The sequence below is a fragment of the Lepisosteus oculatus genome, chromosome 14 (genome assembly GCF_040954835.1).
Source record: "Lepisosteus oculatus isolate fLepOcu1 chromosome 14, fLepOcu1.hap2, whole genome shotgun sequence".
Classification (NCBI taxonomy): domain Eukaryota; kingdom Metazoa; phylum Chordata; class Actinopteri; order Semionotiformes; family Lepisosteidae; genus Lepisosteus; species Lepisosteus oculatus.
The window spans coordinates 42,985,437-43,047,387 of record NC_090709.1 but is presented as its reverse complement, the minus strand read 5'-3'; the positions used below and the strand labels follow the sequence as shown (position 1 = coordinate 43,047,387).

General features: G+C 45.2%; 3 protein-coding genes and 13 non-coding genes across 16 annotated transcripts; 11 read left to right on the top strand and 5 right to left on the bottom strand.

The window, feature by feature from the left end:
• Window positions 1-2,468: 2,468 nt before the first annotated feature.
• LOC138242632 (GTPase IMAP family member 8-like) lies at window positions 2,469-7,592 on the top strand. The gene is made up of 4 exons (XM_069198182.1): window positions 2,469-2,540; window positions 4,583-5,332; window positions 5,681-6,445; window positions 6,838-7,592. Exons 1-4 carry the CDS (start codon window positions 2,510-2,512, stop codon window positions 7,590-7,592), a joined length of 2,301 nt encoding a protein of 766 aa, XP_069054283.1. The 5' UTR covers window positions 2,469-2,509.
• A 3,748-nt stretch (window positions 7,593-11,340) lies between these two features.
• Window positions 11,341-17,842, top strand: LOC107076157 (apoptosis-associated speck-like protein containing a CARD). The gene is made up of 8 exons (XM_069198876.1): window positions 11,341-11,863; window positions 12,668-12,738; window positions 13,099-13,316; window positions 13,910-14,152; window positions 14,750-14,863; window positions 15,323-15,470; window positions 15,861-15,896; window positions 17,190-17,842. The coding sequence occupies exons 4-8, from the start codon at window positions 13,991-13,993 to the stop codon at window positions 17,462-17,464; spliced, it is 735 nt and encodes a 244-aa protein (XP_069054977.1). The 5' UTR covers window positions 11,341-11,863; window positions 12,668-12,738; window positions 13,099-13,316; window positions 13,910-13,990; the 3' UTR covers window positions 17,465-17,842.
• A 2,879-nt stretch (window positions 17,843-20,721) lies between these two features.
• Window positions 20,722-20,814, bottom strand: trnar-ucu (transfer RNA arginine (anticodon UCU)). The gene is made up of 2 exons: window positions 20,778-20,814; window positions 20,722-20,757 (listed from the first exon to the last, which is right to left on the bottom strand). It is a non-coding gene; the product is annotated as a tRNA-Arg (tRNA).
• A 7,134-nt stretch (window positions 20,815-27,948) lies between these two features.
• Window positions 27,949-28,021, top strand: trnav-cac (transfer RNA valine (anticodon CAC)). Its single transcript has one exon. It is a non-coding gene; the product is annotated as a tRNA-Val (tRNA).
• A 1,197-nt stretch (window positions 28,022-29,218) lies between these two features.
• trnaf-gaa (transfer RNA phenylalanine (anticodon GAA)) lies at window positions 29,219-29,291 on the top strand. Its single transcript has one exon. It is a non-coding gene; the product is annotated as a tRNA-Phe (tRNA).
• Window positions 29,292-29,400: 109 nt separating this feature from the next.
• On the top strand, window positions 29,401-29,473 carry trnav-aac (transfer RNA valine (anticodon AAC)). Its single transcript has one exon. It is a non-coding gene; the product is annotated as a tRNA-Val (tRNA).
• A 1,322-nt stretch (window positions 29,474-30,795) lies between these two features.
• On the top strand, window positions 30,796-30,868 carry trnav-cac (transfer RNA valine (anticodon CAC)). The gene has a single exon. It is a non-coding gene; the product is annotated as a tRNA-Val (tRNA).
• A 621-nt stretch (window positions 30,869-31,489) lies between these two features.
• Window positions 31,490-31,561, bottom strand: trnad-guc (transfer RNA aspartic acid (anticodon GUC)). The gene has a single exon. It is a non-coding gene; the product is annotated as a tRNA-Asp (tRNA).
• A 1,024-nt stretch (window positions 31,562-32,585) lies between these two features.
• trnaf-gaa (transfer RNA phenylalanine (anticodon GAA)) lies at window positions 32,586-32,658 on the top strand. Its single transcript has one exon. It is a non-coding gene; the product is annotated as a tRNA-Phe (tRNA).
• A 109-nt stretch (window positions 32,659-32,767) lies between these two features.
• Window positions 32,768-32,840, top strand: trnav-aac (transfer RNA valine (anticodon AAC)). Its single transcript has one exon. It is a non-coding gene; the product is annotated as a tRNA-Val (tRNA).
• Window positions 32,841-34,180: 1,340 nt separating this feature from the next.
• Window positions 34,181-34,253, top strand: trnav-cac (transfer RNA valine (anticodon CAC)). Its single transcript has one exon. It is a non-coding gene; the product is annotated as a tRNA-Val (tRNA).
• Window positions 34,254-34,874: 621 nt separating this feature from the next.
• trnad-guc (transfer RNA aspartic acid (anticodon GUC)) lies at window positions 34,875-34,946 on the bottom strand. The gene has a single exon. It is a non-coding gene; the product is annotated as a tRNA-Asp (tRNA).
• A 1,020-nt stretch (window positions 34,947-35,966) lies between these two features.
• Window positions 35,967-36,039, top strand: trnaf-gaa (transfer RNA phenylalanine (anticodon GAA)). Its single transcript has one exon. It is a non-coding gene; the product is annotated as a tRNA-Phe (tRNA).
• Window positions 36,040-36,148: 109 nt separating this feature from the next.
• On the top strand, window positions 36,149-36,221 carry trnav-aac (transfer RNA valine (anticodon AAC)). The gene has a single exon. It is a non-coding gene; the product is annotated as a tRNA-Val (tRNA).
• Window positions 36,222-36,795: 574 nt separating this feature from the next.
• On the bottom strand, window positions 36,796-36,867 carry trnah-gug (transfer RNA histidin (anticodon GUG)). The gene has a single exon. It is a non-coding gene; the product is annotated as a tRNA-His (tRNA).
• Window positions 36,868-38,869: 2,002 nt separating this feature from the next.
• On the bottom strand, window positions 38,870-40,219 carry LOC138243293 (zona pellucida sperm-binding protein 3-like). Its single transcript, XM_069198886.1, has 5 exons — window positions 40,020-40,219; window positions 39,825-39,942; window positions 39,537-39,626; window positions 39,387-39,456; window positions 38,870-39,219 (listed from the first exon to the last, which is right to left on the bottom strand). The coding sequence occupies exons 1-3, from the start codon at window positions 40,142-40,144 to the stop codon at window positions 39,585-39,587; spliced, it is 285 nt and encodes a 94-aa protein (XP_069054987.1). The 5' UTR covers window positions 40,145-40,219; the 3' UTR covers window positions 38,870-39,219; window positions 39,387-39,456; window positions 39,537-39,584.
• Between the last annotated feature and the right edge of the window lie 21,732 nt (window positions 40,220-61,951).

The following is a 61,951-nucleotide window of genomic DNA, read 5'->3' as shown; positions in this document are numbered from 1 at the left end:
TATGTCCAAAATTCAGCAGCCAGGATCCTGACCAGCTCTAGTGCAGGAGATCACATCACTCCTGTCCTGGATTCTTGCACTGGCTTCCGGTCAAATTCTGTGCGGACTTTAAAATCCTCATGCTCACCTATAAGGCTCTGCATGGCTTGGCACCTCAGTACCTGTCTGAACTATTATCGCCCTACTCCCCACCTCGCAACCTTCGCTCTTCTAATTCTGGTCTCCTAATTGTCCCCCAAGCCCGTCTACACTCTAGGGGTGACAGGGCCTTCTCCTGTTATGCCCCCAAGCTCTGGAACTCTCTCTCCAAGGATATCAGAGAGTCACCTTCTCTAAACTCCTTCAAACTCCAGACTCCAAACCCTCTTCTTCAGAAAAGCCTTTACTGAACTGGTTCCATTCTTCACCATTCTGCTTTTCTTAGTTCCATCATCCACAGTCTCCTCTGTACATTGTAATTGTGTTTTATCTTGTGTATAATCTTGTTTTATTGTTGTTGTCATTCTGTAAGGCGCTTTGAGAAGCCACCTTAAAAGGCGCTATATAAAATAACGTTTTTTTTTTAATTATTATTATTACTTGTGATTTTGTGTTTGACTGATGGGCAAAGGTCCCAGACAGTGACTGAATCCCTTGATCTCTTGAGATCCACCAGCAGGATCAGGGAAAGGGTCACTGTGTCTGAACCTCTTTCCAAGGCTAAAAAATTAACTGGGATACTGTTGATATAAAAAAGTGAAATATACATTTAAGGTGAAATGTTTTGAATTGGCATCTGATACTTTTTAATTATTTTTTAAAGAGAAGGAAGAGGATGTCCCATTTGACTGACAAATTGAAGTATCTTTATGATTTTTTTGTGAGTCTATTATCTATATCATCACCCAACGTAAAAAGTGACGTTTTAGCTGATGTGACAGAAGACCAGTCTAAGGACCAGGTATTGAAGAGAAACAGGAAACTGTGTTTTTACCTCCTTCCAGTCGAAGTACAGCAGTAGAAATATTGTTTGCTTCTTTAGAATAATATAGAAACGTTGTTGGAAAACAAATGTGATTATGAAAGAAGTAGCTGAATAAAAATCAGAATCAAGTCCTGTAGGACTAAAGGGATCCTGTCTGTTGTAACAGAGCTGACTGACAGTAGGTGGTATTTCATATAAGACTGAAAGGATTATATTGGGGAGAATAACAGACAGTTAGGAGATCAAATATTATAGGGTAAATTGGGACTGGACCCTACTAATCCATTTCCAGAAATATTAAGTGTCATTTTAACTTGTTGTCTTGGGAGTGAAGGAATGGGACACTTTAATCAGAAAGTGTTGCAGTAAAAAGCGAAGTTCCTGTTTTTTCTACTCATCCAGAGACTCTCCCTGCTCTGACCTCTCCTCCAGGTCACTTCTAAAGTGTCTGTTCTGGCGGTTTCTGTCTAAAAACACGTTACAGGACTCCCGTCTCGTGTGGAGACACATGTGGGGTTGTGTCAGGGCAGAAGTCTCACATTTTACACCAGTTTAAACTGGGACTGGGTACAACCGGGATCAAGACAAGACCTGAGAGATTAATCAAGCAGTTTGAGGACTCTCTCCCACTGGTGTCCTTTTCTATCTCTCCTGTTTCCTAAAAAAACCCACTTATACCCCATGTAGGAAAGAAGACTCGCTCGTCACTCCTGTTCTGTCCCAGTGTCGCAGTAACTGGAACTGAAGAAGACGGAGAGGAGACGCGCACTTCCAGAACTTTCCTTCCCGCTCGGTTCTTCCAGCTGAGCCCCAGATGGACTTTTCCACTCCTGAGGAAAGAACATCTTCCCACACAAACAGCCCGTTTCTCTTGGAAACACTGGCAGCCCACAACACCCACAGCACAGGGAGCGTTTTTACCAGCCGCTCCGCCACACGGACACCAGGACTCCCCTCGTCTGCAGAAACACCAGGGAAGAGCCTCCGCCCTCCCTCCCAGCCCACAGGATATTCCTGCTGAAAGGAGCTGGTGAGGGATTCCAAGTCATTACTGGGATTTCCAGGAAAGAAGCAGCTCCTCACCTGGGAATAAAACAGCCTGAGAGGAGCTCAAGCACTCAGACTTGGAGCGTTGCTTAGCAACCATTATCCGGAGGACGAGCCGGATGCGGGTTTTGGCGCCAGTTTTCCTCATTTTTTTATCACGTTATAAGAATAAAAGTCGATGTATCTCTCTTAATTGTCTGAACATAAGGAAGGTTAGAAACCGGAGACACACTTAATCATTTAAGATCCCGTGGGTGTTGACTTCAGTATTCTGTTGACATAAAAATCATTGATTCATTTCTGTCTTTAGGTTTCCCCATTACCTGTAAAGCACTTCGAGTGAAGTGTCAAGAACAGCGCTATGCAAGAGTCAGGAATTATTTAATTCATCGATCAGTCTATTTAGTACTGTTCCTTGTCCACCATGTGGCGTCAAAGCAGCATCACAGACCAGACGGGAAACTACTCGCTCAAAACAACAGGAAAAGAAAAGCAGAGATGGCGTCTGAGAGCTCAGTGCTCAGCCCTGGTGAGTTTTCTCTTGTTCTACCTGTCAGAGTGTCGGTAAGAGAGTCACTGAGGGTCTCTTCTCTGTCACAGAGCACAGCAGCAGCTGGAGAAGTTTCTTCCTGTCTGCTGAGAGTTTGTTGTGTCTGTCAGACACTCAGGGTCTGAACTAGGAGAGAGGAGCTGATTTACTTTCACTTTCTCTTGTCAGCGATCGGAGATTGGTACTGCGAAACCTGAACAGGAAGGACATCATATATTTCCCATGGTTTATACTAAGAAGTTAATTTACAGTAAAAATAATTTAATTGGTGTAAAGCCTGAGATTCACTAATGTATCTGCAGGAATTTTACACAGCGGATATCTTCAGACGTGGTTGTTTCCTGTTTGAAACCGGAGCAGCAGAGAGACACGCAGAATATAAAATGAGTCACAGACAAGACTTGCCTGTTCGTTATTTAGTCACTGACGGATACAAGGGCCAGATGTGACAGTAGCCAGGGAATTTCTTCTTTCAGTGTTTGTACGTGTCCCCAGAACTGTCCTTGTTTTTTATTTTCCTACTTCTTGTGTTCAGAAAGTTGATGACCGGAGAAGCTGACCCATAGCTGTAACTAGGAGTTTTATCACCTCAAACAAATAAAACTGTTTCTTTTTGAATAAGTCATTCCTCGTGTTTTTTTTCCCTCTCCTGAGATGTACCGTGTCACCTTGACCTGATTCTTCCACTCCATCATGAAGGAGGTGAAAACACATCTCTACTGTACAGAATTTCAAGAGCAGGACAGACACAGCATCTCTGATCAGCTGGCTGTTCTACACCAGTTAACTAGTTAAAACTAATAAGTAATAGGTTTATTCCATGCTGAAAAAAAGAAGAGAGAAAACACAACGTTTCAGCCGTGGAGCCTTCTTCAGGTGTTCACACAACGTTTCGAAACGTTGTGTTTTCTCTCTTCTTTTTTTCAGCTTGGAATAAACCTATTACTTGTTCCTTTGCAGCCTACGCATGCTGACGCAGCTACCCACCTGAACTAATTAAAACTAAGTAGTGTGAAGAGGGCCTAGACACTAATTTTTCCTTTGACCTCTCTGCCATTTCTTGACTCATCTGTCCTGAAATGATCTTCTATAATGTGAATCTTGGACACAGGTGACATGAACAGATGTAGCTTCCCAAACACAGTTTGACCGGGTATGGAAATCCGCGAGAATATTCTGAATTTGCTCTCTGATGGAAGAGGAGAAATCACACCAACACACTTCGGGGCTTGGTGACCTGTGGGCTCGGTCAATAACTAACTAATACAAGTTCAATACAGCTTGCCTGTGCGTGTGTGCGTGCGTGCGTCCACGGTGTACCCTGCCTTCTGCCTGTTGCTTGATGGGATAGGCTCCAGCTCCCCCTGGTCTCTGAACTGATGAAGTGCTTAGGAAAGGGATGGAAGATGAATTCACTAACTGAAAGAATCCGACAGGTGGTGTGGATCTCCGGATTCCACGTCAGGCCCATGACTTTCACACTTTTGCACCATTCTGATTTCTGAATCAGCTCTGCCCTTTGCTCATCTCATCCTCTGTTCCTGTGTCTCTGCCTGGTTGGTGTTGAGGCACTGTGTTCAGTCAATGGGCTTACTGAGGCAGGGAACAAGTTGACCTGGTCTTCACCAGCAGGGGGCGCCTGCGGACAGTGAGAGGTTTCCTCAGGTTGGGGAGTTTTATCTGTCATCTGCTCTTTCCTCCCTGTGCGCTCAGCTCTTCACACAGAAAGGAAAATCTTGCACTTCCTATGTCTCTGCCATGGTTGGGAGACATGTTGTTACAGTTAGTTGTTTAGTAAAAAATGAGGGAGGAGATTAAATCAAATAAAGAAATAAAAGAGAAGGTGCTGAAGCTTAAATTTCAGCAGCCATCTTGAATTGGTCACTTGACCCCCAATATATTTTAGTAAAAAAATAGAACAAATCATCTACCATCAAAGGACATGTGTCTAGAGAGAGAATAGATACAAAAATTCCATGTGTGATAAAAATGTGGTAATCTGTGATCTTTCTCTCTGACAGGGGAGGGACAGGCTGATTCCCATGAGGCACCAAAGCGTCTCTCAGAGATCAGGATCATCCTGCTGGGGGAGAGAGGGTCTGGGAGGAGCTCAGCAGGAGACACCATCCTGGGAAGAGAGGAGTTTGACACTTGGAGAGTAACTGAGGAGTGTGTGAAGAGACAGAGTGAAGTAGCTATGAGGCAGATCACTGTGGTCGACACTCCAGACTGGTGTTCTTCTTTGAGGATATCTTGGTATCAACAGAAGCCTTCTTTACAGGACATTCTAAAGTGGGTTAAAGAGGTGATTGAATCAAGTGTGTCTCTATGTCCCCCAGGACCCCATGCTCTCCTCCTGGTGATTAATCTGGACTCAGACACAGACTGGAGATCAGAGGAACATCTGGAGCTTCTCAGTGAGAGATTCTGGAGACACACAATAGTGCTGTTCACCTGGGGGGATGAGCTGACAGACACAGACATTGAGCAGCACATTGAGAGAAGGGGGAAGGATCTCCAGTGTCTGGTGGAGAAATGTGGGAACAGGTATCATGTTCTCAACAACAAGACCAGGGGCGACTGCACTCAGGTCACAGAGCTGCTGGAGAAGATAGAGGACATGGTGGCAGGAAAGAGTGACTGCTATTATGAGATCGAGGAAATGAATTTACAGGAGATGGAAGAGAAGTTATGGAAATTGAGAATAAAGAAGAGAGAGAAGATAGAGGAGCTGCTGCAGAAGACATTGGGACCCCAACTGCTTCCCAAGAGTGAGTTCATGTTCTTTCTCTGATAGGGTAATATTATAAGGTGAGAAATTGTCTGACAGAAATCTGAGTAGCTCTGAAATGAATCATACATTTTAATATTATTTTTACCAGATAAGTGATAAACGCTGATTCCAGTGATGTCCTGGATACCCAGTTCTACAGCAGGGCTCTGCAGGAAAAGTCTCACAGCTGTGTTGGAAGCAAAGTCCCTGTGGGGTATCTAACCTGCAGAGCAACAGGTCTCCACTGTGTCACACTGTGAGCTTTGCTGAGACTCCTCACTCACTGCAGCTCATCTCAGTGGTGAGTTTCTGAAGAGGAATAATCTGTGATTTTTCTCTCTGACAGGGGAGGGACAGGCTGATTCCCATGAGGCACCACAACGTCTCTCAGAGATCAGGATCGTGCTGCTAGGGGAGAGAGGGTCTGGGAGGAGCTCAGCAGGAGACACCATCCTGGGCAGAGAGGAGTTTCAGACTAAGAGAGGAACTGAGGAGTGTGTGAAGAGACAGGGTGAAGTAGCTGGGAGGCAGGTCACTGTAGTTAACACACCAGAATGGTATTTCTCTCTTCAGCAGTTCGAGGATGAATATGAGGATGCATATGAGTCTCCACTACAGCTCACTCTCAGGTGGATTAAAGAGCAGATTGAACCCAGTGTATATCTGTGTCCCCCAGGACCCCATGCTCTCCTCCTGGTGATTAATTTGGACTCAAACACAGACTGGAGATCAGTGGAGAAACATCTGGAGCTTCTCAGTGAGAGAGTCTGGAGACACACAATAGTGCTGTTCACCTGGGGGGACACACTGAGACACACAACCATTGAGCAGCACATTGAGAGAGGAGGAGAGGAACTCCAGTGGCTGGTGGAGAAATGTTGGAACAGGTATCATGTTCTCAACAACAAGAACAGGGGCGACCGCACTCAGGTCACAGAGCTGCTGGAGAAGATAGAGGACATGGTGGCAGGAAAGAGTGACTGTTACTGTGAGATTGAGGAAAAGGATTTACAGGAGATGGAAGAGAAGTTCAGGACTTTGGGAATAAAGGAGAGACAGAGGATAGAGGAGCTACTGCAGAAGACACTGGGACCCCAACTGCTTCCCAAGAGTGAGTTCATGTTCTCTCTCTGATAGAGGTCACACCTCAATAGAATCACATTCATACAGAAGAGAATTTAAACATGAACATAGCATCCTACATCACACAACTATCTCATAGAATACTCAGAGCTGTGAAATTTAAGTTTTTCATAACTAACCAGATAAATGATAAATTCTGTCTTCCAGTGGTGTCCTGGATACCCAGTTATACTGTAGGGCTCTGCAGGAAAAGTCTCACAACTGTGTTGGAAACAGAGCCCCTGTGGGGTATCTAAACTATAGAACAACAGGCCACCACAAGGTCACACTGTAAGCTCTGCTGAGGCTCCTCACTCACTGCAGCTCATCTTAGTGTTGAGTTTTGGAAGAGGATTAATCTGTGATCTTTCTCTCTGACAGGGGAGGGACAGGCTGATTTCTATGAGGCACCACAGCGTCTCTCAGAGATCAGGATCGTGCTGCTGGGGAAGAGATGGACTAGGGGAAGCTCAGCAGGAAACACCATCCTGGGCAGAGAGGAGTTTGACACTAAGATAGGAACTGAGGAGTATGTGAAGAGACAGGGTGAAGTAGCTGGGAGGCAGATCACTGTGGTCGACACTCCAGGCTGGGATGTGTGGCTGACGAGGAATGATCTATGGGAGTTAAAACAGGAATGTGTGAAATTTGTGGAAATTGTGACTCTGTGTCACCCAGGACCCCACACTTTCCTTCTGGTGATTAATCTGGACTCATTTAGAACCTGGAGATCAGTGAAGGAAGATCTGGAGCTTCTCTGTGAGAGAGTGTGGAGACATACAATAGTGTTGTTCACCTGGGGGGACACACTGAGAAACACAACCATTGAGCAGCACATTGAGAGAGGAGGGAAGGAGCTCCAGTGTCTGGTGGAAAAATGTGGGAACAGGTATCATGTTCTCAACAACAAGAACAGGGACGACCGCACTCAGGTCACAGAGCTGCTGGAAAAAATAGAGGACATGTTGGCAGGAAAGAGTGACTGTTACTATGAGATTGAGGAAAAGGATTTACGGGAGATGGAAGAGAAGTTCAGGACTTTGGGAATAAAGCAGAGACAGAGGATAAAGGAGCTACTGCAGAAGACCCTGGGACCCCAACTGCTTCCCAAGAGTGAGTTCATGTTTTCTCTGTGATAGGGGTCACATCTCAGTGCAGTTTAATGTAGAGATTTTAAACAGAGTCATAATTGCACTGCAAAACTTTCTGATGGATAATTTAGTGTCTGTGAAATTATTCTGATATTACTTGACTGTCTTTTAACTGTATAGAATATCATCTGTGATAAGAAACTGGTTGAGATAAATAATCTGTGATCTTTCTCTCTGACAGGGGAGGGACAGGCTGATTCCCATGAGGCACCACCGCGTCTCTCAGAGATCAGGATTGTGCTGCTGGGCCAGATAGGGTCTGAGAGGAGCTCAGTAGGAAACACCATCCTGGGCAGTGATGGCTTTAACACTTCAAGAGGTCTTTTGTTTCTGGGTAAATGTGTAACTAGGAATTCTGTGAAGAGACGGGGTGAAGTAGCTGGGAGGCAGATCACTATGGTCGACACTCCAAACTGGGATGAGTGGCTGATAGGGAATGATCCACAGCAGGTAAAACAGGAATTTGAGGAAATTGTGTCTGTGTGTCCCCCAGGACCCCACACTCTCCTCCTGGTGATTAATCTGAACTCACACACAGACTGGAGAGTGGAGGAACATCTGGAGCTTCTCTGTGAGAGATTCTGGAGACACACAATAGTGCTGTTCACCTGGGGGGACACAATGGGAGACACAGGCATTGAGCAGCACATTGAGAGAGGAGGGAAGGAGCTCCAGTGGCTGGTGGAGAAATGTTGGAACAGGTATCATGTTCTCAACAACAATGGCAGGGATGACCACACTCAGGTCACAGAGCTGCTGGAGAAAATAGAGGACATGGTGGCAGGAAAGAGTGACTGTTACTATGAGATTGAGGAAAAGGATTTACAGGAGATGGAAGAGAAGTTCAGGAATTTGGAAGTAAAGCAGAGACAGAGGATAGAGGAGCTACTGCAGAAGACACTGGGACCCCAGCTGCTTCCCAAGAGTGAGTTCATGTTCTCTTTCTAATTCAGCTTACACCTTAGTACTGTCAGATTAATAAAGAGATTTTAAACAGGGTTCATAACACGGCACACTGACACACAGCTCTCTCTCCTACATCACTGACCCTCTCTCTGTACCGCACATTGACACACAACTCTGTTTTACTTACTCTCTCACTTACTGATGACACACTTTTCCAGTGAAGATATGGAAGAGAGAATCATCAGTTACTCTGGTTAATTTTATTGGAATCTCACATTTTTGTGTGCTTCAGCAAACTCTCCAACAATCTTATTGTTCCCCTTAATGAAGGAGCACACACATAAAGGAAGAAGTACAGAAAAATGGTCTTTCACCCCATCAGCCTCACCAGGTCCTCACATCTGAGATACAGACCTGGAGAGCAGGTGTTGCAACCTGTGGTATATCAACACTTCAGAGGACAATACAGACAGAGGAGGAGGAAAATTGAATCACAACTTGCTTAATTCATAGACTGCTCATACGTGTTCCTCATGTTAAGTTATGTAATTTAGGGCAACAAATCAAAACAGCTGGTTCTGTCCAGGACCAGGGTTGGAGACCCCAGCTGCCTGCAGCTTAAGAAAGGTTGAGGATATGAACATAATCACCTTTCTTAGATTAAATAGTCTTTTAGCTCCACTTCAATGGGTTATATTTCTAAGTTCAAATACCTCCTTCAGTCGAAGGCTTGATTATCTCACTGAATAGTGTTGCTCTTGTCATGCAGAACCATGCTCTGGCACTATAGGAAGGAAACTTTGGGGAGAGAAAGAAGAGTTCAGTCCTCCTGTCAAGAAGACCCGCATGGAACCTCTTCCACATGGTGAGTGTAATTAACAAAATACTGATAATGTGTTGCTGTGACAGACACCAACTCTTACATGTTACGCATTCCACTTGCGCCGCTCTTCCTTCTTGCATTCCCACGCACACACCCTGTAAAATAAGCTCACGCCGCAAGTAAATGCCAATAACCTTTCTCTCCCGTCTCTATTTTAGTTCTCCTTTTTCCTCACTTCCCCGCTCACTATTGCGGATTCTCTTCGAGCTCCCTAGTGCGCGGTTACCTCTTGCTTCTCTCCAGTTTTCGATCTCCTAGTCTGCCTCTCGTTTTTGGTTTCGTCTTGTGATTTGGATTACTGCTTCCTCGTTTGTGCTTCCGTGTTCTGATCTTCTCACCTGCCTCCTGGTTTTCGTTTTTGCCTAGCGTATCTGCTTAGTGTCATTCTCTTGTCTTGAGTCCTGCATAGGATCCTATTGCCCAAGCAGCCCTATCTTACATACATAATCAGAGGGGAACCAACAACAGTCATCAGGAAATAAAAACTGCCAGCTTCTGTCCCTGGTTTTTAATCTGAACACTATAACACCACTAGAGTCCTGTTAGAATGTTGGTGTGAGACACAGGCACACAACATGACTGACTGCCCCTCGTGGTCACCCCTTAACCCAAAGTTGGCTGATCAGACCAAGACATGATCTACACTTTCTCCAGCAGCTTGAATACGACTTTCATATCAAGCACATCTTTAAATGTCATGTTGTGACTGAGGGGCATCTACACTTCCCAGCTTGATGACCTTGATGACATCACATTACATCAGTCAGTACAGTAACTAGTGAGCAGGAAGGGCCACATGGGATTTTGGAATTCGTGGTGTAGTGGTTTGATGGGTTTACTGAGACAATTATTAATTGTAGCAGTAATCACGAGGTTGTTCATTGGGGCTTTTAGAAAATCAATCGTCAGAACAACTAACAACGCACACACACGGGTTCAATACACGAGATACATTTATTAATATAAATTGTGCACCAAACATATACTAGTCTGCCTGGATACGAGCGGCAGACCTTACTGTGAGTGTTATCAATATACAAGGTATACAATCTCGAAGAGATGCAAACACAAAGAGATACACAACAGAGAATATGGACTTAGAACAAAGTCCAAGTCCTTTTGCAGACAACAGCAGTTGTCACGTGATTGTCTCTGAGGATGCGCGAAAATGGCCAAGGAGAGCCCCGATCTGAGCTTGCGCTCCCTTTTTGACCAAGACCCAGATGTGTGCTGATTGGTTGAGAGTTTGGCGGGCATTGGAGACCCACGTGGTATTACCACACCCTGCCAGTCCCTGATTGGTTGGTCAAGGTGAGATATAAGTCACTTACTCTTGACACTTAGGAATGCAGTCCAGATGTCCATTCGGCACTCCCTAGACTGATAGGCGCCAATGGATGACCATTGATCATGATAGCCAGGCTTAGCTAAGTGCATCCCCGTCTGGGAGCTTGTTCCTTATCAAAAGAAAACATCTTAAATCAGCCTGCATGAATACTTTCTCTGTGGCTGCACCACAGAGATGGAGGGTGAGATGGGGCCTCCTTTAGGAAAGCATACCAACGCTTAATTCTGTCTTATTAACAAGCATTGCCGCTACAGTGGGATCTTGAATGCGAGTTTGCAACAACACGGCGACTTGTTGTTCTGCATCGTAAGTATATTTTATTACCGAGATGTAATAACTGGTCTGAGAATTGGTACAGCAGCTCCCCTTTAACCACATGGCTGTCCTTGGGCCAAGTATAGAAGGGGGAGGATGATCACACATAGTCCAGATAATTTACTTAGGTGAATTAATGTTGGCATCAATTAATAGGACTGCCGTATCATGTAATGTTCGACACCTCCACTGGCCTGACAACACCACAAGAAAGGGTCCAGTCAGCTGCCATGACTACCGCCGAAAGAGTCACATGTGACTGGCAGTCGGTAAGTTGTTGGCTCCTGACGTAGCAAAAATGGAGCTGTCTACTGCTCGGCTCCCAGGTGCCTGGAGAGGAATCCCGTGACTCTGGGAGATGACTGTAAACAACATAACATAACCTGTGGTCCTGCCGCCAGCCTGGAGTTACTGGGTTGAAACCCCGATACTGGCCATCTAGGATTGGGTGGGTTCGAGGACAGGGGGGTGAGGAGGTCAAGAGGACATTTGGGGGAAAAAAGAGTATGAAATGAAGTATCTATGGAAAACGTTGCAAACATGATAAAAGAGACACCTTACAGACAGATCCCCCCCACCCAGACAGAGTCTTAGAGGAGCAGGTCGTTGGAATTTACATATTGTCTCACAACTGAAGTGCTGTGATCATCCTCCCTGGCAGATCTCACTCCTGTCACTGCTCAGTTCTCAGTTTCCACAGGCTCGACATCTGAGCTGCCTCTGTCTGGGGTACCTGAGACTGAGCGATCTCACACTGCGGGATCTGAGGCTGGGGTAGCTATGTCTGAAGATGGCACAGTCAAAGTAAGTGTTTATATCTCCTGATAAACCCATCTCCTAACGATTTGTTAGCACTCTATCGTTTTTCTCTGTCTTAAGAGAATCCAGGGTATCGGCTTCAACAACATGGATGTGCAGCTTGTTCCACATCCCCACCACCATTTTTGTAATGTAGTACCTTGTTTCAGAAGAGCAGTGGTCCAGTACAGCCTCGTGTGGTACTCCACTAATTACATCACTGATATAATTAAGAGCAGTGGTCCCAGTACAGACCCCTGTGGTACTCCACTAATAACATAAATGATATAATTAAGAGCAGTGGTCCCAGTACAGACCTCTGTGGTACGCCACTAACTACACCACTGATATAATTAAGAGCAGTGGTCCAGTATAGACCTCTTTGGTACTCCACTAATTACACCACTGATATAATTAGGAGCAGTGGTCCAGTACAGACCCTGTGGTACTCCACTAATTACATCACATATATAATTAAGAACAGCAGCGGTCCCAGTACAGACCCCTGTGGTACACCACGAGTTATATCAATGATATAATTAAGAAGAGCAGTGGTCCAGTACAGACCCCTGTGGTACGCCACTAACTACACCACCGATATAATTAAGAGCAGTGGTCCAGTACAGACCACTAATTCACTAATTCCATCACTGATATAATTAAGAGCATTGGTCCAGTACAGACCCCTGTGGTACTCCACTAACTACATCACATATATAATTAAGAAGAGCAGTGGTCCAGTACAGACTCTTCTCTGTACCCATTGTTTTATACTCAGTAACCAATGTTTCTTCCTACTCTGTCTCACAGACACCTCCTGTGCTTCCACACTCCAGTTTCTGTCCTCAGACTCGTCTTGACGGGAGCTTTGTGAGATGCAGGTACAGAGGCAATGTGCTGTCTGCTGTTTGTTCTGTGTGCTTAAAAGCGCCTTGTAAAGTTTCCCTTCTGAAACTGAAAATGCACACTGGTGTCTACACAGACCACAAGTCTACAGAGTTGTTTGCTTCTAATTCTCTATATTGGTTTGTTGGTTTCATTTCACACCTGCCCTCACCTCTCTCAACCTCGCACCACTTGATTGGCCACTCTGCCTGTCCTCTGCCCACCTCCTCCTTTCTCCTGGCTTTTGTTTTCCCATCTTTGCTTACACCCAATGAAGGCTCTTTTTCTTTGTTCCACGTCTCTGCTTGGTCCGGAGGTCTTGACGTGCAGTTGGAGCTCATGGGTTTTCTCTGCAGTTTCGCTTTCAGCAGCAGAGGCTGCTACACGTGCAGTATCACAGGCCTGAGGTTTGTCATGGCCTTGCCAGCCGAAGTGCAGTACTGGACTGAGCCCTTCAGAGCTGACCCCTCCCTCCTCAGCAGCCTGCAGCCTGTCAGCCCCACCTACAACATCAACTGTCCCGTCAGTGATGCGCTGGAGCTCGTCTGCTTTCCCCACTCTGAAACCTCAGCAGGTCAGACACACTTGGGGCTCCACTGCACACTGGGGTAGATCAGACACAGCTGGGGCTCCACTGCACACTGGGATAGATCAGACACAGCTGGAGCTCCACTGCACACTGGGGTAGATCACACACATCTGGGACTCCACTGCACACTGGGGTAGATCACACACAGCTGGGGCTCCACTGCACACTGGGGTACAGTCTCACACAGCTGGGGCACCACTGCACACTAGGGTAGATCACACACATCTGGGGCTCCACTGCAAACTGGGGTAGATCAGACACAGCTGGGGCTCCACTGCACACTGGGGTAGATCACACACAGCTGGGGCTCCACTGCACACTGGGGTAGATCACACACAGCTGGGGCTCCACTGCACACTGGAGTAGATCAGACACAGCTGGGGCTCCACTGCACACTGGGGGCAGATCAGACACAACTGGGGCTCCACGGCACACTGGTGTAGATCAGACATAGCTGGGGCTCCACTGCACACTGGGGTAGATCACACACAGTTGAGTCTTCACTGGACAGAGAGGGGTTGTGTCTTATGAAGAAGCTGAGTCTCATGTGGGGTTTTCCTGTCTCCTCCTTGTCACAGATATCTGGGCTCAGCTGAAGGTGGCCCACAGACTGGATGGAAATACAGAAATCATTCAGCCCATGAGAGTGACAGATTCCCATGTTGAAGTCAAAGTGGATAGACTCTCCTTTCACCATCGTGCTGAAAATCCTTGGGTTTAAAGTGGAGGTGAGAGGTCAGCTGCTGCTGTTCCTCCTGAAACTATCTTCCAGGCAGAAGCTCATTGTCCTGCTGCTGCCCTCCAATGTCAACATGGAAGAGGTGAGACCAGGCAGCTCTTCAAAGACACATGGAGCGTTTTAATGTCCTGATCTTCAATCCCAGACAGAAACAAATTATTACCTCAACAGTCTGGAAGAGGGAGAAAGAGACTCGATAGCATTTTATTCTACAGTCTGTCAGTGAGCGTTTCTAAGGATTCCTCCTGGTGTCCTTTTGTCTAGTGGGATGTGTAGAATGAGTCCATAAGCAAAGAAGAAAAATTACAAACAAGACAAGGTTTTTTAGCCCATGGAGCTCCTTTTAGGGATACAGTATATATAACAGTAGAGTCTAAAGATTCAAACTGAAAAATCAAACACAATGTCAGAAAGTGTTCTTTCTCAAATCCATTGACTTCAAATAACGACTGTAAAACATTGTCAGCTCTCCTGATGTTGCCATTAATGACACCAGCACTGCACCCTGTATTTAAAAAGCACCTTCACTGTATATAGCGCCTTTCACAGGCTGCCAGCTCAAGGCAGGAGAGTGTTCTAACTCCAGGACAGGGAGACCTGCTGGTACTTCAGGACATTGGTTTGTAAAATTAAGTGTTGAAAGAGCTATGACCGACACTTTCATATGTTCATTACGAAGGTGAAATCGAAGTACACTGGGTACAAATTCATTCCCACTTTTTCAAACTGTGTCCTGGAGTCAACGGAATACAGCCTATCATGTGGGATAGAGGGATCGACAGTCCAGCCAAAGGTAGGCTCTGTACCTACAGACATGACTCTGCACATGAACACAACTGATCTGTCAGGACAGGACACTCTTGAGCACAAAGATAACATTTTGCACGTTTCTCCTGTAAAATTTAGGGGCCACATTGAACTTCAGGACATTTTTTTTTTCCTTTCTATTAACGGTAATGAAATGTTTTTCAGTACAAAAACACAGAGGCTGACGTGAATTTGATCCAAACACAAATATCTTAAACTTCTTGGACATTGGAGACTTGCACTAACACTCAACAGATTTTTGGAGCTGCTATGTTCCATATCATGAACCACAAAGAAAAATCTCTTTCAAAGTTGAATATGTTTTTAAAAAATTAATTGAGACCACTGCAAGTACAGGGGAGATATATCACGGACTGTTCCTATGACCCATATAGAGATTTACATGTGTGTGAATTTTACATCAGGCATGTTATTTCTTTTCCAGAAACACTTGTTTTTCCGAGATTACGGCCCTAACTTCCACAGGACCTTTGAAGTCATACTTTCCAAGGAGGTGAAGGAGCTGGAACTGGAGCTGTTTAGATCGGAGAGTAAAGAACTGAGAGTCTGGTCTGGGAAAGTGCTGCTGGAAGGTGGGACAGCTCTGGATTTCTGGGCTCAGTCTGACTCTCTTCTGCTTGACCACAAATGACCCTTTTTTCCATAAGCGTGGTCCTACAATTGAGTGTGTGAAGTGTGTATTGTGTTGCGTTCAGTGGGTAGTGATTCAGTGATAGTTATAGTATATTGTGAGTGTGTGGTGTGTTTTGTTGAGTGGATATGGTGTGTAATAGGTTTGGTATATTGCGAGTGTGTCTGGTGTGTTGTGTTGCGTGAGTCTGGTGTGTGAATAAGTCATCCTGCCCTGTTCAATCCAAGCAGTTTAACAGCCTCCTATCACAGATAATGTTTAAAACATAAAGGAAAAAACTAACTTCACTTTCAGCTGTTTTAGTTTCTTCAAGCTCTGCGTTTCTTCACAGATGCTGTAGAAGGAGTGGCTCCTCCAACAGCCCGTGGTGAGTTTCAGTTCCTAACTCTTTGGGGAGCTGTGTGTGAACTAGTGAGCGTTCAACACAATCCAGCCTGCTTCTTGAAGAGCACAAGTGTTATGCAAGTTATACAAAGCTCGGTTGTCAGTGTCTTGGGCATCACTTTCTCTGAATAAAACAAAGACTTGTCACATGAAAGATACAGCTTCTTGCCATGAGGAACCCATGTTAAATCACCCTCTGCTACTTTAGCCAACTGACTCCCGGAGCGATAGCTGTTACTGAGCCCTACCTGCCTGCATGCCCAGTTTAACAATACACTCATACCCTGGTGTAAGAACGTTCGGTATATGAATTTTCGCTCATCCGGACATGAAGAATTTGTATGTTGTATTTCAATATCAGAAAGAAATTTCACTAATCCAACTTTGAAGTTCGAAAGTGACTGATTTTGGCTGAGAACCTTCTGCGAAAATTTGGATTCAGCTCCAGCGAACAGCTGTCTGTGTCTGCGCAGAAGCAAGACACTGTGGTTAAGGACGCCGTGAGGCAGCAGTCCTTTGTCTATGATCACAGTGAAAGCTTTTGCTCTCGTTTTCAAAGTTTTTTTTGTGTGTTTGTTTTGTAGTTGCTGTTCATGGTCTTAAGGAAGAGAAAAAGATTCTTTAGTATAATAATCAACAACAGTATGCACATCATTTTAGCCGATCACTGTGATAGCGATCTATAGTGAAAGGATGAAAAATGTAAATATAATATCATTAATTATTTTACAGCTATAGTTGGCTTATTTGAGTAGAACTGCATTATTCACTGAACTATGTAATGGTCTGTATGGTATTAGTTGTTTAGGGTGGGTTTTGAGTGAACTTGGCTTCGGTTCAGAACGGGGTGGATTTTTTCCCATAAGAAATAATGGCATTTTTATTTTTGATTTATGATCTCCCACCTTCCGAACAGAAACATACCGGAGTATGAGTTTGTTAACAGAAACTGGGTAAAGAGAAGCAGCTGGAATGTGTCTACACAACTCAAAAATGTTGTGCTATCATGGCAAATTACACTACCCATAATTCCACTGGGCAACATCCTGCTGTATTTGCAGCCTGCAAGTCGCTAAGCTGCCTGTCATTCACGACCCATCCTGAGTCTGGTGTTTTCAGAAGTAGCTGTCTTGCTGTTGAGTCACTTGGGATGCCCAGGGTAGCACGGTCTATTTAAGAGGGTGAGATCATATCTGAAGCTGATGACAATTATAGATTAATATTGCTGTGACTAATTAATAAACTGTGACTCTTGTGGTTGCCTCTCTTTCTCCAGTAGGAGGTCACTTTGTGGACAGACACCACACAGAGCTGGTCAGAAGGGTCACCAGGGTGGAGCCCATCCTGGACAGCCTGCTACAAAAAAACATCATCACCCACGAGGAGTACAGTACGATCTGCTCCAGAGGTACCCCTTCCGAGAAAATGAGGGAGCTGCTGTTGGGTCCCATGGTCTCCTCTGGGGACAGGGGGAAGGATGAGCTCCTGAGGATCTTGGCAAAGGAGTATCTCTATTTGATGGCAGACCTGAAGGGACAGGAGTTTCCATAACACCCTCTTTGCGAGAGTCGCGGGTCTGAGGTGAACAAACCTTTACAGGAAACCCTTTCCCACCCGGCCCGCTGTCGACTGTGGAGCCACCAGAGCTGAGAGGAGGGACCCCATCCTGTGTCCGAGCAGGAGGAAGGTACAAACACCCTGGTCAGCTGAACACGGACCCTGATGACTGACCAGGAGGAGGGAGGACAGCACAATGTAAAAACCAGCCTATACTCCCCAGCAGGCAAGAGAGAGAGCAGGAGTGGCTCTGGAAACACCCTAGGATTATATTTTAACTTGTTATTCTGTTTCAAATTAGTTTGATTTCTATACATTTTATATTCTACAATTTGACATTTTTAACTAGCCACGTTGAAATGCGTTGGTCTCACACAGCTTGTTATCAATCCCACTCGCAAAAAAGTACCTTTGTCTGAATCACTGCACATGTGTCTTTTGTTTCACACTTATCTTTCTGATCACTTGGCTGTTTCATTCGATTGGAATTCCCTGTCTCGCACTCTTCAACTCTTCAGCTCTTCTCGCACTTTCACAACAGGAGACCAGAAAAGGCCAAATCTACATTTTCTTGCTGTCCTGTCTGTGATACTCTGAATGACAAGGAGCAAACCTTTAATGCCTCTCATTTAACTACTCTTTACACCTTAGCACCTTTTAAAACTAGCTCTGATAAAGGCTGACCAGCTGCACTCAATGAAGGCAGTCTCCCACAAACTAGAAGGTACAGTAAGTGGCATCATTCTGGCTTGAATGTACATCTACAGTCCTGGAAGGAGCAGTTGATTGAGTACAAGGATGCAGTAGAGTCTGCTAGATCCAGCTACTTCCCCCATATCATTGAGAACAACCATAACAGTCCTGGACAGCTGTTCTACACCATTAACTGATTGCTCAAGCCTAACTGCCCTACCACATTACCTGCCTCATCCCCACTTTGCAACAAATTCTCTGCACAAACTTACCAAAACCACCACTCCACCAATCACACCTGTTTTACTGCTTCTAATTGCCTGACATAAGAAATGGGCCTTTTAAACACTTCAGCTACAACTGTTCCTAAAAAACAAGCTCAGCTCTGAACAACCTAAACAGTTGTCACCCTATTTATCTAACTTGCCTTTTTGTGAAAATCTGAGTGCGTGCTGTTGCAGCTCAACTTAACAATCACCTCACTGCAAATAACCACTTTGTAACAGAGAAAGGAACCACAGCGAATGTTAAATTCCCATGGACTGAATTACCATTTCTGATACTTAAACCTACAGTATGCCCACACTAAACCTGACACTAAAGTAGCTGTCTCTGCACTCTTAAATAGTATTTCTGATATAAAAACCTTCATCACTTACAATTTCCTTTAAAAACTGCCACAAGACAACCCCCATGAACTCTGTAGAGCCAATGCAGTAACCCTGTCTGTGAATTGTACTGTACTTGAGCTTCAATCTAAACTGAAGAACATTAGGATTATATCCAATCCTTGCTTGATTTTTGACTCTCGGGTGCAAAATATTGTAAACACATTATTCTTCCATCTCAGATATACCACCACACTATGTTCTATTTTGTCTTTGTTGCTGAAAAGTTGGTCAACGCTTTTGTCTTCTCGTATTGATTGCAGTAATGCCGGGGTATTTAAATCCACACTGAACAAACTTCAGTATGACCAGAATTTGGCACCCAGAATCCTGACCAGGCCTAGTGCAAGTGATCACATTACTGTCCCTGCACTGGCTTCCTGTCACATTTCTTGTCGACTTCTAAATCCTCATGCTTACATACAAGCAAGGCTTGGCACCTTAGTACCTTAGGGATCACAAGTGAGAAACTGTCCAGCAGTCAGAGAGAGTTTGTTTGGTTTCACAGTCTCCAGTAATGGAGCCAGTTCCCCTGTTTCTGTGCAAAATTATTCATACTTGTATTTATAAAGTATATAAAGGGTTAATTGAAGACGCTTTCAGGAGCGTGGAGTGAAAACGGAAAAACACACTCGTGTGTCAAAGTGGTGTGAGTTCAGTGAAGTGTAGTTGCAGTGTGGGGAATTGTCCTGTTCAGTCCACAGAGTGTGACAGTTTTTAAATGGGACAGTGTGACATCAGCTGTAATGAGTGTAAAGATGTACGAGGCTGAGAGGAAGATCCGCGATACCAGCTGCAGTTACCCCCGAAATGCAAGAACCTGTGGAAACACCCCTATATTTTCACTAACTTTTTAGAAAATAATCATTTAAAAAAGATGATCTCATGTGACTATTCTCGGCGCGTGTCTCTGACTGCAGCCAGCACAGGAAGGGACCTGTGTAACGTCACCACGGCCAGGCAGATGCAGACGCCCCCACGGAGTCTCTAGGGGGTTTATTGGAAATTGTAGTTCGTAACCAGTATCTACTGCCAGCTATGGTGAAGAGTTCAGACAGTGTCAGGCATCAAAAAGACTTCCCAAAACCCTGATCCTTTCCTTGATCCGGTGATGGCATCCAGACATTTCCTGCAACAAAGCCAGGATACGGTCTTCAACAACACGAGTGAAAAGCTAATTCCCAACCTTTGCAATCCTTTGCAAAGAAGGACCGCATGTGCTCAGTGTTAAATGCACTGTTCATTATTATTAATAATAATAATAATAATCTTTACATTATATAGCACCTTTAGAGGTGGCTTTTCAAAGCTCTTTACAGAATGACAACAATAAAGTTAAAAAATACACAAGATAAGCAGGATGAGAATACACAGTTAGAGGAGACAATAGATGGTGGTATTAAATACAGTAGGAACAGAGGGGTAAAGAATAGTTCATTAAAGGCTCTTCTAAAGAAGAGGGTTTTGAGTCTGGATTTGAAGGAGTTTAGAGAAGGTGACTCTCTGATATCCTTGGGGATAAAGATCCAGAGCTTTGGGGCAAAACAGGAGAAGGCCCTGTCACCCATAGAGTGTAGATGGACTGGGGGACAGATAGGAAAACACAATTAGAAGAGCGAAGGTTGTGAGGTGGGGAGTAGGGCGATAACCCAGACAGGTACTGAGGTGCCAAGCCATGGAGAGCCTTATAGTTGAGCTTGAGGATTTTGAAGTTGACAGGAAGCCAGTGCAAGGACTCCAGGACAGGAGTGATGTGATCACAGTCCAGTGCTAATTTCTTTCTTGTGGCTGCTGGTTCATTTTCAACTGTGGACTCTTAAGAAGTCCTGTATTTGACTTGATCAACACCAATCCCTAGAGGATTTCGAAAGGTTCAATCAAAATGATACATGACTCCGGTGGGACTCAAACCCACCACCTTTGAATGACTTCATTCTATCGAGGCCTAGAAGTCCAACGCACTCTCCATTGTGCCACAGAGCCAGCTGTGTGAAAAAGTGTTTGCCCCCTTCCTGATTTCTTATTTTTTGCATGTTTGTCACACTGAAAGTTTCAGGTCATCAAACAAATTGAAATATTAGACAAAGATAACACAAGTAAACACAAAATGCAGTTTTTAAATGAAGGTTTTTATTATTAAGGGAAAAAAAATCCAAACCTACATGGCCCTGTGTGAAAAAGTGATTACCACCTAAACCTAATAACTGGTTGGGCCACCCTTAGAAGCAACAACTGCAATCAAGCGTTTGCGATAACTGGCAATGAGTCTTTTACAATGCTGTGGAGGAATTTTGGCCCACTCATCTTTGCAGAATTGTTGTAATTCAGCCACATTGGAGGGTACCAGTACCGGTTACAAATGGCAATAAAGTTCAAGTTCAAGTTCAAAGCACACCAGCAAGTCCACCTCTGAATGGCTTAAGAAAAACAAAATGAAGACTTTGGAGTGGCCTAGTCAAAGTCGTGACCTGAATCCGATTGAGATGTTGTGGCATGACCTTAAAAAAGCGGTTAAGGCTCGAAAACCCTCCAATGTGGCTGAATTACAACAATTCCCAACCAGTTATTAGGTTTAGGTGGTAATCACTTTTTCACACAGGACCATGTAGGTTTGGATTTTTTTTCCCTTAATAATAAAAACCTTCATTTAAAAACTGCATTTTGTGTTTACTTGTGTTATCTTTGTCTAATATTTCAATTTGTTTGATGATCTGAAACTTTCAGTGTGACAAACATGCAAAAAATAAGAAATCAGGAAGGGGGCAAACACTTTTTCACACCACTGTACATAGCTATATAAAACAGCTACAGAAAGCTGTAACTCATGCTTCTCCCATTGTCTTTAAATTAAGCTCCATAAATATTGACAATGAGTGGCCTGTTGTCTACGAATAGATACCACTGGGATTCGCACCCAGGGCCTCTTGCTTTTTAGTGAGGTGTTTTAACCAGCTAAGCCACAGCGCCAAACCTGCTCGATGTTATCCACAACTTCAAACACCTGTGAGAAATGGGCAACTGCAGTGTTACGCCTGCTGGCTCCACAGATAATCCTTTTTTTAAATTTAAGGAGAGGATTTCTTTGTCAATTCAATTAAACGTTTCAGAAATGCTGAACTATTGATGTGTTTCACATGCAGCACTGGCTCTCCTTTGCTTACAAATATTTTTTTTTACACCAATTTACTCAACTACGATTTTTGCTGAGCATTTTGTTTGCTTGCTTCCTATTGTATACTGCGCTGATTTCTGTATTGTTTAATTTCCCTGTTGATTTTAATTTCTTGTTTTCTAAGACAATCAGACCAGCTGTTCTGACCTTACCCTGCACTGGAGCCACTCTTTTCTTTCCAAAGGCGTGTAGAGAGATACTACTGCAGGTAACACCCCATGAGAAACATCATGAGTTTCTGGAAAAGTTCTCTACCTGCCCGCTCCCCACACCGACGTGTGTGAGCAGGGATTTAAAGGGACATTCTGAAGTGTAGAAACATTTTATTGTTACATACTTTTTCTGTGCAGTTAGTTCTCCTTCAACTCCGCCCGACAACAGAGGTCATTTTTAATACAGGAGTTAAGGCACACTGCACATCTGAAAAACATCACGTTAAGGTTTAGGGAGAGCGACATCAGTGATTGGAAGGTACAGATGCAGCCATTCAAAGTGCGCGGTACAGACACGTGCCGGAGGTAATTGGCTACGGTGTCGCACATTGTGACGCGCGATGACGCAAAATACCGCGGTACGTGATTGGTTGACCGACAGGGGCACTTGTGGTCCGTTGGTCGGTCGTAGAAAGATTTACAGTAAATGTCTTTACTGTGCCCATTTTAGCATTGAATATTCATATGGAATTTTACCACTGAAGGGAAATCTTAGTACCTGAGCATAAAAAGAATAGGAGCATACTGTAACGCGTGTGAAGGCCATAAACAATATTAATTTTGGAACATAAACATACAGTATATGGCTGGTCTCTGTACTTTAAATAAAAAATACACACCAGTATTCCATTTCTCCCTTAACATTTTAAGCTTCGAAGTCTTTAACTAATGTGATACTGGAGTCAACAAGCATACTTTTAGAATTTGATTAAAAGGGAATATAATATGGAATTGCGTATCTAAAGAAATTAATAACGATATAATTATATTCATGTACCGCAAAACAAGAATAGTACATGCTGTACATTGTCTGTTGATAATGTTTCTGTAGTGCTTTTTCAGCACTCTGCATGTGAACTTGCTGGTGGCACTGTGGGTTAGGCTCCTGGCTCCTACCTCACATGCTGTGTGTTTGAATCCTGCTGGAGTCATGACTTTTTTTTCAACAAACATTTCTTTGAAAAAATAAAACATTTCCCTGGGTCAGAGATTAAATAAAACCTCACTCGCACCAAACAAATTTATATTTCTAAATATCACAACATGATCGAATTTAAGTCATTTTAATAACAATGAATAGTCACCTATGTGTTACAATATAAACATTTATATTGATTTAAATCGCGTTTTGATTTAAATCGCAAACGCAGGTTTAAATATATGTGTTTTTTGATTCACAATCAGACAAATGCAACATAAATTGATATCTTTGTCTTCTAAGTATCTTAATAAACTTTCAGCATAGCATTCTCCCCGTTTAGATTTATTTTTCTTGGGATCCTGGGATCAAACATGGAAAGATTAGATTGTAATCGTTTTTTTTTTTTAAATACATTTTAGAAAAGTGTAATCTATGCTAAAAAGTTGTACACCACCTGCTATAAAGATACATATTGTAATACTTTCGGGTTCGGATAGGACAGACACGAGAACTCAGACTTGCGGAGTTAAAGCAAGTTAAAGCCTTGATTTTATATATCACCTTTAAAAGTGGCATCTCAAAGCAAAGTAAATACCCAACACTGATTGTACCAATCTGTCATGCTAATAAAGCACCTTGAATTGAGAGAGAGAGAGAAGGGGAGGGCGAGCAAGCGAGAAAGCACAGCCAGGACAGACAGGCAAATAAGATACACTCCACAGACATTCACAACAGCGACATATCATAAAACATTTGCACATAAAGTTAAATTATTATTTGTTTTTCAGGAAGTTAAAAAAAAAACACTTGAATTACTTATCCAGTCTCTCGAAATAAAATTATTTTTCAAGCAATGCAACTAACGTCGGGCAATGTGTTTTTTTTAATCCAACATTGACAGCCACATCTTAAATCTTGTCAGTCAGCTCTTTTTTCTCTATTTGAATTGTGGCAATTCAAACAACCTGGGATAACAAGTGGTCTCAAAGTCACAGAGCTCACAGACCTTTCACAACAGATGACAATTCCCTTAGTCCTTCCTTAGTCTTCCTGAAATTGTCAGATTATGAGTGAACAAAAACATTTTATTAAAAATTTAATAAAAATTATTTTTTAATCGCGTATCTAAGGAAATAGCAGTATAACCTTGTTCATGCAGTGGCATGTTACATTATTAATTTGGGTGTCTCCTCTTGCCAGAAAGCTCTAAATTGCATTTTGAGTGCGGTTTTTGACTTTTTTTAAATTGCAACCCATAAATAAAGCTGATACTGTTTAGACTTTTAATTATTTTAAACTGTATTACAGCAGCACAATGCAACGCAAATTGCAAAAATGCACTTGGAATCTGTCCAAGCCCTGCTTTGTCAGGCATTTTCTTTTACTGTAATGGACATAAAAACTCCCTTGCTTTTAACAGAGCGTTTCGTAATATCTAACTACGAAAATTATTTAAACTGCTACACTTATCATTCATCCAGAGCTCGAAATATTACAAGGATCCTCAAGAGCACAGCAAAGACTGTATTAAAAGTATACTAGTGACAAATTAGTATACTTTAGATCTTTTTTTCTGATACGGGGAAAATCTGATCATGTTTCTCTATAACAATAAAAAAAACATTATTTTACATATCACCTTTATGTGATATCACCTTAAGGACAGCACATACAAGTGTTAATTGCACAATGGACCGCGCAAATCAATTTAAAATAGTCTTCTTTGGGTGTGAGGGCAGGAGTGGATCGCAGAAGGCATAATCAGCAAATTAGGAAAACAAAGAACAGGACAGGTGAGACGTGTATCCAGAGAGCGGGTGATCAGAAAAAGGAACAGCTGTTATGCCCAGGTTTTATGCTCTCTCTGCTGAATGAATAAAAGCATTTTATTAAAAACGCGTTTGCGTTTGTCTGGGTATTTACTTTGTAATCTGTGGTTTCCATCTACTGTATTGCTTTGAGATGCCACTTTTAAAGGTGATATGTAAAATAAAGTTTTTTATTATTGTTATAGAGAAACATGATCAGATTTTCCCTGGTTCAGAAAAAAGACGATTAAAATCTGTAATCTTTCCACTTGTATGTCATCGGAAAATACAAGAAGTTTCTGCTTTGTGTAAGGATAGTATCAAAAAGTAATCTAACTGGTGAGAAAGCTGTGCTGCTCAAAGCGCTTTACAGGATAAAAACAATAACAACAATAGTGTTAGGCTGGGCAAACGATTTTTTTATAGAAATACAAAATGAGATATAATGATGTGTTCCGGCTAAGACATTAACAAGTACAACCCCCCTCTCTGCGGGAGTGCTGGCTGTGACAAATTAAACCGGTTTCACAGGTATTTTCAAAGTAGAAGGGGGCAAGTTTTCCAGCGAAAGACACCCCCCCCCCTCCAAAAGTACATTACTTACTAGTTAAGAAAGCTAGGCTCCTCAATGAAATCGCTTTAACATGCTAATGCTTTGGTGTAACAGTCCGGGCGTGGCAAGCTTCTAATGTCTACCCGACTACGGCAAAAGGAACCATTCTTTCATTGGAAGACAATGAACATATTCTAGCCCTAAATGAATTAATAGCAAATTAATAGCAATATATGGTTTACATAAAAGACATTTTTCCAAGAAAGTTTAGCCTTTGTCACTAATGAAACCACTAAATAAAGACATAAATATAGAAATCTTAAGATTTAAAAAATACATGACTTTGCTAAAATTTATTTAAAAATAAAAACGATTACAAACGCCAGCGGAGAGAGAGAACAGGGGAGGGATGTTGGTTTTGCATAAGGGGTGGGGCTATGGAAATAAGGTCTATTTAGGAATGTGGAGTTACATGTTCTGGTTGTTTGTGAATTATCGTTGTTGAGTATAGAGTGTTGAGGTATTGATTTTGTGTAATGCTTTATGTTGAAAATTGATGTGGATTTTGTTTATGAGAAACAGGATAAACTGGGATGGGAGAAAGGTTTGGTTTTGCATAAGGGGCGGGATTATGATAATTGAGGACTTTGCGAGAGTAAAATGGTTTGATTATTTGATTTTGTATTGTGGTTGTTATCTATGTTTTTGGTTGGTATTATGTTTATATGGTTGTTTTTGTTGGTTGGTTGTTATTATGGTTATTAATAATACGATCTATAGTTGAAATCAGAGCCTAAATAAAAAGAAAAAGCAAGTGATTAGGTTTATGAGCAATCTAATTACTTATTCGTTTAAAACGCTATATAAAATAAAGTTTATTATTAATTTGCTGGACAGAGCGGTGAACATTATTATGCATAAGACAAAGATAACGATCCTGATCAGTTTAGAAATCTGTGTACGCTGTAAGGTTTTTACTTCTTAAACTTTTAAAATACACGTTTTGAATAGAAAGAAATCCTCTTCCTGGTACAGTATGTATAGCACACCAGCACGTCTTTTTTCTCCAATCAGAGGGGTGTCAGATGGTGTCAGCCAATCACCATTCTGCGTTGGGTAGCAACGGGTGACTGTTCTCAGGCGGAAGATGTAAACAGCTTAATGTTCGTGTTTTAAATAATTTTTTTAAATTCAATTAAACGGGCACAGTTAAGACATTAAATATACATATACATACTGTATACAGTACAGTTTGCATACGGTAATATGTTTATGTTACGCGATTAAAAAATAAATAAATAAAAATGAAAAGTCCAGCACCAGCTGGATTTGAACACACAACCTGCTAGTTGGCAGTCACACACCTGAACCAGTAGGCTACAAGACAGCTTGTATGAACAAGCAGGCGAAACAGCCCTACACAGCCCTGCCGCAGTACACGGATATAATCATACCGTTATTAAATTTTTGAGATACGCGATTCCATATTATATTCCCTTTTAATCAAATTCTAAAAGTATGCTTGTTGACTCCGGTATCACGTTAGTTAAAGACTTTGAAGCTTACAATGTTTAGGGAGAAATGGAATACTGGTGTGTATTTTTTTTAAAGTACCGAGACCAGCTATATACTGTATGTTTACGTTCCAAAATTAATATCGTTTATGGCCTTCACACGCGTTACAATATGCTCCTATTCTTTTTATGCTCAGCTACTAAGATTTCCCTTCAGTGGTAAAATTCAATATCTACAATGGGCACAGTAAAGACGTTTACAGTAAGTCTTTCTACGACAGACCAACGGATCACGAGTGCCCCTGTCGGTCAACCAATCACGCACCGCGGTACCCCGTGTCATCTTAGCTGCGGTATGTGTCTGTACCGCACACTTTGAATGGCTGCATCTGTATGTAGTTTGCTTGCATGATGCCGGGAACAGCACGGCTGCTCTTTGCCATATGGTCTAGCGGTTAGGGTTCCTGGTTTTCACCCAGGCGGCCCGGGTTTGACTCGGTTTTGCCTCCTGCTTTCCAAAAGATCAGCACGCTGTACGAAAGAGCCGCATTAAAACTACTCGAACGTGCAAAACGTGCGAGAAGAGGGGGCGCTTGTTTCCAACCGAAACTTCTCGCGTGTGAGACGAGCTGATCATCGCTGTGGGAGGGTTACTCTGGTAGACAGGGCTGACCTTCGGCAATAGGATTTATAGTCTCCAAGATGATATTTGCACTTTCTGGAGAGGCGATTTTCTCCACTTCAGTAGCCCGATTTCGTCGATTGCGTGGAGAGGGCTGTAGAATGTGGCGCCGCCTTTCCTGCTCCGTCCATGACAGGCGTGCTGGTCTCTGGAGAGAAAGCACGGTCCATCAGCGCACTCCAATAAAGGCACTGGAAGCAGCTGAATCGCATTGGCGAAGCTCAACGCTGGGCCGCTGGGCACGTATTACCACCGTTTCCGTAGTGTAGTGGTTATCACGTTCGCCTCACACGCGAAAGGTTCCTGGTTTGAAACCGGGCGGAAACAGAAACCTTTTGTCGCCAGGCACAAAAGGGGATTGGGGATTCGCCTAGCGCTGTGTGGCGGGATCTGCACAGTGCATGTCACAGCGCATCCTGCTTTCACTTCAATGCGCATCCTGATGTACCCCAGTCTCCCGCGTGACAGGGGGGACAGGTGACAGGTCCTATACTAACGAGGAAGACATCGCTCTCTCCGACCCCCGGCATCGTGTCCCGACCCAGCGTGCTGGAAGCCGACGCGTGCTGTGATCCCTTTACAGAGCAGAAATGACAACCGAGGAGCCGAGAGATTATTTCAGCATTTCGCATCTGAACGGAAAACACAAACGACCAACTCGGAATGACTTGCCTTTGACGCTTTTCAAAGCGTTCTTTGTGCACGACGACTGCGCCGCCTAGCAGATACAAATGGGTTGTACAACTTTGAACTAGCAAATGGAAGAGGGCTAAGCCCCCTCTCTTTTAGCCCAGGTTCGATCTGTCTCCCAGAATCACCAGGGCGCACACACACACACCCGTGCCATTGAAGTGCTCTGCTTAATTTCTAAGGGCAACTCAACATTCACTCCTACCCCGAGTGCAGAAAAGACAGCATCCACAGCAACAACAGCTCAGGTCTCTCCACAGGAGCTAAGCTGCCCTCATCTCCTCTGCTCTGCGCCTCCTGCGGAGTGGAGTCCTGCCTGGAGCCGTGTTTGCAGGCGGCGGCTCCCCGCGCCCTGTCTGGGCGTCGTGTCCAAGAGCTCCTGGGAGGAAGAGAGAGCCCTCCCACTCGGGGGCTTTTCCACGGTCTGTGTGAGGAGGGGCGGGTGTGTCCAGTAGCTTATCGAGCGGAAGCCTGGGGCGGCGGAGAGCTGTGATCGTGCAGACCTTGAGGTGTCACCTCTTTGTCTGCTTTCCCGCCCCCCCTCCGCCCAAGCTCTGCTCCAAAGTAGCCCGGCAACCCCTCACACCTGCACGTGTCACAACCTAAGGTGCGGTCATGAGACACTCATGGGGTGTCGTTCTGTTCTTGCTAATTGTTTCCTGCCCGTCGCAGGCAGGAGTCCATGCGAGGAAGATGCGCTGGACAGAGCTCAGAGGGCGCAGCTGGGTGGTTTTCCTTCTGAGTGACGTTCCTGCAACACTCTCCCGCTACTCTTGGTGCGCTCATGCCACAACACAGCAAGGCTGGAGCAGGTGGCTGTGGACTTTGCGCACTGCCGAAATAGCTCAGTTGGGAGAGCGTTAGACTGAAGATCTGAAGGTCCCTGGTTCGATCCCGGGTTTCGGCATTTTGTTTCATCGCGCCCTTTGTTCCTCTCTCCAGCGCCCCCTTCCTAAAGTGACGCGTCCCTTTCTCAGCCCGAAACGCAAGAGAGACACCAGCAGCAGTCCCTGCAGGTTTCTGTAGTGTAGCGGCTATCACGTTCGCCTAACACGCGAAAAGTCCCCGGTTCGAGACCGGGCGGAGACAGCCTTGTTTTGCACGCTCCTGTACTTCACAGAGGTCTTGAGCGACCGGTCATTTGTTCCCAATGTATTTCCGGTGCCAAACGCACGTTCCTTCTGTACGCGGAGCCGATCATTTGCAATTGGGCTGTACCGACAGACCAGGACGAGCTCTGTCGGCTCAAAAGCAGCGCAGGACCTGCAAGAACAACAGAAAGATTAGCATCCAGCGGGGACCTCTTAGTGAGCCCAAGAGCTCATCAAGAATCGGCTCCAGCATCAGGGCTGGGCGCATTGTTCCATTCTCCGCCCACTCTCGGTGTAAACAAGTCCCTCCTGGTCTCTGCTTGAAATGCACTTTCCTGCGTTTGCTTTGGTGTCACTGGCTTCCCCTGCATGGGCGAATGTGAAGAAGATCCTTAGTAAGTCATTGAAGAAAACCGAGAAGAGGTCGGAGTGGCCTCTGTCGTTCATCAACGATCCAGTCAGGCAGTACTCCTCTGTAAAGCGCCGTTCGTTCACATCGATTGGCTTTTTTTTGCCTTCATTCGTGCGAGTAGTAAAAGCAGACGCCCTTATTCTGCCGTGACCCAGATTCGAACCGGGGTTGTTGCGGCCACAACGCAAAGTACTGACCACTATACAATCACAGCGAGTTACCGAGACACACGCGGCAGGGCGGAAAGGGCTGTGCTCTCTTCGTGTGACATAATTTGGAAAAGTCCTGACGTTGCATTTCAACTGAGCCCCAGTATACATCGACCCTTCGACACTCTGAGTGACAACTCTCTTGCGTGTTTTCTCATATTTATGTAGTTTGCTTGCATGATGCCGGGAAGAGCATGGTTGTTCGCTGCCATATAGTCTAGCGGTTAGGGTTCCTGGTTTTCACCCAGGCGGTTCGACTCGGATTTGCCTCCTGCTTTCCAAAAGATCAGCACCGTGTACGAAAGAGCCGCATTAAAACTACTCGAAAGTGCAAAACGTGCGAGAAGAGGGGGCGCTTGTTTCCAACCGAAACTTCTCGCGTGTGAGACGAGCTGATCATCGCTGTGGGAGGGTTACTCTGGTAGACAGGGCTGACCTTCGGCAATAGGATTTATAGTCTCCAAGATGATATTTGCACTTTCTGGAGAGGCGATTTTCTCCACTTCAGTAGCCCGATTTCGTCGATTGCGTGGAGAGGGCTGTAGAATGTGGCGCCGCCTTTCCTGCTCCGTCCATGACAGGCGTGCTGGTCTCTGGAGAGAGAGCACGGTCCATCAGCGCACTCCAATAAAGGCACTGGAAGCAGCTAAATCGCATTGGCGAAGCTCAGCGCTGGGCCGCTGGGCACGTCTTTCCACCGTTTCTGTAGTGTAGTGGTTATCACGTTCGCCTCACACGCGAAAGGTCCCCGGTTTGAAACCGGGTGGAAACAGACATCTTTTGTCGCCAGGCACAAAAAGGGATTGGGGATTCGCCTAGCGCTGTGATCGAACAGACCCACTGGACCCACCTCTTAGTGTGGCGGGATCTGCACAGTGCATGTCACAGCGCATCCTGCTTTCACTTCAAGGCGCGTCCTGATGCACCCCAGTCTCCCGCGTGACAGGTGGGGACAGGTGATAGGTCCTATACTAACGAGGAAGACATCGCTCTCTCCGACCCCCGGCATCGTGTCCCGACCCACCGTGCTGGAAGCCGACGCGTGCTGTGATTCCTTTACGGAGCAGAAATGACAACCGAGGAGCCGAGAGATCATTTCAGCATTTCGCGTCTGAACGGAAAACACAAACGACCAACTCGGAATGACTTGCCTTTGACGCTTCTCAAAGCGTTCTTTGTGCATCGAACAGACCCACTCACCTCTTAGTGTGGCGGGATCTGCACAGTGCATGTCGCAGCGCTTCCTGCTTTCACTTCAATGTGCTTCCTGATGTCGAGTCGACTGCCGTGCGGAGGCTCTGAAAGCGAGAGCAATGAAAAGGTGCACGACGCTGTGAAAGAAAACAGAGAAGTGAAAGGCAGTCATTTCTCTAAGGAGGTGAAAGAAAAGCTACGCCCCGTCGGGGAATCGAACCCCGGTCTCCCGCGTGACAGGCGGGGATACTTGCCACTATACTAACGAGGAAGACATCGCTCTCTCCAACCCCCGGCATCGTGTCCCGACCCAGCATGCTGGAAGCCGACGCGTGCTGTGATCCCTTTACGGAGCAGAAATGACAACCGAGGAGCCGAGAGATCATGTCAGCATTTCGCGTCTGAACGGAAAACACAAACGACCAACTCGGAATGACTTGCCTTTGACGCTTTTCAAAGTGTTCTTTGTGCACGACGACTGCGCCGCCTAGCAGATACAAAGGGGTTGTACAACTTTGAACTAGCAAATGGAAGAGGGCTAAGCCCCCTCTCTTTTAGCCCAGGTTCGATCTGTCTCCCAGAATCACCAGGGCGCACACACACACACACCCGTGCCGTTGAAGTGCTCTGCTTCATTTCTAAGGGCAACTCAACATTCACTCCTACCCCGAGTGCAGAAAAGACAGCATCCACAGCAACAACAGCTCAGGTCTCTGCACAGGAGCTAAGCTGCCCTCATCTCCTCTGCTCTGCGGCTCCTGCGGAGTGGAGTCCTGCCTGGAGCCATGTTTGCAGGCGGCGGCTCCCCGCGCCCTGTCTGGGCGTCGTGTCCAAGAGCTCCTGGGAGGAAGAGCGAGCCCTCCCACTCGGGGGCTTTTCCACGGTCTGTGTGAGGAGGGGCGGGTGTGTCCAGTAGCTTATCGAGCGGAAGCCTGGGGCGGCGGAGAGCTGTGATCGTGCAGACCTTGAGGTGTCACCTCTTTGTCTGCTTTCCCGCCCCCCCTCCGCCCAAGCTCTGCTCCAAAGTAGCCCGGCAACCCCTCACACCTGCACGTGTCACAACCTAAGGTGCGGTCATGAGACACCCATGGGGTGTCGTTCTGTTCTTGCTAATTGTTTCCTGCCCGTCGCAGGCAGGAGTCCATGCGAGGAAGATGCGCTGGACAGAGCTCAGAGGGCGCAGCTGGGTGGCTTTCCTTCTGAGTGACGTTCCTGCAACACTCTCCCGCTACTCTTGGTGCGCTCATGCCACAACACAGGAAGGCTGGAGCAGGTGGCTGTGGGCTTTGCGCACTGCCGAAATAGCTCAGTTGGGAGAGCGTTAGACTGAAGATCTAAAGGTCCCTGGTTCGATCCCGGGTTTCGGCATTTTGTTTCATCGCGCCCTTTGTTCCTCTCTCCAGCGCCACCTGCCTAAAGTGACGCGTCCCTTTCTCAGCCCGAAACGCAAGCGAGACACCAGCAGCAGTCCCTACAGGTTTCCGTAGTGTAGCGGCTATCACGTTCGCCTAACACGCGAAAGGTCCCCGGTTCGAGACTGGGCGGAAACAGCCTCGTTTTGCACGCTCCTGTACTTCACAGAGGTCTTGAGCGACCGGTCATTTGTTCCCAATGTATTTCCGGTGCCTTCGTGCACTCTTGTACCAAACGCACGTTCCTTCTGTACGCGGAGCCGATCATTTGCAATTGGGCTGTGCCGACAGACCAGGTCGAGCTCTGTCGGCTCAAAAGCAGCGCAGGACCTGCAAGAACAACAGAAAGATTAGCATCCAGCGGGGGCCTCTTAGTGAGCCCAAGAGCTCATCAAGAATCGGCTCCAGCAACAGGGCTGGGCGCATTGTTCCATTCTCCGCCCACTCTCGGTGTAAACAAGTCCCTCCTGGTCTCTGCTTGAAATGCACTTTCCTGCGTTTGCTTTGGTGTAACTGGCTTCCCCTGCATGGGCGAATGTGAAGAAGATCCTTAGTAAGTCATTGAAGAAAACCGAGAAGAGGTCGGAGTGGCCTCTGTCGTTCATCAACGATCCAGTCAGGCAGTACTCCTCTGTAAAGCGCCGTTCGTTCACGTCGATTGGCTTTTTTTTGCCTTCATTCGTGCGAGTAGTAAAAGCAGACGCCCCTATTCTGGCGTGACCCGGATTCGAACCGGGGTTGTTGCGGCCACAACGCAAAGTACTGACCACTATACGATCACAGCGAGTTACCGAGACACACGCGGCAGGGTGGAAAGGGCTGTGCTCTCTTCGTGTGACATAATTCGGAAAAGTCCTGACGTTGCATTTCAACTGAGCCCCAGTATACATCGACCCTTCGACACTCTGAGTGACAACTCTCTTGCGTGTTTTCTCATATTTATGTAGTTTGCTTGCATGATGCCGGGAACAGCATGGTTGTTCGCTGCCATATAGTCTAGCGGTTAGGGTTCCTGGTTTTCACCCAGGCGGTTCGACTCGGATTTGCCTCCTGCTTTCCAAAAGATCAGCACCGTGTACGAAAGAGCCGCATTAAAACTACTCGAACGTGCAAAACGTGCGAGAAGAGGGGGCGCTTGTTTCCAACCGAAACTTCTCGCGTGTGAGACGAGCTGATCATCGCTGTGGGAGGGTTACTCTGGTAGACAGGGCTGACCTTCGGCAATAGGATTTATAGTCTCCAAGATGATATTTGCACTTTCTGGAGAGGCGATTTTCTCCACTTCAGTAGCCCGATTTCGTCGATTGCGTGGAGAGGGCTGTAGAATGTGGCGCCGCCTTTCCTGCTCCGTCCATGACAGGCGTGCTGGTCTCTGGAGAGAGAGCACGGTCCATCAGCGCACTCCAATAAAGGCACTGGAAGCAGCTAAATCGCATTGGCGAAGCTCAGCGCTGGGCCGCTGGGCACGTCTTACCACCGTTTCCGTAGTGTAGTGGTTATCACGTTCGCCTCACACGTGAAAGGTCCCCGGTTCGAAACCGGGCGGAAACAGACATCTTTTGTCGCCAGGCACAAAAGGGGATTGGGGATTCGCCTAGCGCTGTGATCGAACAGACCCACTGGACCCACCTCTTAGTGTGGCGGGATCTGCACAGTGCATGTCACAGCGCATCCTGCTTTCACTTCAAGGCGCGTCCTGATGCACCCCAGTCTCCCGCGTGACAGGTGGGGACAGGTGACAGGTCCTATACTAACGAGGAAGACATCGCTCTCTCCGACCCCCGGCATCGTGTCCCGACCCACCGTGCTGGAAGCCGACGCGTGCTGTGATTCCTTTACGGAGCAGAAATGACAACCGAGGAGCCGAGAGATCATTTCAGCATTTCGCGTCTGAACGGAAAACACAAACGACCAACTCGGAATGACTTGCCTTTGACGCTTCTCAAAGCGTTCTTTGTGCATCGAACAGACCCACTCACCTCTTAGTGTGGCGGGATCTGCACAGTGCATGTCGCAGCGCTTCCTGCTTTCACTTCAATGTGCTTCCTGATGTCGAGTCGACTGCCGTGCGGAGGCTCTGAAAGCGAGAGCAATGAAAAGGTGCACGACGCTGTGAAAGAAAACAGAGAAGTGAAAGGCAGTCATTTCTCTAAGGAGGTGAAAGAAAAGCTACGCCCCGTCGGGGAATCGAACCCCGGTCTCCCGCGTGACAGGCGGGGATACTTGCCACTATACTAACGAGGAAGACATCGCTCTCTCCAACCCCCGGCATCGTGTCCCGACCCAGCATGCTGGAAGCCGACGCGTGCTGTGATCCCTTTACGGAGCAGAAATGACAACCGAGGAGCCGAGAGATCATGTCAGCATTTCGCGTCTGAACGGAAAACACAAACGACCAACTCGGAATGACTTGCCTTTGACGCTTTTCAAAGTGTTCTTTGTGCACGACGACTGCGCCGCCTAGCAGATACAAAGGGGTTGTACAACTTTGAACTAGCAAATGGAAGAGGGCTAAGCCCCCTCTCTTTTAGCCCAGGTTCGATCTGTCTCCCAGAATCACCAGGGCGCACACACACACACACCCGTGCCGTTGAAGTGCTCTGCTTCATTTCTAAGGGCAACTCAACATTCACTCCTACCCCGAGTGCAGAAAAGACAGCATCCACAGCAACAACAGCTCAGGTCTCTGCACAGGAGCTAAGCTGCCCTCATCTCCTCTGCTCTGCGGCTCCTGCGGAGTGGAGTCCTGCCTGGAGCCATGTTTGCAGGCGGCGGCTCCCCGCGCCCTGGGCGTCGTGTCCAAGAGCTCCTGGGAGGAAGAGCGAGCCCTCCCACTCGGGGGCTTTTCCACGGTCTGTGTGAGGAGGGGCGGGTGTGTCCAGTAGCTTATCGAGCGGAAGCCTGGGGCAGCGGAGAGCTGTGATCGTGCAGACCTTGAGGTGTCACCTCTTTGTCTGCTTTCCCGCCCCCCCTCCGCCCAAGCTCTGCTCCAAAGTAGCCCGGCAACCCCTCACACCTGCACGTGTCACAACCTAAGGTGCGGTCATGAGACACCCATGGGGTGTCGTTCTGTTCTTGCTAATTGTTTCCTGCCCGTCGCAGGCAGGAGTCCATGCGAGGAAGATGCGCTGGACAGAGCTCAGAGGGCGCAGCTGGGTGGCTTTCCTTCTGAGTGACGTTCCTGCAACACTCTCCCGCTGCTCTTGGTGCGCTCATGCCACAACACAGGAAGGCTGGAGCAGGTGGCTGTGGGCTTTGCGCACTGCCGAAATAGCTCAGTTGGGAGAGCGTTAGACTGAAGATCTAAAGGTCCCTGGTTCGATCCCGGGTTTTGGCATTTTGTTTCATCGCGCCCTTTGTTCCTCTCTCCAGCGCCACCTGCCTAAAGTGACGCGTCCCTTTCTCAGCCCGAAACGCAAGCGAGACACCAGCAGCAGTCCCTACAGGTTTCCGTAGTGTAGCGGCTATCACGTTCGCCTAACACGCGAAAGGTCCCCGGTTCGAGACTGGGCGGAAACAGCCTCGTTTTGCACGCTCCTGTACTTCACAGAGGTCTTGAGCGACCGGTCATTTGTTCCCAATGTATTTCCGGTGCCTTCGTGCACTCTTGTACCAAACGCACGTTCCTTCTGTACGCGGAGCCGATCATTTGCAATTGGGCTGTGCCGACAGACCAGGTCGAGCTCTGTCGGCTCAAAAGCAGCGCAGGACCTGCAAGAACAACAGAAAGATTAGCATCCAGCGGGGGCCTCTTAGTGAGCCCAAGAGCTCATCAAAAATCGGCTCCAGCAACAGGGCTGGGCGCATTGTTCCATTCTCCGCCCACTCTCGGTGTAAACAAGTCCCTCCTGGTCTCTGCTTGAAATGCACTTTCCTGCGTTTGCTTTGGTGTAACTGGCTTCCCCTGCATGGGCGAATGTGAAGAAGATCTTTAGTAAGTCATTGAAGAAAACCGAGAAGAGGTCGGAGTGGCCTCTGTCGTTCATCAACGATCCAGTCAGGCAGTACTCCTCTGTAAAGCGCCGTTCGTTCACGTCGATTGGCTTTTTTTTGCCTTCATTCGTGCGAGTAGTAAAAGCAGACGCCCCTATTCTGCCGTGACCCGGATTCGAACCGGGGTTGTTGCGGCCACAACGCAAAGTACTGACCACTATACGATCACAGCGAGTTACCGAGACACACGCGGCAGGGCGGAAAGGGCTGTGCGCTCTTCGTGTGACATAATTCGGAAAAGTCCTGACGTTGCATTTCAACTGAGCCCCAGTATACATCGACCCTTCGACACTCTGAGTGACAACTCTCTTGCGTGTTTTCTCATATTTATGTAGTTTGCTTGGTGGCGCAGTCGTCGTGCACAAAGAACGCTTTGAAAAGCGTCAAAAGCAAGTCATTCCAAGTTAGTCGTTTGTGTTTTCCGTTCTGACGCGAAATGCTGAAATAATCTCTCGGCTCCTCGGTTGTCATTTCTGCTACATAGTGGAATCACAGCACGCGTGTTAAAAGAAGACTGTGATATTCGGTGCGTCTTGGATTAGACGAGATTAAAGAGTGAGTAGTTTTGTTTTTCTGTGATGTAATGGGACCAATGAAGAATGTGGCATTCAGACTAATGTGGAGTATTTGTTTCCTTAGGGAAATTGGCACTACCATATACTGGGCCATTAGGACCCATATGGACCGCAGGGTGAGCGCCCAGCGACAGAAACCAGACGGTACCGTGTGTCGGGCTCGGCCGCGAGCAGGACAATGACTTCACTTAAATGTTTAACTGATAAAACCCAAATGAACCAAACCTGTATAAATTAGTGGTGGAAAGGAGTCTTTTTATATAGCAAAAGGTCTCTGATCCTTTGGTAAGAACGATGGGTATATAACCCATTGTCCTCAATATTAGAAATGAATCCTTGAGCACTGCTGTTGTACCAACGGTCCATAAAAGCCTAACATTACCCTTTCTTGCATAAATTGTAGAACATGCCGTCACATTTCAGTTGCACCTCAGTAGCAGTTTGATCTATTATCACCCTACTCCCCACCTCAGAACCTTCGCTCTTCTTATTCTGGTCTCCTAACTGTCCCCCACGCCCATCCACACTGTATGAGTGACAAGGCCTTCTCCTGTTATGCCCCCATGCTCTGGAACTCTCACCCCAAGGATACCAGAGTCACCTTCCCTAAACTCCTTCAAATTCAGACTCAACACCTTGTTCTGTAGAAGAGCCTTTACTGAACTGGTTCCATTCTTTACCCCTCTGCTTCTACTTTCCTTAGTACCACCATCCATGGTCTCCTCTGTCTATTGGAATTGTTTTATCCTGTGTATTCTTATTGTAATTATTTCAAGTGCTTTGCGAAGCCACCTTTGGAACCATTATATAAAATAGTTTAGCCTAAATCCTTGAAGCTTTAATAGGGCATTGCAGTAGGGCTAAAGATTAACTGTTAGTGGGCCAGCAGGATTTGTGCAAATTATAGGTAGTCACAACGGGAGACTAGAATTCACTTGAAATTCATGACATGGGACACTGAAACAGTGGAGAGGCTTTGTGTAGTAAGCGTTCAGTCTCAATCTACACAGTCTGTGCTGCTGGTAGAGGTGGTTGTGAACACCTGTCTTCCGGATCAAGTACTGGGATCTCCAGTTTCAATCTGAATACTTCCCGTGACTGTCCAATACTGTGAAACCAACACCCATAAGACAAGACCTCCAAGATTCTAACTGTACCTTTATTCACTGATGTTTGGGCACCAGAATTGTTCCTCTGCTAAGGAAGGGAAGGCCTACTTTACACCAAGCCCCTGTTGATAATCCCTTCCTTGTGTTTCTTTTAGTCAGTTTGTGCAGCCTAGAATAGGACATCAGATCTCACTCTTACCGGGCACTACAGTAGCAACTGACACTCCATAAGCACTACCCCTCTAGGAAACAGGAGGACTGCCAGTATATTGAACACCTCTGTCTCTCCCCCAGTAAAAAAAGTCACAATGACCTGCCAAAGGAATAGTGCGGCTATCTTCCCCCAGTACAACGCTTTATTACTCCAGCCATTTTCAGTCCTCATTGGCAGCAATACGGGAACCATTCTTGAAAGGGGAACCCCCACAAATACTTCCCTTGAATTCCCATTCAAACCTATAAACCACAAAGAAACAAGGGCAGGCAGAAGGGTCTTTCACAGCTTTATTGAGATGTTGCCATTACAAGGCAAGTGGAGGCAGGAGAGTCACAAGGGCCAGGCTGGAGCCTTCATTCAGGCACCTGGGGAGGAAGGAGAACAATCCAGCTACACTGCAGGACACCACCCCTACAGGAGCTCCTCCTGCCAGACCCTACCTGTCCACTGGCCAACATCTCCAAAGTCCTCTGCTCCCTCCATATCCTCACTGGTGCTCTCAGCATCTTCACTGGAGCTCCGAGGGTCTCCTTCCTCATCCTCAGTCCAGTCAGCTCCCACATCCAGAGGAGCTTCTACTGGTGCCACAGCCACCCGACTGCTGGTCACCAGGCTCCTGGTACCTGTGGACAAGCAGCACCCAGGAGTGAGGGATCCGCTATACCCAGAGACCCACAGTCTACTCATCTAAACAGTCCCTTTGTCCAGCACGGGATCATTCCTCAGTTGTCCAAGCATGGTTGTCTCTTGGGCAGAGATGCATCCACAAGGGATAGAGAACCAGACCCACCTTCATTCCGACTGCCAGCACACCTGGACTCACAGCACAGACCTCATGGTCACCATACAGCTCCTCCCACCTGGAGGAGAGGAGGAGGACAGGTGAGGCCTCCACCTGGCATGTCCCAGAGCACCCTCAGCAGGCTCCTTGCAGAAGTACCTCTTAGCCTCCCTGTTGTAGGTGCAGGACTTGGTCCCTGGTGTTGCTTTAGCAGGAGCCACAGTGCATGTACAGCTCAGTCACTTCATGCTGCAAGAGGGAAGGTCACAGCATTAAGGGATCAAGGCCAATAGAGGGACAGAGAAGGACCTTCTGCCATCAGTGAAGGCAAGCTGGCAGCTCTAGGCACTACAGCTGCCACAGTCTGGTTCACATCTAGATCATGGATGTGAAAGCAGACCATGGATCAGTAGAGCAAGAAGGCCGAGCAGCCTTTGAGAGCAGTACCTTCCTGGACAGCTTCTTCTGGAAGAGGAAGGCATCAATTGTGAAGCGGAGCACATCCTTCTGCTTGGAGGGGACAAACCTGGACAGGCAGCCATCTGCCTTGCTGTCCACCATGCACCTGGGGACAAGGACAAGGATGAACCCCTGCAGGCTCTCAGGGCTCCTGCCCACCTCCCCTCCCAGAAGGGGCTGTACCCCAAGTTGTCGATCACAGGGAAACGGGGCTGGGAGTGCTGGTCTGGTTTCTCCGTTACATAACACGAGTGGATGTACAGCCTCTGCTCTGCTGTGGCAAAGTAGGCAGTGGCCTGGAAGTACATGGGCTGACCCAGGAAGTACTCATCCTTAGGAGAGAGCCGGACCCAGCGGGCTGGAGAGAGAGAGGCAGCATTACACCTGCACACAGCACCCCCTGCAGGCAGGAGGAGCCACTCACTCAAGGAGCTTACAGTTGGTGCTGAGCAGCACAAAGCTGTGTTTGTTCTTCAGGTCCTTGAAGAAGGTCCTTCTCCTGGCCCACGTGGGGACATAGCCAACCTTGTAGGAGTAGTGGAATCTGCAGAACAGAGGGGATGAGGGGCATCTGGACACTTTCCTAGTGGCTTCTCAGCAGCAGAGGCCTGCCTACCTGTTGTAGGAGCACTTCACCGGCACAGAGAAGGGAATGAAGCGATGCACAGGTGCACTGGAGGAGGGCGGGGCATAGCGGAGAGTGTTGGAGTACACCAGGCGGCCCTGGACAACCTGCAGGGTCACAGAGGAAGGGATATTCCCAGGAAAGGCAACCCCGACACTGGCCCTACAGCTCACGTCAATACACTGCCTGTAGATGAAGACCCGCTTACCGATCGCTCGGTGCCGCACTCGTGAAGCCCGTAGATGAAGTAGAAGGAACTGCGTGTGGTTCGGCTGACGCTGCAGTTGCCCAAGGTCACCTCCGATGGCCGACAGCTGAAGCCGAACAGGAGCCGACTGACCCTCACGTACATCCTGCTGGAGTCACACCACACAGCCACTCCTCGGGTGCCCCCGATGGCCGGGCGAGCCGGCTGCCGCCCTCGCTGGGGAGGAAACAGGACGCTCTTGATGTAGGCGGGTAAGGGGCGGCTGCCGGCTTCGGGCTTCATCTTCTCCTTGTCGAAGTAGGGCGAGTACGCGTCTCTGGACACGGGAAGGCGGCGAAAGTCGGGAGCCAAGGACTGCGAGTCGTTCTCGCTTGCAGACAGGTCTTCGGAGGGCGCATCTGCCAGGTTCAAATCCTCCAACTGGGCTGCGTCTTCAGGAGCCGGGAGGTCGGCCTGGAGCGCCAATTCCCGAGAGTCCCAGCCAGCCGGCCCGGCGGAAACCAGTGCGGGGAGCCCGGCCCCTGTGCACAGGCACAGCATAAAGAGAAACGAGCGCATCGCCAAATTAACGTCCCGCTCAATTGCTACAGGAGTAAAATAAGTAAATCACAAAACTGTGTTGAAGCAAGAAAGCATAAAGTGTGAACGCGGTGACTAGGTTTTTATACTGGCAGGACCTGTTACCGCACACCTGGTCACACAATCAACACAATCAATTACATACAGAGATCCGGATTGTTCTCAGCGTCTAATTAGAACCTGATTTCAGTCTGAGGCGGGACTCCGTGAAGCCGCCTGAACATTTTCCCGTGTGTATCTGACCTCAGCGGAGGAGTTCCACGCAATTTCGACAGAATTAAATCACCCACACGTGTAAAATTTGCTCAGATTAATTTATTGTTCAATTAGTTTCTAATTTCCGTGGAAAGTGTGTTAAACTCGCTGTCAGACAGAGTACGGAACATGCGACACGTCCGTCCACACTTTCTTTTATCGAGGGGGCTGTTCTATCAACACGTACCGCAATTAAAATAATTTTACTATTTTTCATGTGTAATTGCATGTCATATTAAAATGTGTAATACAAGCATTTCTTTGCTTCCCAGTAAAGAAATACTGATCAGCTTTTGACATTATCTGATAATTTGTCTGATTTTCCAGAGATTGCTTTTGCTTCGACGCACCGAGAACCTATGGAAGCCCGTTTCCGCCAGGGAGTAAAAAAAACGCACTATGGTATCTCAGAATTGTGACTTAGAATCATAGAATTGCGACCTAAAAACTCAGAATTTTGACTTTATCTCTCACATTTGCGACTTCGAAAAGCCCATATTTCATTGTCTGACCTTTTGTTATTGTAACGAATTCGGGTTCTAGGGCTTGTGCCCTCGCCGCTCCCACCCTACTTCGTGCCTCACTCTATTGGCTCAAACCCAGGTCTTGCTAGCTAGAACCCGAATCCGTTACAATAACAAAAGGACAGACAATGAAATATGGGTTATTTCGAAGTTGCAAATGTGAGATATAAAGTCGGAGTTGTGAGTTACTAAGTCGCAATTCTGAGTTACTTAGTCGGAATTCTGCGATACCATAGCGCGTTGTTTTGTAACTCCCTGGCGGAAACGGGCTTTCATACATTTCAATTAGTCTGATCAGTGCAGGACAAGTTAATGTAGAATCATTACTATGTCTGTCTCTTGTTTGTATATAAATGAATGTCTTTGACAACTTAATGTTAGTTTTTAATTTAGTTTTACGATGTAGGTCATGTGTTAACATATGCACGAGCATACGAAATGTCTCACTCCTGATTCAGCTCATGCTCCATAGGAGAGAAGAGATTCCTCCTGCTTCTCGTACAATCATATCAGAACAGAAGCCCGTGTCGCCCAGCTCTGATTCAAGAGCGACTCGCATCTTCAACCTTTTTTTTATTCGTGATCCTAATTTTCTTTAGTTATGATCAATATTGAACTTTTTCTAAATAAAACGACAATAATCAAACATGCAGGCAGACTTTTAAAAAGTATTAGGAGCTGACAGGGTGCCCCTTTGGAATAGTTGTCAGAAAATGTGAGAAAAGGAAAGGTACGTAAGCTCTCACACACAGCATTAGAGATTGGCATCTGATGGAAAAAAAAACTACCTGTCTCCCCAGCATTTAACGGTGCTGTTGTTTTGATTTTACATATTGTTAGCATTTTAATGAATTGTTAAAAGATTGATACACAAATCGCTAAATAAGAAAACGTAAAAACCCTAGCTGTAAGCAATTGGCCATTCATATTCCTGAATTTTAAATCCCTGTGTTTTTCTGTATCCGAATGCCTGGTGCAGCTAATTTGAAAGCAGAGTTTACCATTTACAGAAGCGTATTGTTGCCACCAAGGAAAAAAAATCCTGAGTTTACAGGAGTAAAGAGGAAACAAATGCAAACACCGTTTAGAAAAAAACACACACGTCTCAGGCCTTAACCATGACAAGGATAGGATTTGAACCAAGACGAGCAGAGCACAATGAATTAGCAATCCAAAAAGTGACTCCTGTTTAACTTTCTTTTCGCTTGCTCGATTTGTAGTACGCTCCTAAATCCTTACAACCGATAAACAAAACGGCTTCATGTGCCACAGCATTCTGCTGCAGGTACGGTTTGCACCGTGTATTAGGCGAACCCGAATTAAATATTTCAAATATGTGAAGAATTTCATGAAACCTGAAAAAAGATCACAGCCAATGTCAGCAATTCAGAGCCTGTAGGCAGCTTCAACAGAACAAAACGATCTGAAGCCGCAATAATTTCATAGAGTGTATTATGACACTCTAACCACGCTGTTGCTATTACTGCTATATCTGCTGCCGTTGCTTTAAACTCTACTCAGCGGGCAAGTTAGTTGTACAAGGAATAGACTACTTTGAGCCGTCCAAATTCCATTATGTGAATTTAAGCTTTTTTTTATTAATAACAGCATTAGTAATACAATGCGTGCTCAGAAACCTTACTTATTAGCTTATGAAGCAATAGTGTTTCGACAATTTGCGGTCTTCAAAAAGTAAACGCTGAAGTTTTTATACTTCCTTGTGAGCAGATCACCTTTGATTTAGAAAAGGAAAACTTACTCCTCTGTTGCTTTCATTGCAATATCTGAATCGAGACCCAAGCGCTAAGAAAGCTGAAAAACGCAGAAGTCATAAACCCGATTTTAATTTAGACACACATTTTCTAATGCAGCCTTCATTACAAGACAGTCTATTTCTCGAAAGCGTGTTATGTAAAAAAGAGAAAAACGAAAATATATGGATGACAATATTTAAAAGCTTAAGATTTTACTTTTGAGAAACTGTCATTTTATGTATCTAGACGCTTTTCAACCACTGCTTTTTGAACTTTGCTGTGCTTCCTGAATCATTTTCAGCGTTATAAACTGGGTGTGGAAGTAGCGATCACTTTGTAGAGCAGTTGATAGACTGGAGCTGTTCAGACTACTCTTGTTATTTCTCAAATGCTTCCATCATTTTTCTTTCAGGCTAGGACGCGAGTGTGTACATGTGTTTGGTTTTCGTTTCACTGATTCCCATTGAAGATTTGTGAATTAACAAGGAAAGAATCAGTTGCCTCGGAAAGCAGAAGGTTTGGTTCTCAACGATCTTGAAGACACGCCCATGTAGAGCAGCGTGTGATGATTCGTACTATAAAAGACCAAGTGCTCAAAGTGACGTCTGTGTTTGCCGTTGAAACTTTTCATCTCGGGCGCACTTTTAGAAAGCAAAGATAGAGCAGTTGTGTTGAATCACACTACGACAGCTGTCATCAGAGTGGCGCAGCAGAAGCGTGCTGGGCCCATAACCCAGAGGTCGATGTATCGGAACCATCCATTGCTATACACACCGTCAGTCTAATGAAGTGAATTTAAACTGATGTTTTTCTCTCGTGTATGTGCAAGCTTCACACTTACTGTATTCGTTAATCTTTACCAATAGCAGATGCCCAAATGTATCTTTGGTTGTTCTGCGATCCTTCATAGTTTCCTCAATTCCTTCAAATGAACATCCATATCAAAGCAATTATATATATATATTACAATTAAGGTACATATTAAAAATATCAACGCACATTTCTATAATGGTCATTTAATAATGATTGTCAAGGATTGTCACGTTCTCCAACAAATCTGTGTTCTAATTTTAAAATATTTTTGCTAAGGATACAACGGGTGTATAAATGAATTCTCCCAACAGCCAGTTAAAGAAAAATTCCACACGTGAGGATGGTTTTCTTGGACATTGACTTAGGTACTGAATTGTTTACTTGTTTTAGTTGCACACGAGTAAAACACGAAGATTTCCTGCAACATTCAAGAGGGTTTGCGAAGAAACCCCTTCAATTTTTAGCGGAGATTATGTTTACATCATCACAATCTGAAGCACGTCCCTGAGTGCGTTTGACCCACCAGCCCTTTGTTTAACAGCTGCAGAGGGACACATTCCCGTTGCTTTTCACAAATCACTGGCATTTTTTTGCAGCATTTCTTCTGTCCTGAGAAGCAAGATTTGTATTTTATCTTTCAGAAGTTGTATGAATTTCTTGAAGTTCAAAAACAACTTGTTCCTGAAAAGAAATGAACACTTGCTTCAAAGTAAATCAAGACGTATGTGTCTCTTGCTGTGTGTGCTCTTATCTGTCCATCTCTCTCTCCTCTTCTCTCTGGCAGTCTGTGTAGAGTATCTGAAGGGGATGTAACACCACTTGGAAAAGAAGAAAAATTATCAGGAAAAATTCTCAGGAAAATTCTCAGGCAGAATAAAAAATCATTATTCTTTTCTCAGTCAGATTCATTGCTCAGACTCACACTCAGACAGGATCTCAACTCCGTACTGCTCTCTATCCTCACAATCCAGAACCAGAAGATATTCAGACAATCAGTGCTGCTACATGAACAATATCAGACAGAACAGCCTGGACTCATGTCACATTTCCCCCTTTTATCCTTCCTCCCAGCCCTCTTAGAGACATAGAAAAGCCCCTGGTTCTCCTCTCTGTGAACTGGGCTCAGGGGTCACTGATCTGGCAGTTGTGGACTCTGTTCCAGGTCGAAAGCAAGAAGGTTCTATTAACGCTTTCCAGGACTTCCAGCCCTTCAGTATTACTTTCTTTACTGTATGTCAGCCTCCCAAAATGTTTATAAATGTTTTATAACACACATGAGTGTGGAATTATCTTATTATTTATATATAGTATTTATGTAATAAACACCAGTAGTGACAATATGATCAGTATATTGATTATTTGTAGCCGATTGTCCGATGGTCGTGTCTACAATAGTGACCATTTGACCAGTCTGTAGCTCTGGGCAGTGGGATTCAGATCACACAGAAGACCTGTCTGTGTGTGATTCCACACCAGCCCTGGGATTCAGCTACTCTCACAAATGTCTCACAGACTGTCTTATAAATTTACAATTAGATGAAGTCATGTAACAGTTTTACAGATAATTTAAATAATCAGACAGCAGTTTTGGCAGTGGATACATCTCCACATGGGGGAAAGGGACAGTAAAATAGTAAGGAAAATACAAAAGAAGAAACTGAAATATATGCGCTCACTGTAAAGTACGAAGAGGTGGTCAGACAAGCAAAACAGCTTTGCGGATAATGTGAAGTGACATTGTTTTGTGTCAATCAGCTCATGGATTCAGCTTCATGTGCCTTAAGCTGTGCATGCCTTCATGAAGACTCTCTTTAAGATGATTGCACCTTTCATTGTCAAATCGCCTTCTTTGGATACAAAAGTTGCACCAATACTAAGAGAAAGGATGAGGAATGGCTTTTATCAAGCGATTGCAGTGTTTGTTTGACGGAGGATCCTTGTGTGCTGAACTGGCCTCTGGAGAAGTGTAGTGCAGTAAAACAGAAGGTTTGTGTCACTCAAGATTGTTACAGAACAGAACAATACAATTACAATACTTTTGTGAGAGTAAATATTACTGGTGCATCACAGTTCTTATAATGGTGAAAACAGGAGCACCTTCTCTACATTTTTGACTGAAGTATTTAAACGGAAAGAAATACTATCACTATGCAATTCATAAATGCAATTGAGCTCCTATAAAAGTTCTAGTCTGATGAAACAATGTATAGAATTAGGTGACAATATCGGAATTCATTCAAATGCACAAGATTAATTTTCAGCAACAAAAAAAGTGCTCGGAAATATTTTACAAGAATGAAACCTTACATTCACCTAAATAAGCATTCACCCTCTACATTAGCAGAGAACAGTAGGACAGAAGGTTAGTGTCACTGGACACTGCATCAGAGAGGCCGATCTCTTCTCCCTCATTATGCAGGCTTACCCACTCATGATGAACTGTCCTCCAGCGATACTCAGCTGCCATCATCGACTCAGACATGACGTTCATGTACGTATTATACCTTAATATGGCACTGCGTTACAATAATTTGATCAAAACAACTGGTGAATAAATAATAATCAAATATTTTTTCCTTTCTTTTAGTAGCTAAAGACCAAAAAAGAAGCATTTATTCTTTTCCTCTCCTACCAGCCCTTACAAGTCACCCAGTTTTTAGTTTAGAGCTGGATTAAAGCTCCAGTCTCTTTGAGGGTTGAGTTGGAATCCCACAGCTGCCAAATATCTCCAACTATCTCAGTGTTAAGAAGCAAAAAAACTCACATTTGCTGCAGAAGGAACAGGAGAATTCGTGCCATTCAGCCTTATAGCGTGATGTCATTTTCTCATTCTCGTTTTTAGATGCTTGTGATCGAATCTATGATCCTTATGAGTGTGGTCACCCTCCATAAAGATAGCACAGATACAACGTGCCACGTTTTCAGAGAATCACATTAATTACAGGTCAGAAGAAGGCGACAAAGTGTCCGCTAGGCAGTCCAGCGATTTCAATGGTGTTCTCTGTTGTTTAGGTCCAGAATGACACCCGTTACAACCAGGAAACACACAGTGTCAGGCATCAAAAAGACTTCCCAAAACCCTGATTCTCTCCTTGATCCGGTGATGGCATCCAGACATTTTCTGCAACACAGCCAGGATACGGTCTTCAACAACACGAGTGAAAAGCTAATTCCCAACCTTTGCAATCCTTTGCAAAGAAGGACCACATGTGCTCAGTGTTAAATGCACTGTTCATTATTAATAATAATAATAATCTTGACATTATATAGCGCTTTTAAAGGTGGCTTTTCAAAGCACTTTACAGAATGACAACAATAAAGTTAAAAAAATACACAAGATAAGCAGGATGAGAATACACAGTTAGAGGAGACAATAGATGGTGGTATTAAATACAGTAGGAACAGAGGGGTAAAGAATAGTGCATTAAAAGCTCTTCTAAAGAAGAGGGTTTTGAGTCTGGATTTGAAGGAGTTTAGAGAAGGTGACTGATATCCTTGGGGATAAAGATCCAGAGCTTTGGGGCAAAACAGGAGAAGGCCCTGTCACCCATAGAGTGTAGTCCAGATGGACTGGGGGACAGATAGGAAAACACAATTAGAAGAGCGAAGGTTGTGAGGTGGGGAGTAGGGTGATAACCCAGACAGGTACTGAGATGCCAAGCCATGGAGAGCCTTATAGCTGAGCTTGAGGATTTTGAAGTTGACAGGAAGCCAGTGCAAGGACTCCAGGGCAGGAGTGATGTGATCACAGTCCAGTGCTAATTTCTTTCTTGTGGCTGCTGGTTCATTTTCAACTGTGGACTCTTAAGAAGTCCTGTATTTGACTTGATCAACACCAATCCCTAGAGGATTTAGAAAGGTTCAATAAAAATGATATATGACTCTGGTAGGACTCGAACCCACAACCTTTGAATGACTTCATTCTATCAAGGCCTAGAAGTCCAACGCGCTCTCCATTGCACCACAGAGACAGCTGTATGAACAGGTGTTTGCCCCCTTCCTGATTTCTTATTTTTTTGCATGTTTGTCACACTGAAAGTTTTAGATCATCAAACAAATTGAAATCTTAGACAAAGATAACACAAGTAAACACAAAATGCAGTTTTTAAATGAAGGTTTTTATTATTAAGGGAAAAATTAAACCTACATGGCCCTGTCTGAAAAAGTGATTGAGATTTATCAGTCTGGAAAAGTTTATAAAGCCAGTTCTAAAGACCAAAATTACCCCAAGAGCACAGCGAAGACTCATCCAAGAGGTCACAAAAAACCCCACAACAACATCCAAAGAACTGCAGGCTTCACTTTCCTCAGTTAAGGTCAGTGTTCATGACTCCACCATAAGAAAGAGACTGGGCAAAAATGGCCTGCATGGCAGAATTCCAAGACGAAAACCACTGATGAGCCAGAAAACATCTTGATGACCCCCAAGACTTTTAGGAAAATACTCTGTGGACTGACGAGACAAAAGTTGAACTTTTGTGTTTCAAAAGTTGGAAGGTGTGTGTCCCATTACATCTGGCGTAAAAGTAACACAGCATTTCAGAAAAGGAACATCATACCAACAGTAAAATATGGTGGTGGTAGTGTGATGGTCTGGGGCTGTTTTGCTGCTTCAAGACCTGGAAGACTTGCTGTGGTAAATGGAACCATGAATTCTGCCGTCTACCAAAAAATCCTGAAGGAGAATGTCCGGCCATCTGTTCGTGACCTCAAGCTGAAGCGCACTTGGGTTCTGCAGCAGGACAATGATCCAAAGCGGGCAAACTTCTATGCCCACTTTGATGCTCTGAACACGGGCAATGCTGAGAAGACCCCAAGTGTGCAGGGTGAGTTTGTTCTGAAACTCTCAGAGCAGGACGTGCAGAAGACTCTGAGCAGGGTGAAAATCCGTAAGGCTGCAGGGCCTGATGGGATACCACCTCACGTCCTGAGGACATGTGCAGCCCAGCTGACCACTGTGTTTACGGACATCTTTAACTCCTCCCTGTCACAGTCCATGGTCCCCACCTGCTTTAAAAAAAACACTATTGTTCCAAACCCCCAAAAAGACAAAAGTGACATGCCTGAATGATTACTGCCCAGTAGCATTAACATCTGTGGTGATGAAATGCCTGGAGAAGCTGGTGTTGTCACACATCAACTCCTCCATCACAGAGTCCCTGGACCCCTTGCAGTTCGCCTACCAGAACAACAGATCAGTGGATGATGCTGTCTCCCTGGCTCTGCATACAACCTTGGAACACCTGGACACTAAGAACTCGTATGTGAGAATGCTGTTTGTGGACTACGGTTCAGCATTCAATTCCATCATACCCAGTCAACTGGTGACAAAGCTCAGGGGATTAGGTCTGTGCAACTCTGTCTGCAACTGGCTGCTGGACTTTCTTATTGAGAGACCACAGGTGGTGCGGATAGGCAATAAAACATCAACACCACTCACCCTGAGCACTGGAACCCCACAAGGCTGCTGTCTGAGTCCAAGGTTGTACTCCCTATTTACTCACGACTGCACAGCAAGACACAGCAACAACCGCATCATTAAGTTTGCCGATGACACCACTATAATAGGACTGATCAGTGATGATGACAAGTCCACTTACAGGGATGAAGTTGTACAGCTGCTTAGGTGGTGTCATAGCAATAACCTGGACTTGAACATAAAGAAAACGAAAGAGCTAATAGTGGACTTTCGGAGACACAGGCCATACACTCACAGCCCACTCAGTATTGATGGAACGGAAGTGGAAACAGTCACCAGCTTTAGGTTTTTGGGAATTCACATCTCTGAAGATCTAACCTGGACTGTGAACACTGACTCTATCATGAAGAAGGCTCAGCAGCGCCTTTATTTCTTGAGGTGCCTCAAGTGATGGGGGATGCCAATACATGTGTTGGTGAACTTCTATTGCTGCACCATCGAGAGCATCCTCACCAACGGGATCACTGTGTGGTACGGTAACACCTCTTCGCGAGAAAGAAAGGCACTACAGAGAATGGTCAATATGGCCCAGAAGATCATCGGCTGCGGTCTCAACGAGATTAAACAGCTCTATGAGGACCGCTGCCGTGGTAGAATTCTGGCCATCACAGAGGACAGTCACCACCCCGGGCATGAGCTCTTCACCCCACTGCCCTCAGGCAAGAGATATAAGAGCATACGGACACTTAACACTAGATTCTTCAATAGCTTCTATCCACAAGCAGTGAGACTGGCGAACAAATTTAGCCATCCCCCTCGGACCACACCTACACCATCACCATCTACCTCTTTATGATTTCTTATCTATTGCACATCTCCAGTCATTGTTTACATGTCTGTATTGTTTACATTCAAACTGTCTACATGTTTACTTGCACATTGTCTATTGTTTGTTTGTACATTGTCTTGATGCACTGTTTGCACTTTGTCTTGTTTTTTACACTTGTTTTACAATCGAGAGACTTTCTGTAAGTAAGAATTCCATTGTACCAGTACCGGTTACATATGGCAATAAAGTTCAAGTTCAAGTTCAAAACACACCAGCAAGTCCACCTCTGAATGGCTTAAGAAAAACAAAATGAAGACTTTGGAGTGGCCTAGTCAAAGTCCTGACCTGAATCCGATTGAGATGTTGTGGCATGACCTTAAAAAAGCGGTTAAGGCTCGAAAACCCTCCATAGTGGCTGAATTACAACAATTCTGCAAAGATGAGTGGGCCAAATTTCCTCCACAGCATTGTAAAAGACTCATTGCCAGTTATCGCAAATGCTTGATTGCAGTTGTTGCTTCTAAGGGTGGCCCAACCAGTTATTAGGTTTAACTAAATGTTATCCACAACTTCAAACACCTGTGAGAAACGGGCAACTGCAGTGTTACGCCTGCTGGCTCCACAGATAATCCTTTTTTGAAGTTTAAGGAGAGGATTTCTTTGTCAATTCAATTAAACGTTTCAGAAATGCTGAACTATTGATGTGTTTCACACGCAGCACGGGCTCTCCTTTGCTTACAAATATTTTTTTTACACCAATTTACTCAACTACGATTTTGCTGAGCATTTTGTTTGCTTGCTTCCTATTGTATACTGCTCTGATTTCTGTATTGTTCAATTTCCCTGTTGATTTTAATTTCTTGTTTTCTAAGACAATCAGACCAGCTGTTCTGACCTTACCCTGCACTGGAGCCACTCTTTTCTTTCCAAAGGCGTGGAGAGAGATACTACTGCAGGTAACACCCCATGAGAAACATCATGAGTTTCTGGAAAAGCTCTCTACCTGCCCGCTCCCCACACCGACGTGTGTGAGCAGGGATTTAAAGGGACATTCTGAAGTGTAGAAACATTTTATCGTTACATACTTTTTCTGTGCAGTTAGTTCTCCTTCAACTCCGCCCGACAACAGAGGTCGTTTTTAATACATGAGTAAAGGCACACTGCACATCTGCAAAACATCACGTTAAGGTTTAGGGAGAGCGACATCAGTGATTGGAAGGTACAGATGCAGCCATTCAAAGTGCGCAGTACAGACACATACCGGAGGTAATTGGCTACGGCGTCGCGCATTGTGACGCGCGATGACGCAAAATACCGCGGTACGTGATTGGTTGACCGACAGGGGCACTCGTAGTCCGTTGGTCGGTCGTAGAAAGATTTACAGTAAATGTCTTTACTGTGCCCATTCTAGCATTGAATATTCATATGGAATTTTACCACTGAAGGGAAATCTTAGTACCTGAGCATAAAAAGAATAGGAGCATACTGTAACGCGTGTGAAGGCCATAAACGATATTAATTTAGGAACATAAACATACAGTATATGGCTGGTCTCTGTACTTTAAATAAAAAATACACACCAGTATTCCATTTCTCCCTTAACATTTTAAGCTTCGAAGTCTTTAACTAATGTGATACTGGAGTCAACAAGCATACTTTTAGAATTTGATTAAAAGGGAATATAATATGGAATTGCGTATCTAAAGAAATTAATAACGATATAATTATATTCATGTACCGCAACACAAGAATAGTACATGCTGTACATTGTCTGTTGATAATGTTTCTGTAGTGCTTTTTCAGCACTCTGTATGTGACCTTGCTGGTGGCACTGTGGGTTAGGCTCCTGACTCCTACCTCACATGCTGTGTGTTTGAATCCTGCTGGAGTCATGACTTTTTTTTCAACAAACATTTCTTTGAAAAAATAAAACATTTCCCTGGGTCAGAGATTAAATAAAACCTCACTCGCACCAAACAAATTTATATTTCTAAATATCACAACATGATCGAATTTAAGTCATTTTAATAACAATGAATAGTCACCTATGTGTTACAATATAAACATTTATATTGATTTAAATCGCGTTTTGATTTAAATCGCAAACGCAGGTTTAAATATATGTGTTTTTTGATTCACAATCAGACAAATGCAACATAAATTGATATCTTTGTCTTCTAAGTATCTTAATAAACTTTCAGCATAGCTTTCTCCCCGTTTAGATGTATTTTTCTTGGGATCCTGGGATCAAACATGGAAAGATTAGATTGTAATCGTTTTTTTTTTTAAATACATTTTAGAAAAGTGTAATCTATACTAAAAAGTTGTACACCACCTGCTATAAAGATACATATTGTAATACTTTCGGGTTCGGATAGGACAGACACGAGAACTCAGACTTGCGGAGTTAAAGCAAGTTAAAGCCTTGATTTTATATATCACCTTTAAAAGTGGCATCTCAAAGCAAAGTAAATACCCAACACTGATTGTACCAATCTGTCATGCTAATAAAGCACCTTGAATTGAGAGAGAGAGAGAAGGGGAGGGCGAGCAAGCGAGAGAGCACAGCCAGGACAGACAGGCAAATAAGATACACTCCACAGACATTCACAACAGTGACATATCATAAAACATTTGCACATATAGTTAAATTATTATTTGTTTTTCAGGAAGTTAAAAAAAAACACTTGAATTACTCATCCAGTCTCTCGAAATAAAATTATTTTTCAAGCAATGCAACTAACGTCGGGCAATGTGTTTTTTTTAATCCAACATTGACAGCCACATCTTAAATCTTGTCAGTCAGCTCTTTTTTCTCTATTTGAATTGTGGCAATTCAAACAACCTGGGATAACAAGTGGTCTCAAAGTCACAGAGCTCACAGACCTTTCACAACAGATGACAATTCCCTTAGTCCTTCCTTAGTCTTCCTGAAATTGTCAGATTATGAGTGAACAAAAACATTTTATTAAAAATTTAATAAAAATTATTTTTTAATCGCGTATCTAAGGAAATAGCAGTATAACCTTGTTCATGCAGTGGCATGTTACATTATTAATTTGGGTGTCTCCTCTTGCCAGAAAGCTCTAAATTGCATTTTGAGTGCGGTTTTTGACTTTTTTTAAATTGCAACCCATAAATAAAGCTGATACTGTTTAGACTTTTAATTATTTTAAACTGTATTACAGCAGCACAATGCAACGTAAATTGCAAAAATGCACTTGGAATCTGTCCAAGCCCTGCTTTGTCAGGCATTTTCTTTTACTGTAATGGACATAAAAACTCCCTTGCTTTTAACAGAGCGTTTCATAATATCTAACTACGAAAATTATTTAAACTGCTACACTTATCATTCAACCAGAGCTCGAAATATTACAAGGATCCTCAAGAGCACAGCAAAGACTGTATTAAAAGTATACTAGTGACAAATTAGTATACTTTAGATCTTTTTTTCTGATACGGGGAAAATCTGATCATGTTTCTCTATAACAATAAAAAAACATTATTTTACATATCACCTTTATGTGATATCACCTTAAGGACAGCACATACAAGTGTTAATTGCACAATGGACCGCGCAAATCAATTTAAAATAGTCTTCTTTGGGTGTGAGGGCAGGAGTGGATCGCAGAAGGCATAATCAGCAAATTAGGAAAACAAAGAACAGGACAGGTGAGACGTGTATCCAGAGAGCGGGTGATCAGAAAAAGGAACAGCTGTTATGCCCAGGTTTTACGCTCTCTCTGCTGAATGAATAAAAGCATTTTATTAAAAACGCGTTTGCGTTTGTCTGGGTATTTACTTTGTAATCTGTGGTTTCCATCTACTGTATTGCTTTGAGATGCCACTTTTAAAGGTGATATGTAAAATAAAGTTTTTTATTATTGTTATAGAGAAACATGATCAGATTTTCCCTGGTTCAGAAAAAAGACGATTAAAATCTGTAATCTTTCCACTTGTATGTCATCGGAAAATACAAGAAGTTTCTGCTTTGTGTAAGGATGGTATCAAAAAGTAATCTAACTGGTGAGAAAGCTGTGCTGCTCAAAGCGCTTTACAGGATAAAAACAATAACAACAATAGTGTTAGGCTGGGCAAACGATTTTTTTATAGAAATACAAAATGAGATATAATGATGTGTTCCGGCTAAGACATTAACAAGTACAACCCCCCTTTCTGAGAGAGTGCTGGCTGTGACGAATTAAACCGGTTTCACGGGTATTTTCAAAGTAGAAGGGGGCAAGATTTCCAGCAAAAGACACCTCCCCCCTCCAAAAGTACATTACTTACTAGTTAAGAAAGCTAGGCTCCTCAATGAAATCGCTTTAACATGCTAATGCGTTGGTGTAACAGTCCGGGTGTGGCAAGCTTCTAATGTCAACCCGACTACGACAAAAGGAACCCTTCTTTCAGTGGAAGACAATGAACATATTCTAGCCCTAAATGAATTAATAGCAAACATGGTTTACATAAAAGACATTTTTCCAAGAAAGTTTAGCCTTTGTCACTAATGAAACCACTAAATAAAGACATAAATATAGAAATCTTAAGATTTTAAAAATACATGACTTTGCTAAAATTTATTTAAAAATAAAAACGATTACAAACGCCAGCGGAGAGAGAACAGGGGAGGGATGTTGGTTTTGCATTAGGGGATGGGGCTATGGAAATGAGGTCTATTTGGGAATGTGGAGTTACATGTTCTGGTTGTTTGTGAATTATAGTTGTTGAGTATAGAGTGTTGAGGTATTGATTTTGTGTAATGCTTTATGTTGAAAATTGAGCTGGATTTAGTTTATGATAAAGAGGATAAACTGGGATGGGAGGAGGGTTTGGTTTTGCATAAGGATTATGATAATTGGAGGAATTTGAGTGAGTTTGCGGGCTATTTTTGGTTTGTATTACAAATAATTCATACTAGATATTGAGATTTGTTGTGGTTTTGTTGAGATTTAACTCCGCAAGTCTGAGTTCTTGTGTCCGTCCTATCTGAGCCCAAAAGTATTACAATATGTATCTTTATAGCAGGTGGTGTACAGCTTTTTAGTATAGATTACACTTTTCTAAAATGTATTTAAAAAATAAAAACGATTACAATCTAATCTTTCCACGTTTGATCCCAAGATCCCAAGAAAAATAAATCTAAACGGGGAGAAAGCTATGCTGAAAGTTTATTAAGATACTTAGAAGATAAATATATCAATTTATGTTGCATTTGTCTGATTGTGAATCAAAAAACACATATATTTAAACCCGCGTTTGCGATTTAAATCAAAACGCGATTTAAATCAATATAAATGTTTATATTGTAACGCATAGGTGACTGTTCATTGTTATTAAAATGACTTAAATTCGATCATGTTGTGATATTTAGAAATATAAAAGTCAATTAATTGTCCATAATATTGCTATTCTATTTTTTCAAAGAAATGTCGCAGTACACGAATATAATCATATGGTTATTAATTTCTTTAGATACGCGATTCCATATTATATTAGCAGAAAAGCTTAAAACTACCACTTTTTAACATGCTATTTCACATGTTAGTTAAAGACTTCGATGCTTAAAATGTTAAGGGAGAAATGGAATACCGGTGTGTATTTTTTCTTTAAAGTACCGATTCCTGGAATCTGGCTGGCTGACATCCTTCTGAAGTGGTTCCATAATATCTGGTATACGGAAAAGAAAGCGTTGATAAAAAAGCCTGGATTATCATGTATCTGATACAAGTATCTTTTAATACAGTCTTTGCTGTGCTCTTGAGGATCCTTGTGATATTTTGAGCTCTGGTTGAATGATAAGTGTCGCAGTTTAAATAATTTTCGTAGTTAGAAATTATGAAACGCCCTGTTAAAAGCAAGGGAGTTTTTATGTCCGTTGCAGTAAAAGAGAATGCCTGACAAAGTAGGGCTTGGACAGATTCCAAGTGCTTGTACAAATGTGCTAAAGAAATTATACTTTGAGTTTACAGCTTGTCCAAAGTCATTCATTATTAATACTATTAGTAATATCTTCGGTAAAGGCTTTGATGTATAAATATTTCTGATAAAGGTAGGTTGTGTACTTTTGTCCAACTGAGCAATCTTGCTTTCATAAAATATACCAAATTTTTAATGACTGATGATTAACATGCTGTAATACACAGTTTAAATTTAAAAGCTCAAAATTTATACCGCGAAATACCCCACCCATTTTGAATGGCTGCATCTGTAGGAAGTTTCGGGTCACTTTTTTTGTTATAGATTCAAGCAACCCTAAATACCTTTTCAAGAAACATTTCAGAATCCATGTCACATCCAGTACGATTGCTACACAGGTCTACAGAATACAATCAGAATACTGTTATTTTGAATACAATCAGAATACTATATAAAACACACCGCCCAAAACATTTCTAAAACAGGAATTACACGTTTAGGAATGCGCCCTCCTTTATACATTAAATATAAGGTCTGAAGCCTGCTCCAAAGAAGAACTATATTCAGAGCTGACAAAGAAGTGATAGGAAACATCTCGGAAAACGAAGGTGCTGTCGTTTTCAAGCGTCGGACACCAAGAGCTGAACCCGGCGTCCTCTGAAAAAAGTAAGGTGTTGGGAGTGTGGCTGGGTGGTCTAAGGTGCTGGGTTTGTGCTCCAATTTCTTCGCAGGGGTAGGTTTGAATTTCGCTGCTGCTAAGTGTTTGTGGGTTAAGACCATCCTTCTATTGCGAGTTCAATGGGTAAAAACTTTGCTTGACAGTCTGTTGAGAGACTGAATTAGGTGTTTCAAGATAGTCTTTGTTAGCTTAACATCAAGGCAGAAAAAAGCCTCATTTTGTCTTCCCAACAGCAATGCTCTTTGGTCCCTTCAGCGTTATGCAGGGAACAACATCTGCCGTGATCACTTTTCAGAGTTAGTGCGAATCGTAGTGTGCCATAGTTGTTTTTAAAATTGGTTTTGTCGGCATGCTGCATTTGTCTGTGAAACTTTAATGCTGTGTTTTTTCACGCCGAATCGATGGCAGGAGCAAAGCTTATTCAACCTTTGCACTCAGCGCTCAATCAGAAATATAGTATGTATTACTATTAGTGGCACTGAGGTCACTATGGTGCAATTGAGCGATGTAAGACCAATGGCATAATGGATAACGCATCTGACTTCAGATCAGGAAATTGTATGTTTGACTCCTGCCTGGCTTTTGTTGCGTTAAAACGATTTACCTTCCTTTATATAAATTAACTGCACCTTAAAGCTATAGAAAACACTTTGGGTAAATTGTCGAAATTCGCATGAGGCTGCAGACAACTTAACACTACTGTCTGGAGATCAGCTCCTTCTCTGAGCTCCATTGGAATGAAATCCCGTGGGTAGCAAAGATGGAGAGCAGCTCAACTTGTGCTCAGTGCGGTGCTGAGGGTTCAGTACTGGTGTCGTTCTACTTAGCACAAACTGCACAGGCTCTGAATCAGACCATTTCAATTAGTTTGGTCATTTCAATTAGTTAGGACACTTACTGTAGAATTATTACTTTGCCTGTCTCTTGTTTGTATATAATTTAATGTCTCTGATAACTTAATGTTAGTTTTTAATTTAGTTTTAGTTTTACGATGTAGGTTAATGCGTTGACATATGCACGAACACGCGAAATGTCTCACTCCTGATTCAGCTCATGCTCCATAGGAGAGAAGAGATTCCTCTTGCTTCTCGTACAACCATATCAGAACAGAAGCCCGTGTCACCCAGCTCTGATTCAAGAGTGACTCGCATCTTCAGCCCTTTTTTTTGTTCGTGATCATTAATTTCTTTAGTTATGATCAATATTGAACTTTTTAAAAATGAAAATAATCAAACATGCAGGCAGGTTTTTGAAAAGTATTAGGAGTTGACAGGGCGCCCATTTGGAATAGTCGTCAGAAAATGTGAGAAAAGGAAAGTTATGTAATCTCTCACACACAGCATTAGAGATTGGAATCTGATTGTAAAAAAGCTACCTGTCTCCCCGTCGGTAATCAAACCCCAGTTTCCCGCATGACAGGCAGGGATACACACCATGACACTAACTAGGAGCGCTTGCTAGCTGTTAGGAGGCATTTACTCTTATGGCTACTACTGTTTTGGGTTTCGACTTTTATTTTCATTCCTTCCAGAGGAGCGCATGAAAACGAGTTTCCATCTGCCCCATCCTCACTCCTGGTCTACTATTGTCACAGCTCCTCCTTGTGCACGACCAACACCCATGAAGTCGGTTCTTTCAGCTTTACTAATTAGGTTTTCAAAGGCTAGAAGTAGGGCACAAGACGAACACGAACACTAAAAGCATCCTTATCTGCTTTCAGCTGCGAAATGTCATTTGTGGACGCTGAAGAATTTGTTTCCAAGGCAGCGGTTTCAAGCAATTTTGCACTTTAAAAGTAGAGCAGTGCGTTTCCATTTTTATGCAGGCACACGATGACATAAGGAGATTGTCGTAGTCGGCAGGACTTGAACCTGCGCGGGGAGACCTTGATGGACTTCAAGTCCATCGCCTTAACCAAAAAAACACAGCAGAATTCTTCAAACCAATTGAAGTCCGATTGAACCGCTCCACCAAGCTGTCATTCCGGGGATCCAGCGGGGTTGTCTGCGTCTTAGAGATCCCCAGGCGCTGGCACACTCTGGCGAAGACCTGGGATTCGAAGTTACGCCCCTGGTCACTGTGTAACTACTCCGGCACCCCTAGCCTGGCAAACATCCCCTCCAGTAGTGCATCGGCCACGGTGGAGGCACTATGGTCCGAGAGGGCATATGCCCCCGGCCACTTTGTAAAATAGTCCACCGCCACCAGGACATAGCAGTTTCCGGCCTCAGTGCGCGGAAACTGGCCCAAAACGTCAACCCCCACCTGCTCCACAGGAGTCCCCACCTGGTGTTGTTGGAGGCGGGCTCCTTCTGGGCCACGCGCACCGCACACGTTCGGCAATACCGCTCCATGTCCCGGTGGCAAAGACCCCAATAAGAAGTTTTTTTTACAGCCGAAATGCCCCACGCCCGAATGGCCGTGCACCACTCGGAGCACAGCCCCGCGGAGCGACTGTGGCACCACCAGCTGCCACCATATCTCGCCACTGAAGGGTGCCCGCCAACCCCGGCGCAGCACCCCATCCTTTACCTCCAAGGCCTCCCACAGGTCGCAGAGGGCCTTGACGGACTTTGGGTGCGGGGCAAGCTCCTCTCGCAGAGGCCGCGCTCCTGCTGCCTTCCAGGGGAGCACCGGCCCCACATCCGGATCAGCTGCCTGTCGCTGCACCACGTCTGACAGACCCACCCCCAGCGGCCCCTCCAGGGCCGTGGCCACGGCGCTCGACTCCGCCACGGTGCGGACGGCCCCCTCACACTGCTCCCGCTGGGCGCAGTAGCAGCAGTCTGCGGCCTCACAGGGGTGCCGTGAGAGAGCGTCAGCATTGAGATGGCGAGATCCCGCACAGTGTACGACAGTGAAGTCGTATTCCTGCAGGATCTCTATCCATCACACCATCTGCCCCTCCGGCTCCTTAAAGTGGAGCAGCCAGGTGAGGGACGCATGGTCGGTCAACCGGAATCGGGTCCTGAACAGGTACGGCCTGAAGTGGCGGACCGCCACCATCACCGCCAGCAGCTCGCGACGGGTCACGCAGTAGTTCCGTTCAGCCTTATTCAAAGCCCGACTGTAGTAGGCAACTACCCGCTCCCCATCTGGCCCCTCCTGCGCCAACACCGCGCCCACCTCCGAGACACTCGCGTCGGTATCTAGGATATACTGTAACCACTGATCGGGGTAGTCTAGCACGGGGGCCCCCACCAGAGCTTCACGTAACCGACCGAAAGCCGTCTCGCAGCCCGAGTCCAATTTGAAACGGCGGCCCTTGTCGGTGAGGCAGTGCAGCGGGGGAGAGATGCTGGCAAAGTCCCGGTCGAACCTCCGATAATACAAAGCCAACCCCAGAATGCAGCTCTGCGACGGTGCGGGGAGTCGGCCATCCCCTCACTGCAGCAACCTTACCTGGGTCTGTAGCCACCCCTCGCGGTCCAACAACATGTCCCAGGAAGGTCCCCTCCCGCAGCAGGAGCTCTCACTTGTGGGCGTTGAGCCTCAGGACAGCACAGCAGATGCAGGCCAGCACCGCCTGGAGGTTCGTCAAGGCCTGGAACCAGCAGGTCGTCCAGATACAGCACACACTGGTTCAGCGGGACCAATGCCAGCACCCTCTCCATCAGCCTCTCAAAAGTCGCCAGGGCATTGCACAGGCCAAAGGGCATGACAGTAAACTGCCAGAGGCCCTGGCCGATGGAAAAGGCCGTCTTTGGTTGAGCATCGGGAGCGAGCGGTACCTGGAGCGGAGGTCAAAGGAGCTGAAGCAGGTCGACCCTGTGATGTAGTCCAAGGCGTCGTCTATCCTCGGCAGGGGGTAGGAATCTTTCCAGGTGACCTCATTCAGCTTGCGGTAGTTCACGCAGAACCTCCATGAGCCGTCTTTTTTTCGGAGCAGTATGCTTGGCATGAGCCATGTGTCCCGGTGGGATGCAGATGGGCCTAGCGTCGCCAGTGTTGATGTCGTGTTGGACCAGGGCGGCGCGGGTGCAGTCCTCATCCCTTGCCGCAAAGAGGTCCTCTTTTTGGGCGAGTAGTTCCTGGAGCCGCTGCCGCTGGTCCCAATCGAGGCCCTCGTCGCTTCACTGGTAGAGGTCCTCAATGGCGCGCCTCGCTTCCACGCAATGCTCGGCCCCCGCCACCGCCACCGCCGCCTTGTCAGACCCCCCGGGTGATTCAGGGGCAGGATCCGGCACACTCGCTCCCCGGCTCGCAGGCCCGGTCCGCCCCGGCGACTGCCACCGCCACTGCCTCTTTTTCCCCTGGCTCCGGCAAGCCCGCGTCCCTCGGCCTTCGCCGGGCCTGCCCTCCACCAGGTGAAGTCGCTCTCCCTGCCACACCAACTCCTGCCGGCCCAAGTCCAAACCGGTCCCCACTCCCTGCAGCAGGTCCAGCCCCAGGATGCAGTCCTCCTGGATGGGTGCAAGGTAGCAGGCGCACCGTCGCTGTACCCAGACGGAAGGCAAGCACCTGTTTCCCTGTTTCGGCACGGCTCCTCGGGTAAGAGGGCCTTGAGAAAG

Coding starts and splice junctions, on each gene's coding strand:
- LOC138242632 (XM_069198182.1), top strand. CDS start 2,510: ATGGCGTCTGAGAGCTCAGTGCTCAGCCCTG. Junction 2,541..4,582: donor GAGCTCAGTGCTCAGCCCTG/GTGAGTTTTCTC, acceptor TCTCTCTGACAG/GGGAGGGACAGGCTGATTCC. Junction 6,446..6,837: donor ACCCCAACTGCTTCCCAAGA/GTGAGTTCATGT, acceptor TCTCTCTGACAG/GGGAGGGACAGGCTGATTTC.
- LOC107076157 (XM_069198876.1), top strand. CDS start 13,991: ATGTTGAAGTCAAAGTGGATAGACTCTCCTTTCACCATCGTGCTGAAA. Junction 14,153..14,749: donor CCAATGTCAACATGGAAGAG/GTGAGACCAGGC, acceptor TTCATTACGAAG/GTGAAATCGAAGTACACTGG. Junction 14,864..15,322: donor GATCGACAGTCCAGCCAAAG/GTAGGCTCTGTA, acceptor TTTCTTTTCCAG/AAACACTTGTTTTTCCGAGA.
- LOC138243293 (XM_069198886.1), bottom strand. CDS start 40,144: ATGTACTTCCAGGCCACTGCCTACTTTGCCACAGCAGAGCAGAGGCTG. Junction 39,943..40,019: donor CCTGTGATCGACAACTTGGG/GTACAGCCCCTT, acceptor CCTTGTCCCCAG/GTGCATGGTGGACAGCAAGG. Junction 39,627..39,824: donor AGAAGAAGCTGTCCAGGAAG/GTACTGCTCTCA, acceptor TCCCTCTTGCAG/CATGAAGTGACTGAGCTGTA.